General features: G+C 41.6%; 2 protein-coding genes across 2 annotated transcripts; both read right to left on the bottom strand.

The window, feature by feature from the left end:
- Positions 1-7321: 7321 nt before the first annotated feature.
- On the bottom strand, positions 7322-23689 carry LOC106591898 (serine protease FAM111A). Its single transcript, XM_082964278.1, has 5 exons — positions 23595-23689; positions 15222-15250; positions 13559-13602; positions 11150-11212; positions 7322-10050 (listed from the first exon to the last, which is right to left on the bottom strand). The coding sequence occupies exons 3-5, from the start codon at positions 13595-13597 to the stop codon at positions 8071-8073; spliced, it is 2082 nt and encodes a 693-aa protein (XP_082820404.1). The 5' UTR covers positions 13598-13602; positions 15222-15250; positions 23595-23689; the 3' UTR covers positions 7322-8070.
- Positions 23690-51022: 27333 nt separating this feature from the next.
- LOC145861325 (serine protease FAM111A-like) lies at positions 51023-52423 on the bottom strand. The gene has a single exon (XM_082963296.1). It carries the CDS (start codon positions 52358-52360, stop codon positions 51083-51085), a length of 1278 nt encoding a protein of 425 aa, XP_082819422.1. The 5' UTR covers positions 52361-52423; the 3' UTR covers positions 51023-51082.
- Between the last annotated feature and the right edge of the window lie 13256 nt (positions 52424-65679).

The following is a 65679-nucleotide window of genomic DNA, read 5'->3' as shown; positions in this document are numbered from 1 at the left end:
TGTATCACCGCCTGGTACAACAACTGCACCGCCCACAACCGCAAAGCTCTCCAGAAGGTGGTGCGGTCTGCCCAACGCATTACCGGGGACAAACTTCCCGCCCTCCAGGACACCTACAGCACCCGATGCCATAGGAAGGCCAAAAAGATCATCAAGGACATCAACCATCCGAGCCACTGCCTGTTCACCCCGCATTCATCCAGAAGGCGAAGTCAGTACAGGTGCATCAAAGCTGTGACCGAGAGACTGAAAAACAGCTTCTATCTCAAGGCCATCAGACTGCTAAACAGCCCATCATTAGCACATCAGAGGCGGCTGCCTATAGACAGACATAGAAAACACTGGCCACTTTTAGAAATGGATCATTAGCCACTTTAATAATGTTTCTGTATCTAGCATTACTCATCTCATATGTATAAACTGCACTCTACACTATTCTACGGTATCTTAGTCACTTTTAATTGTGTTTAAATATTGCATCACCCATTTCTTATGTATATACTGTATTGTATTCTATACTACACCACTGACTGTTAAACAGCATCTCCAGCACATCAGAGGCTGCTGCCTATAGACATAGATTAGAAATCACTGGCCACTTTAAGGAAATGAAACAATAGGCACTTTAATGTTTCTGTATCTTGCATTACTCATCTCATATGTATAAACTGTAATCTATACTATTCTACGGTATCTTAGTCACTTTAATTCTGTGTAAATATTGCATCACCCATCTCATATGTATATACTGTATTCTATACTATTCTACAGTATCTTAGTCACTTTAATTCTGTGTAAATATTGCATCACCCATCTCATATGTATATACTGTATTCTATACTGTGCCACTGTATCTTAGTCCAATGCTGCTCTGACATATGTATATATTCTTAATCCATTCCTTACTTAGATTTACGTGTATTTTGGGGTAAATGTTGTGAAACTGTTAGATATTACTTGTTAGATATTACTGCACTGTCGGAGTTAGAAGCACAAGCATTTCACTACACCCGCAATAACATCTGCTAAACACGTGTATGTGACCAATACATTGGATTTGAATCATTTCACAGGTCATTTCTAACTACTAACTATACTAATAACTCACCCCAGGTGTACTCCTCTAACTACTAACTATACTAGTAACTCACCCCAGGCGTACTCCTCTAACTACTAACTACACTAGTAACTCACCCCAGGTGTACTCCTCTAACTACTAACTATACTAGTAACCCACCCCAGGTGTACTCCTCTAACTACTAACTATACTAGTAACTCACCCTAGGTGTACTCCTTTAACAACTAACTATACTAGTAACTCACCCCAGGTGTACTCCTCTAACTACTAACTATACTAGTAACTCACCCCAGGTGTACTCCTCTAACTACTAACTACACTAGTAACTCACCCTAGGTGTACTCCTTTAACTACTAACTATACTAGTAACTCACCCCAGGTGTACTCCTCTAACTACCTACTAACTATACTAGTAACTCACCCCAGGTGTACTCCTAACTACTAACTATACTAGTAACTCACCCCAGGTGTACTAATCTAACTACTAACTATACTAGTAACTCACCCCAGGTTTACTCCTCTAACTACCTACTAACTATACTAGTAACTCACCCCAGGTGTACTCCTAACTACTAACTATACTAGTAACTCACCCCAGGTGTACTAATCTAACTACTAACTATACTAGAAACTCACCCCAGGTGTACACATCTAACTGCTAAAAACCTGTTTTTGCGTTGTCATTATGGGGTATTGTGTGTAGATTGATGAGGGAAAAAACAATTTAATCTGTTTTAGAATAGGGCTGTAATGTAACAAAATGTGTAAAAAGTTAAGGGGTCTGAATACTTTCCACGTACACTGTATGTCTGAGAAAAAAAACATGTTTCATCCCATATGATCTAGTCCACAATAAACACTTCAACCCATATGATCTAGTACACAATAAACACTTCAACCCATATGATCTAGTTCACAATAAACACTTCAACCCATATGATCTAGTACACAATAAACACTTCAACCCATATGATGTAGTCCACAATAAACACTTCAACCCATATGATCTAGTCCACAATAAACACTTCAACCCATATAATCTAGTACACAATAAACACTTCAACCCATATGATCTAGTACACAATAAACACTTCAACCCATACGATCTAGTCCACAATAAACACTTCAACCCATATGATCTAGTCCACAATAAACACTTCAACCCATATGATCTAGTCCACAATAAACACTTCAACCCATATGATCTAGTACACAATAAACACTTCAACCCATATTATCTAGTACACAAACACTTCAACCCATATGATCTAGTACACAATAAACACTTCAACCCATATGATCTAGTACACAATAAACACTTCAACCCATATGATCTAGTACACAATAAACACTTCAACCCATACGATCTAAGTATTTTCATACTTTATATTATGTCCATATATAGTTATGTTTTAGGAAAATGTACCCAAAATATTTCACCTTCTTTACGACTTTACCAAACATATCATGACATTAGTGATCGTCAAAATCTGTTACATTTGTCAATGTCTAAATCAACATTTGGGCCATTTAGACAGCGTGTGTTACTCCTATAGACAAGGGGAGAAGGGCTATGTAAAGGGTCTAAATCAACATTTGGGGTATTTAGACAGCGTGTGTCCCTGCTATAGACAAGGGGAGAAGGACTATGTAAAGGGTCTAAATCAACATTTGGGCCATTTAGACAGCGTGTGTCCCTGCTATAGACAAGGGGAGAAGGACTATGTAAAGGGTCTAAATCAACATTTGGGCCATTTAGACAGATTGTGTCCCTGCTATAGACAAGGGGAGAAGGACTATGTAAAGGGTCTAAATCAACATTTGGGCCATTTAGACAGCGTGTGTCCCTGCTATAGACAAGGGGAGAAGGACTATGTAAAGGGTCTCAATCAACATTTGGGCCATTTAGACAGCGTGTGTCCCTGCTATAGACAAGGGGAGAAGGGCTATGTAAAGGGTCTAAATCAACATTTGGGCCATTTAGACAGTGTGTGTCCCTGCTATAGACAAGGGGAGAAGGACTAGGTAAAGGGTCTAAATCAACATTTGGGCCATTTAGACAGCGTGTGTCCCTGCTATAGACAAGGGGAGAAGGGCTATGTAAAGGGTCTAAATCAACATTTGGGCCATTTAGACAGCGTGTGTTACTCCTATAGACAAGGGGAGAAGGACTATGTAAAGGGCTCCATTTTGTTGTTCTGTAGCATATGCAATGTGTCTGCCTCCAACATAAAACATTTCTTTACTTCCACACATAATTACTTCTTTATTTATTTTAGGTTTAAGGAAGTGTGTAGGTCGCATTCTTTATTGTAGAGCTATGAAAGTTATATATTTAGATTCAACTGCTCGAGACAAATTCAGCAATTGCTTTGCCGTGTCTGTGCTGTGAAGCAGTCGAGTTGGATAAATGTTTTTCTAAGGACTGCCCCAATTTGATGTGACGTCGGAGTGAAGTGATACACATTGATGTAATGATGCAGCCGACCACCAGAGGGAGGTAGATACATGTTTATCCGACAAAGGACCTTTACATGGTCCTAGAAAGGTCGATTTCAGTCTTTTGACTTAAAAAACTGCAGGGATTTTATAAAATAAGTAATGTAAACATATACATCTTTTTTTGAAGTAATCCTAGTGCCCGATTTCAGGTTGCGGTCAGCTTTTAAGGAGAAGTTCTTTCAGGTTGTTCTGGTAGGTTGAGATGGCTGCATGCGCTGAGCAGCCATCAGCCCCCACCTCCAGTCGAGCCAGCTGGATCAGCATCTGGACATGGAAGGGGTCATGTCCATGATCTGGTTGATCCAGATCTTGAGAGGACGAGTCTTCATGTGGCCATCTTCCAGCATGGAGTTCTTCAGTTGCGTCAATGGAAACACAACGTTTGCATCTCTTCATCTTTTCCACATCATGTTCATCTTCCGTCTCTTCAGGCCTTCCTCCATGACATCATCTTCAGGCCTTCCTCTATGACATCGTCTTCAGGCCTTCCTCCATGACATCGTGTTCAGGCCTTCCTCCATGACATCGTGTTCAGGCATTCCTCCATGACATCGTCTTCAGGCCTTCCTCCATGACATCATCTTCAGGCCTTCCTCTATGACATCGTCTTCAGGCCTTCCTCCATGACATCATCTTCAGGCCTTCCTCCATGACATCGTGTTCAGGCCTTCCTCCATGACATCGTGTTCAGGCATTCCTCCATGACATCGTCTTCAGTCCTTCCTCCATGACATCATCTTCAGGCCTTCCTCTATGACATCGTCTTCAGGCCTTCCTCCATGACATCGTGTTCAGGCCTTCCTCTATGACATCGTCTTCAGGCATTCCTCCATGACATTTACATTTACATTTTAGTCATTTAGCAGACGCTCTTATCCAGAGCGACTTACAGTAGTGAATGCATACATTTCATACAATTTCATACATTTTTTTTCTGTGCTGGCCCCCCGTGGGAATCGAACCCACAACCCTGGTGTTGCAAACACCATGCTCTACCAACTGAGCTACAGCTACATGACATCGTGTTCAGGCCTTCCTCCATGACATCGTGTTCAGGCCTTCCTCCACGACATCGTGTTCAGGCCTTCCTCCACGACATCGTCTTCAGGCCTTCCTCCATGACATCGTGTTCAGGCCTTCCTCCATGACATCGTGTTCAGGCCTTCCTCCACGACATCGTCTTCAGTCCTTCCTCCATGACATCGTCTTCAGGCCTTCCTCCACGACATCGTGTTCAGGCCTTCCTCCACGACATCGTCTTCAGTCCTTCCTCCACGACATCGTCTTCAGGCCTTCCTCCATGACATCGTGTTCAGGCCTTTCTCTATGACATCGTCTTCAGGCCTTCCTCCATGACATCGTCTTCAGGCCTTCCTCTATGACATCATCTTCAGGCCTTCCTCTATGACATCGTCTTCAGGCCTTCCTCTATGACATCGTCTTCAGGCCTTCCTCCATGACATCGTCTTCAGGCCTTCCTCCACGACATCGTCTTCAGGCCTTCCTCTATGACATCGTCTTCAGGCCTTCCTCTATGACATCGTCTTCAGGCCTTCCTCCATGACATCGCTCACAGAGGACGCCTCATCTGCAAACACACGGTTCAGAACGTCTTCCATGCTCTCTTGAGAGGTCAGGGTCTTGAAGGCAAACGTGATTATATCTATCAGTATAGATATTGCTAAAGCCCCGAAGCCTGCTACCTCTGGTACAGTAGTGTTTGCTCTCTAGGTCCTCAGTCCAAGCTGGTATGTAGCTGCATTAATCCAGTTTCTGCTCATGGGACTGCTCGTTCACATTATCCAGTTTTGGCTTAAGAATGTCAGGAAAGTATTGTCAATAGAAACACAGACAGTAGAAACCCAGACAGTAGAAACCCAGACAGTAGAAACCCAGACAGTAGAAACACAGACAGTAGAAACCCAGGCAGTAGAAACTCAGGCAGTAGAAACACAGACAGTAAAAACCCAGACAGTAGAAACCCAGGCAGTAGAAACACAGGCAGTAGAAACACAGGCAGTAGAAACCCAGGCAGTAGAAACACAGGCAGTAGAAACACAGGCAGTAGAAACACAGACAGTAGAAACACAGACAGTAGAAACACAGGCAGTAGAAACACAGACAGTAGAAACACAGGCAGTAGAAACACAGACAGAAGACAGTAGAAACACAGACAGTAGAAACACAGACAGTAGAAACACAGACAGTAGAAACCCAGACAGTAGAAACCCAGTCAGTAGAAACACATGCAGTAGAAACACAGACAGTAGAAACACAGACAGTAGAAACACAGACAGAAGACAGTAGAAACACAGACAGTAGAAACACAGACAGTAGAAACCTAGGCAGTAGGACAAAACACATCATATTCTTCAGCGTTCAGACACCTGTTACACAGACAACCGTGGGACTGGAACCAGCAGCCATGAGAACTGCATGTGGCTACGTACCAAATGACACCCCTATACCCTATATAGTGCACTACCTTGGGTCCTGGTCAAAAGTGCACTATAAAGGGGATAGGGTGCAATTTCAGATGGAAGCCAGTAATTTAGGGCTGTGCAGCCCTTATGGTTAGCAAAAATGTATGACATAAGTCAAAATGATAAATCCAGATGTCATTGAGATTCATGCAGCACCTCTTTTGGTGGTGTTCTTAAAATCAAAGAGATTTCACTGAATTTAACCTAGTTATTCATTTAAAAAATGGAAAGAATTAGGACTTGATGGTTGTTGAACTGCCTACCAATCATTTCCTGTTCTGTTCTAGTCTAAAACGTTACACAATATCTGTATGTATCATTATTTATTGTACTTTTCTGCTTATTTATCACTTCACTGAAAGTATTGATTATGTAATAGACATGTACCACTGTCTCACCCTACACTGTTTAGTGCCAAAGAAAGGGTTGCCTCTTCTGCTGTAGTTGAGGGCTAAATCACCATGGAGATATTTCTATATAAATCACAAGCTCTACAGCCAGGACATTAGATCAAATGCAGGATGACAATATTACTGTCGACTCTAAATGGATTCATGTTATTTCTCCTCAAGTTCCATGGTCTCTGCCCGTTTAATGATCAGACACCATTGTGTGGTCACAGTCATGTGATCAGACACACCATTGTGTGGTCACAGTCATGTGATCAGACACACCATTGTGTGGTCACAAGTCATGTGATCAGAACACACCATTGTGTGGTCACAGTCATGTGATCAGACACCATAGTGTGGTCACAGTCATGTGATCAGACACACCATTGTGTGGTCACAGTCATGTGATCAAACACACCATTGTGTGATCACAGTCATGTGATCAGACACACCATTGTGTGGTCACAGTCATGTGATCAGACACACCATTGTGTGGTCACAGTCATGTGATCAAACACACCATTGTGTGGTCACAGTCATGTGATCAAACACACCATTGTGTGGTCACAGTCATGTGATCAGACACACCATTGTGTGGTCACAGTCATGTGATCAAACACACCATTGTGTGGTCACAGTCATGTGATCAGACACACCATTGTGTGGTCACAGTCATGTGATCAGACACACCATTGTGTGGTCACAGTCATGTGATCAGACACACCATTGTGTGGTCACAGTCATGTGATCAGACACACTATTGTGTGGTCACAGTCATGTGATCAGACACACCATTGTGTGGTCACAGTCATGTGATCAGACACACCATTGTTTGGTCCACTTGCAATAAGAAGCAATAAGCAAGCTGTAATTGCCAACACATTTATTGATTAGTCTGTCACTAGTTTTATGCATGGTTGTTTTCATTTCATGAGTTATAACAATTTCAACATCATACAGAATTCCAATATAAAGACAATTACCACCTTCTACAAAGAAATTATGAAGACATTCTCAGAAGAGTACAAAAGTATCGTCAAAATGAAAAAGTATTGAGCTATTATCTTTAAAAAAAAGTGTGACAAGTGAAACCAAAGACAAGTGACCAAAACTCAAAGTAACAAAAATGTAGAACAGAATAATACATTTTTTTTATTATATTTTGACAGTTGCATCTACAAAGTTCCCTCTATCTATTTATTGAACCTTTTCCCAAAGTCTCAGAAAAATACAGAAAATACAAAGGACATCATAAGGTACCAGACAATTACAGCAAACAGCTGTATGTGTTACGTGTGTGTGTTACGTGTGTTACGTGTGTTATGTGTGTGTTACGTGTGTTACGTGTGTTACGTGTGTGTTGTGTGTGTTGTGTGTGTTGTGTGTGTTGCGTGTGTTGCGTGTGTTGCGTGTGTTGCGTGTGTTCGTGTGTTGCGTGTGTTGTGTGTGTTACGTGTGTTGTGTGTGTTGTGTGTGTTGCGTGTGTTGCGTGTGTTGCGTGTTACGTGTGTTGCGTGTGTTACGTGTGTTGTGTGTGTTACGTGTGTTACGTGTGTTGTGTGTCCACCTTGCAACCAGGCACCGACATCTGACTGCCACTGTGGGTAGAGTTAAGTCACTGGGGTAACTTGACAAGATCGTTTTTCAACATGAACTCTTTCAAAGCTTCATTTCCTGCTATTTCAATCTTTTCCAGTACCTCCTTTTCTGAAATGATCCATGTTCTAAGATGTTCTTTAATTCTTAGATGGTTCTCATTTTCCTCAACTGCATCCCAGACTGCTGTCAAGGCTGCACTGAATGAGGGCTTCCATTCATTTACCAGGTGTATGATAAAATTGTAAATGAAATCATGCAAATGGGGGCATGTCAAGGCTTCTCTGGTGAACTTGGTCAGTATTTCAACATTGTTTCTGTCCTTCATCTTGATCAGAAAGTCCTCCAGTATGGTGAGGAGAGGGATGGCATACTCAATCACACTCTTCACTCCTTCAACTTTGTAGGGAAACCCTCCAGTGTGCATGGCTATCACCTGGCAGGATTCATCAAAGACTGGGGAGCCAGAAGCTCCATGGAAGAGGCAGGTGTCATAGGTCACTTCAGTGTTGTCTGGATTCATGAGCATGTCATACTTCACTTTATTCTCTTCTATGGATGTATTGATCAGCATATCCATTCTGTCATTTTTCCCAATCTCTCTTTGGAAAGCCTCACCTCTTCTTTCTCTCTCAATAATGGTGGTGGGGTCTGTTCTTTTCACTCCTCCACCTGGGTGTCCAATGAGACAGACTCCACCTTTCTTTGGATCTGGGCTATATCTACGGAGAAGACCGTTGGAGGTATCAACGTCCTGAAGCTCTAGTACAGCAAAGTCCACATGTCGATTGTAGTGGTCAGATCCCCATTGAAAGTCAATGATCTCTGATTTCACCTCTATCACCTTCAGATCTGACCCATTGGGATTTTCTTTGTTGAATGTGGCAGTTACTTTGGCTAAGATATTCTGGTAATTTCCATCAACATACGAGATGCCATCGTTAATAAACAAATGTGCATTTGTCAGAATGTAATGATCAAACAGCAGGAAGCCAGTGCCTTGCCCGACCCCCTCGACATCGATCATACAGACTGAGTCACTCAGTCTCATCAGCTTCTTTACTGTGTAGACTTCAGAGAACCCCTGGGTGCTCTTTCCAAATTCCCCGCTTAAATGACTTAGCACCCCAGAATATTTCTTCTTTTTGTACCTCTTCTTCATCTGTTTCACCAAATCAGCAAACTGGTGGCAAAGAATCTTCAAAATCTCAGCAGAATCTGGCACTGTGACTAGCTGTTTTTTGGGGGGTTCCCCTGCAGCTGATGTTTCAGTGCTTGTGTTAAACATGGGGAGTTGTATGGAGTTAGTCTCATCTTCTTTCTGAAGGTTAGAACCAGCTTGTGGAGGGGCAGTTGCAGCCTGTGTTGGGTTTTTCTCTTCCAGGATCATTTTGAAGGTTTGTTTATCCAGACAGTCAACTAGTACATTCATCTCAACACAACTCGCTGGATCTGAGTCTGATTCAACGAGAATGCAAGTTTTAGTGAACACATTGTCATGGAAGCGTCCATCTCTTGTTAGTGCTGTCTCCACTGTCTCTCCACAGATGCCGTAGATGCAAAGAGGGCTAAAAGGTTCAAGTTTTTTGTTTTTGAGCAGTTGCTTGGTTTTGGTTTTCTTACCACCTTTAGATTCAATGTAAAAAATGACGTATTGCTTATTTCCTGTATAAATCTGTGTGGGTTCAGTTGTGGCCTCTCCACTATCATTGGAAATGGTTGATATGGTGAGTATTTGACCATTCTCAAGCAGATGACAAGGGAAGTGTGTTGCTATTGGTTTCTTTCCTTTCGTTGTTTGTATAACAAGGTCTTCTCTTTGCATTGTCTTCTCTTGTTGTCTTGTCTTCATCTTCTGTTTCTCAGTCATTTCCTTTAGTTCACAGAATGTGGAACTTGTTTCAAGAGCCTGTAACACGCTGCAAGGGCTATTACAGGTGATTTTATTCTGGTCTTCTTTATCAGGGAATTTGAAGGAAAAGTAGTGAAGATGTCCCTTCTGTGAGGAAATCAGTGAAAATGACATTAATATGAATACACATACACTGCCTTCAGAAAGTATTCAGACCCCTTGACTTTTTCCACATTTTGTTACGTTTCAGCCTTATTCTAAAATGGATTAAATAAAAAAGATCCTCAGCAATCTACACACAATACCCCATAATGATGAAGCAAAAACAGGTGCAGAAATGTTTGCAAATTTATTGAGAAAAAAATTACTGAAATACCTTATTTACATAAGTATTCAGACCCTTTGGTATGAGACTGTAAATTGAGCCAGAATTGTGTCGAAGCACAGATATTAGGAAGGGTACCAAAACATTTCTGCAGCATTGAAGGTCCCCAAGAACACAGTGGCCTCCATCATTCTTAAATTGAAGAAGTTTGGAACCACCAAGACTCTTCATAGCGCTGGCCGCCCGGCCAAACTGAGCAATCGGTGGAGAAGGGCCTTGGTCAGGGAGGTAACAAAGAACACTGTGAACTGTGGGACCTTAGATAGACTTGTTTTTCTTTCTAAATTTTGTCCAAACAATTTAATTGGCCACATGTGGACTCCAATGAAGTTGTAGTGATCTCAAGGATAATCAAAGGAAATTGGATGCACTTGAGCTCAGTTTGGAGTGTCATAGCAAAGGAGTATGAATACTTACAGTATGTAAATAAGATATTTCTGTATTATATTTTCAATAGATTTGTAAACATAACAAAAAAACATGTTTTCACTTTGTCATTATGGGGTATTGTGTTAAGATGGGCAAGAAAAAAACAACAACAATTTAATCCATTTTGAATTTAGGCCTGTAACACAACAAAATGTGGAATAAGTCAAGGGATATGAAGACTTTCTGAAAGCTCTGTATATGTTTCCAGCTCATTCATAGCAATATAGCATGAGCTTTTATAATATATTACATTTAGCAGAACCTTTTATCCACAAAAGATACATTTCTCATTTTAAAAATACATGTATAAAGCTGTCAAAAATGATCTATTATCTTTTCCTTATATTATTAGCTGAAAACAAAACATAATATTGATCAAACCAATACTTCATGGTAGAAAACAAATGAATGTGTTATAAACATTATACTGACCATGCTATCATTAGGCTCAGTTATCTTCATCTTTGTAGCCATTTGATCTGACAGTGAATCACCCTGGAAGAGAAAAATAACAGGAGATTGAAGGTTCTAAAGAAAATACAATATGGACTTTCAGAATATCATGATAATATGGATACACATACACTACATGACCAAAAGTATCTGGACACCCCTTCAACATACACTATATATACAGCAGTATGTGGACACACCTTCAACATACACTATATATACAGCAGTATGTGGACACACCTTCAACATACACTATATATACAGCAGTATGTGGACACCCCTTCAACATACACTATATATACAGCAGTATGTGGACACACCTTCAACATACACTATATATACAGCAGTATGTGGACACACCTTCAACATACACTATATATACAGCAGTATGTGGACACCCCTTCAACATACACTATATATACAGCAGTATGTGGACACACCTTCAACATACACTATCTATACAGCAGTATGTGGACAACCCTTCAACATACACTATATATACAGCAGTATGTGGACACCCCTTCAACATACACTATATATACAGCAGTATGTGGACACCCCTTCAACATACACTATATATACAGCAGTATGTGGACACCCCTTCAACATACACTATATATACAGCAGTATGAGGACACCCCTTCAACATACACTATATATACAGCAGTATGAGGACACCCCTTCAACATACACTATATATACAGCAGTATGTGGACAACCCTTCAAATTAGTGGATTTGGCTATTTCAGCCACACCTGTTAATGACAGGTGTATAAAATTCCGCACACAGCCATGCAATCTCCATAGACAAAGATTGATAGTAGAATGGCTCAGTGACTTTCAACGTGGCACCGTCATAGGATGCCACCTTTCCAACAAGTTAGTTGGTCAAAATTTGCCCTGGTTAACTGTTAGTGCTGTTATGGTGTAAAGTGGAAACATCTAGGAGCAACAACGGCTCAGCTGCGAAGTGGTAGGCCACACAAGCTCACAGAACAGGACCGGCGAGTTCTGAAGCACGTAAAAATCGATGGGTTGGAACACTCACTACAGAGTTCCAAACTACCTCTGTAAGCAACATCAGCACAAGAACTGTTCCTCAAGAGCTTCGGGAAATGGGTTTCCATGGCAGAGCAGCTGCACAAAAGCCTAAGTAGTGTATGTGTATCCTAATGATAGCAATGCCAAGCGTTGGCAGGAGTTGCGTAAAGATCGATGCCATTGGACTCTGGAGCAGTGGAAACGCATTCTCGGGAGTGATGTATCACGCTTCACCATCTGGCAGTCCGAAGGACAAATCTGGGTTTGGCAGATGCCAGGAGAACTCTACCTGCCTGAATGCATAGTGCCAACTGTAAAGTTTGGTGGAGGAGCAATAATGGTCTGGGGCTGTTTTTAATAGTTTGGGTTAGGCCCCTTAGTTCCAGTGAAGGGAAATCTTAACGCTACAGCATACAAAGACATGTTGTGCTTCCAACTTTGTGGCAACAGTTTGGGGAAGGCCCTTTCCTGTTTCAGCATGACAATGCCCCTGTGCACAAAGTGGAGTCCATACAGAAATGGTTTGTCAAGATCGGTGTGGAAGAACTTGACTGGCCTGCACAGAGCCCTGACCTCAACCAAATCGAACACATTTTGGGATGAATTGGAACAGACTGCAAGCCAGGCCTAGTCACCCAACATCAGCGCCCGACCTCACTAATGCTCTTGTGGCTGAATGGAAGCAAGTCCCCCTGCAGCAATGTTCCAACATCTAGTGGAAAGCCTTAACAGAAGAGTGGAGGCTGTTATAGCAGCAAAGGGGGGACCAACTCCATATTAATGCCCATGATTTTGGAATGAGATGTTGGACGAGCAGGTGTCCACATACTTTTGGTCATGTTTGGGGTGGCAGGTAGTCTAGTGGTTAGAGCGTTGGGCCAGTAACTGAAAGTTGCTGGATCGACTCCCCGAGCTGACAAGGTAAAAATCTGTCGTTCTGCCCCTGTGCAAGGCAGTTAACCCACTGTTCCCCGGTAGGCCGTCATTGTAAATAAGAATGTTCTGAACTGACTTGCCTAGTTAAATAAGGGTATAAAAATGTGTTGTTCCAAGTACATTCTCTAATAATTATAATTCGTATTAGGCATCCTGAACAACAACTTAGATTTTTGAACAAAAAAGTAAATAGGATGTTTTTTTGTTGTTTTATTTTACCTTTATTTAACTAGGCAAGTCAGTTAAGAACAAATTCTTATTTACAATGACTGCCCATTTTACACAAATACATGTACCACAATGGAGCCCTTTGTCAGTTTACAATAAAGAAAACTGAATTGCAGAGCAGCTTACATAAGATAACGAACGTGAACATAATTAAAAGGGAAAGACATTAACTTATTAACTTACATTGCTATCAAGAGGCTCAGATTTCACCGTGGCTGCCATTGGACCTGTGAAATCATTATTCAAAAAACATGATTTAATCTTTTATGGATGACAATAACAGGTAGATTGATGGGATTGATGGGGCGGCAGGTAGCCTAGTGGTTAAAGCATTGTATTAGTAACCGAAAGGTTGCTAGATCGAATCCCCGAGCTGACAAGGTACAAATCTGTTGTTCCGTCCCTGAACAAGGCAGTTAACCCACTGTTCCTAGGCCGTCATTGAAAATAAGAATTTGTTCTTAACTGACTTGCCTAGTAAAAAACTACAAGATAAACCAGTACTGGTCTTCGGCTTGTGAAATAGACACTCCACAGGTGGTTCACAACAAGCATATTGCCAGCTCCAATGGCATTCAATGAGTTAAGTTGAATCACTCCAACTAGTAGCAAAGTAAGTTGTGATTGTGTAGTATCCTACAGCTATGGCACCCATTTACATGTTTATTTATTCTCCAAAAAGAAGTGACTGGCACACACAAGTGAAACAATTCATTCAAGAAATGAATTGATTGATAAACAGAGGTCTGTGATGGCTGTTAGTGGGACTAGCATCAACACAATGCCAAAGACTTGAGACTTTGCTTTCTTCAAACTTCTAATTCTGATTCTGGTGTTTCTTCACTAAATTCAAGCTCAACTTTTGTTGTTAGTAACTACAGCTATCATTGGTAACTCTCTAGGATAGTCTGCAGATGCTCAACAACAGACCGCTAATGTACTGCTGTTGTGTTCCCCTGATGTACAGACCACTGATGTTCTACTGTTGTGTTCCCCTGATGTACAGACCACTGATGTTCTACTGTTGTGTTCCCCTGATGTACAGACCACTGATGTTCTACTGTTGTGTTCTCCTGATGTACAGACCACTGATGTTCTACTGTTGTGTTCCCCTGATGTACAGACCACTGATGTTCTACTGTTGTGTTCCCCTGATGTACAGACCACTGATGTTCTACTGTTGTGTTCCCCTGATGTACAGACACTGATGTTCTACTGTTGTGGTTTATGATGATGATACTGTCTTGGTGTTTAAAGAAGAGGAAGCCCAGTGATCGGTTAAGAGACATCTTTTCAACCTAAAATGTGTATTTTTAACGTCTTGTGCTCATACTGAGGACTCCTTTGACTTTGTGCTCTTGTTTCTGAACCGAAACGGTGGTCAGGATGGTGGATCAGGCTAGCAACAAATTAGGAGTGTTTCAATGAATTGAATATAATTTAATGGACTCAAATAAACAAAGTTTACAGTGTGATCAAAAAGAAACACAATCACATATCAATTATAACATGGGTTCTCACTATAAGAGTAGACTAGTTTTCACTTGTCATGATAGATCAAATGTGATTTGAAGGGGGACCACATTTTGGATACGGATTCTCTTCCCCTTTGTTTCAGAACATTTTGTGAAATACCATTTCCTCCCTGTACATGCATCAACTTAATACAACTTGTAATTGTATTAATATAATGACCTGATATAAAGACATGAACACTAACACTTCTCATTGGATTTGTATAATAGAAACCTCACAGCCTACGATAACAATCCTAATGCCAGTGAGAATGTAGAGCCTGTTTGATAATGTTCTATTCAAAGTATTATGCAAATGTTTAGTAACCTACCTCTGTTACTGCGTTGGTTGATCTGAGATCTGTGTTGAAAGAGGAAGTTGTGTCAGTGATCATTGCTTTTATACCTGTACTACTTGCATATGTAGGTTCTTATTTTTCAGAGTAAATGACTCACGGACACTAGAGAAGCTTTAACCAAGTTTAATTCTTCCCAAAGGTTCTGTACAGCTGTAATCAGACTACCCAACATGTATCCCATCCAGATATTTATATCCCACTTAAGACAGTCCCTGTCTCCAATCCTTACAGTTTATTCCCAACAGGAAGAAGGTAACCAGATACTAAACCCTGATTACTCCCTTAAGGGGAACTGACCTCACCCCTCACACCTCACCTTCTGACCTCAACCCCTCCTTCACCTACTCCACAGATATCTGTCTTCCCTGTGTCAACACGTCGCTCTCCTCTCCTCCATCAAACACATTCCAAAGCCTTCTGGCTTTCTACAGAGAACCCTTAACTTTCTCCTTTGATTCTATGCTTCTTCTCTATCATTTATTTAATATCTCAATGTTCAAAATGTCGAACCCAACAGTATGTTTTATACCTGTACAATGATGAATATTAATAGACACACCCTGTTGAAAGGTACTGGCTACACCAGGTGTTTACCCAATGGACGGGCTCAAAGGAAAGCCATTCAACAGAATCCATGGAGCTGGTTCAAGATTATGATGATGATATTGTCTTGGTGTTTGAGGAAGAGAAATACCAGCAAAATATGGTTGAAAGATGTCTCGTCTTTCAACATATTTTAAGTCAATCACTGCCCTGAGGCATTGAGATAAGAGAGAATACAGTAGACGGCACGCGTCAAACGTTTGATTTATGACTCTATGTCCGGATGACTTGTGCATGCCCATATTTGGGCATCCGGTCAAGACATCCTGGCGGGAAGTTATCACGTGGTTATGCCCATATAAGGGCATCCTGTTCCTGTTGTCACGTGTTAGAGTGTGTTAATTTATGCATATATTGCATCTATTCCTTTGAAGTTGTCATAATGATTGATGTGTAGGTACCTCGTTGAACTGGTGGGGGGGTTGTATTTGAACATTTCAAAGAGGATGGACCCACACCCCCTATTTTATTGTCTTTAGGGCTGTTGTCTATGAAACAGGAATGTCCTGGGGGTATTGTAGGGGGCAGACGGATTATAAATAAGACCCAGAACAACACGTGCGGCCATGATAAACCACTAAAGAAATTAAACATGGATTTTGTGATCAGTGGCAAAGCAGTGATGACCGTAACAACGGGAGCAGGACCTCGGTTGAAACATAGAGAAAGGTCCGAGTATAAAGCAACAATATACGATGCGCCAAAAAAGCGTTTTCTAAATATGTATAGAACCCAAATACCGCCCGCAACTGCCCTGAAAGATCAAGTGATGATGTCTAATGGACAGCAATGGGGTTATCAGTTTGATTACCCGGCCTGTAGAGTGAAACTATACCGTAGCCAAAGGAGAAGAAAATACAGACCAGACTTTAGGAGTGGACTACGGGCTTGAAGACTGGCAGGTGTTTTGCAAGGTGCTGTGTCCCGAACTGAGGGTTATCACAAAGGGGTATAGCGTGTTCACGGGCTACGAGACCCGTTGGGAAGGTGCCCCTGACTCCTCAGGAAGAGTATTTCACAGGGTGAAAATACAAAGAAAGGACTTCCATGTAGGTGCGTGGAGTTCTATATCAGCAACGAGGAAATCTGCAACCAAAACATTCGTGATGGTGGCCTGACTGGGGATTTTAGGTTGCGCATGCTTATTCCTTTTAAAAGTTGGGATCTAATGGAATTGAAAATGTTAGAGGTGTTGGACGTTCTTTTTGTACAGAGCCAACAGCGGCAGAGCTTTGTTCGGCTAAGGAAGTGCATAATATATGCGAATCCTGAGGATTATGATTCAAATGAACCCCAAGAAGGGTCATCCTCAGAAGGGTCGGCCCCCGAAGGGTCAGCCCCTGAAGAAAACTAAGTACGCGGCTGCGTTAACCACGACCTGATACCAAAGGACTGGTTCAACAATAAAAGGAGTGCCCATAAAGCCTCCAGTTCTTAATTTCAGCATATACCATGGATATTCATACAACATACCAGGACTCCGATACGTCTTGGGTGCCAGACCCTAAGGACTCTATGTCTCGCAGCCCCCCATTCTACTCCCCCCAGGCAAGACCCCCGACATGTACACAGCCTGAGGATGTGTTTGATGGGGTGGTTAGTACTACTTTTGTGGACACCATCAAGGCCTCTGTAGCCGCACCTTTAGACGTGGTGATTGGAGAGTATATAAGAGAAAAATGCATCGGTTGTGAGATCAATCACCCCAGCCAGCATCCGTGTTTATATGAACCCCCAAGGTACTACTTCTTCAACCATTTTGAGGAGCTGATGAAAACACTGTGGACCAGCCGGTTTATACCTCCGCTGGTCAGAGCCCTGGAGTCTATGGGTCTTGTGCCGTCTATTCCCAGAGTTTACGGGGTAACTGAGGCTTTCCTACATGAACTGAAGGAGGCGATCTACAGCCACGAGAAACTCAAAGAAATCCGGCACACCCTGGTGGACGACAACAAATACAGGGAAGCTGTTTTGGCTGATGTGATGACTTTCTGGCTCAATAAACCGCAAGAGACGAGTAACAATACATATTATTTAGATGTAAAGCAATGGGTAACTATATGCATACGATGTTAGAGAATAAATACTTTTTTCTTTTGGGAGAACTTACAAATGTTATGCAGCAAATTATTGAAAATAAAGTGAACAATGTATCATTCTACAAAACCCATAATACCTGGGCTAATGTAGAGCGTGTGCTAAAAATTGAGCAAATCATGAATCATGTACGACATACGGGCGAGAGCCTACAATGGACACAACTGGTATTCCGTCTTGTGGATGATTCTGAAGAACTAGAAACAACCTTGTCTAAGATTTTACTTTATTTGTTTGAAACACCGTTTAATTGTAACATGTATCATATGTGTTGTTTATATACTTATATAGCGGGTGTGTGTTTTAAAAATTCAGAGACACAAGCCTGTAAATCTAAACCAAATATACAGGATGTTGCATGCTTGGATCATTGAGAAAACGGGGACTAGTATCCTGAATTGTCTGTATACGTAATACTTGATGTTTGCATGAAATAAAAAAATGAAATGTTGTCGTTATTTGAAAGGGGCTCATTAACGTTATTGTACCTCAGAGGCAAGAAGGATGGCGGAGCAGATGTTGAAAAACATTTATTATACCCCCTCTAACCCAGGGTCTTATGGGGGTAAGGAGCAGTTACAGAGAGCTATAGCCGAAGAAACAGGTAGCAGGTTTGTCACGCTCGTCGTAATGATGGGACCAAAACGCAGCGGGTGCAGTGCTCATCTTTTTTTTATTTTAATAAAACGTGAACACGTAACAAAAATAATAAACGATGAAAACAGTCCTGTAAGGCTACACAGCTATACACAGAACAACTACCCACAAACACAGTGACAAAAACCTCCTACTTAAATATGGCCTCCAATTAGAAGCAACGAAGAACAGCTGCCTCCAATTGAAGGCCAAACCAAAAACCTGAACATAGAAATAGACAACATTACCCAAAAACCCAAGACACAAATCAAACACACCCTCTGCCATGTCCTGACCAACTAATATAACAAAACAACCCCTTACTGGTCAGGACGTGACAGTACCCCCCCCACCCCCCCCCCCCCCAAAGGTGCAGACACCGAATGCACCTTAACAAAAAGGTAAACAAAAACAATCCCAACCTAAAGGGAGGGAAGGGAGGGTGGCCACCGACGGTTCTAGTGCAACACCCCCCCCCCCCCCTTCCCAAACACTCCCCCCTACAGAGGTGGCTCTGGTTCCGGTCTTAGTCCCCAATCTAACCCGCTCACCCCCGCTGAAGACTCTAGGTCACATACCCCCACTGAAGACTCTGGGTCAAGGGGCAACTCTGTCTGCGCCGGACTGCTGGCGGGCGACTCTGGCTGCGCCGGACTGCTGGCGGGCGACTCTGGCTGCGCCGGACTGCTGGCGGGCGACTCTGGCTGCGCCGGACTGCTGGCGGGCGACTCTGGCTGCGCCGGACTGCTGGCGGGCGACTCTGGCTGCGCCGGACTGCTGGCGGGCGACTCTGGCTGCGCCGGACTGCTGGCGGGCGACTCTGGCTGCGCCAGACGACTGGAGGTTGTCGCTGGAGACCTAGTGCGCGGAACAGGACGTACTAATGGCAGAGTGCTCACAGCAGGCACTGACTGTACCGGGTTATGGAGGCGCACTGGAGGATGAGTGCGGGGAACAGGAACAGTACGTACTGGACTGGGCTGACGCACTGGAGACCTGATGCGTGGGACTGGCTTAGGAGGCGCCAGACTAGTAACACGCACCTCAAGGCTAGTGCGAGGAGCAGGAACAGGACATACTGGACTGACGCACTGGAGGCCTGCTGCGTGGGGCTGGTACTGGAGGTACCACACTAGTAACATGCACCACAGGGCTAGTGCGAGGAGCAGGAACAGGACGTACTGGACTGGGCTGACGCACTGGAGGCCTGATGCGTGTTGCTGGCTTAGGAGGCGCCAGACTAGTAACACGCACCTCAAGGCTAGTGTGAGGAGCAGGAACAGGGTAAACTGGACCCTGGAGATGCACTGGAGGTCTGGAGCATATGGTCTGCACAACCCTTCCTGGCTGAGTGCTCAACATCGCCTGGCCATACTGAGGAGCTTTCACCAATTGCACCGGCCTGTGAATGCGTCTGGGAAATCTGCGCATTTCCGCATAGCTCGGTGCTTTCTCGATCCGTCGCTCCCCGTAATAAGCACGAGGAGTTGGTTCAGGCCTATTTCCTGACTTACTCCAACTCCCCTTGTGAAATTTTTTGGGGGTGCCTCCTCACCTCCCCCTGCTCCCCGGCAGGTTGTTGCAATAGTCCAATAGCTGTTCCCAAGTCCAGTCAATTCTTGCCTCCAATTCCTCCAGCGACCAGGATGCCATCACATCCCGAGCACGCTGCTTACTCCACTCCTGGTGCTGCTCCCTTTCCATGCTGCTTGGTCCGTTGGTGGTGGGTAGTTCTGTCACAATCGTCGTAATGATGGGACCAAAACGCAGCGGGTGCAGTGCTCATCTTCTTTTTTTATTTTAATAAAACGTGAACACGTAACAAAAAATAATAAACACCGACGAAAACAGTCCTGTAAGGCTACACAGCTATACACAGAACAACTACCCACAAACACAGTGACAAAAACCTCCTACTTAAATATGGCCTCCAATTAGAAGCAACGAAGAACAGCTGCCTCCAATTGAAGGCCAAACCAAAAACCTGAACATAGAAATAGACTAAATAGACATTCAAACATAGAAATAGGCAACATAGAACATTACCCAAAAACCCAAGACACATAAATCAAACACACCCTCTGCCACGTCCTGACCAACTAATATAACAAAACAACCCCTTACTGGTCAGGATGTGACAAGGTTAGGCGTTGCTCAAGTGAATGAATGGCTAGCAGAGCAGGATGCTTATACTCTGCATAAACCTGTGCGAAAACAATTTCCAAGAAATATAGTTTTTTCTACTCATCCCTTGTCCCAGTTTCAGGCGGATCTATGTGACATGCAGGCCCTTGCAGATAAAAATGATGGAAATCGCTACATGCTAACGGTTATAGATATTTTCTCTAAAATGGCCTTTGTAAGGGTCTTAAAAAATAAGAGCGGGGCAGAGGTGACCCGGGCTTTGACTCTATCTTGAAGGAAGGAGTAGGCCCCAAGAAAGTGCAGACTGACGGCGGAAAATCATTTTTTAATAATACTTTTCAGAAATTCACGAAGAAGCACAATATAGTACATTTTTCTACAGGCTCGGATTTGAAAGCTTCAGTTGTTGAACACTTTAACAGAACTCTGAAGGAGCGGATGTGGAGATATTTTACAGCTCACAACACGCATAGATATATCGATATAGTTCCAGATTTAGTAAAGGGTTACAACTACAACTACCATAAGAGTATAACGGATGAAGCCCTCTGAGGTCTCGTCTGAAAACTCTTTTCAAGTCTTTAAAAATCTGTATGGTTTGTTCCCCCTTCGCCGTAAGAAAAAAATAGATTTTAAATTCATAGTGGGGGACTTGGTACGTATATCCAAGTTGAGGGGTGTTTTCAACAAAAAATATGAGCAATGTTACAGCGATGAGTTGTTCACAGTTATCGAATGTCTACCTCGCATACTCCCTGTCTACAAGTTAAAAGATTATGACGGGGAGCTTATAGAGGGATCGTTTTATGAGAAGGAACTACAGAAGGTACAGATGGTTAAAGACCAAGTCTTTCACGTGGAGGAGATTCTGGATCATAAGAGAGCAAAGGGTAAAAAATGGGTGTTGATCCGTTGGAAAAACTGGCCCCAAAAGTTCACCAGTTGGGTTTTAGAGCACAATGTGGTGGAGGCATCGGGGGTTAACTTAAACCCTCATGCATGATAAATACAACGTCATTTGTGTGTACACAGGAGTGCATCATGGAACACAGCGGCTTCTACCTGACCCTCCCCAGTAATGCGTCTGCACATATATATAGTAAGAACCAAAGTTCGAATTATACAACCAATTTTCCAAAGCCTATAGAGTTATCAGAGGCCTGGGAAGTAGGTCTCAGCGAGATTACATACCCCCATAGCTGGTATAATATCAAGGATAAGGACCGGGATTTTTATTGCAAAAGGATATCGGAACCCCCGAAACGTATAAATATTAAAAAAGGGTTCTATAGAACCGTCGACGGGATTGTCTCAGAGTTGAATGAACTTCTAACCCTGAACAATATGGAAATACTCTTGATCTACAACCCTATTCATAAACGTGTACAAATCTCAGGGGATGATGATGGGGGTATAAAGACCAGCGGACAGTTGTGTTCACCTGCACACTGTCATGCCCCACCCTAAACCAACCGGTTTATATATATATATAAAGACATAAACACTAACAAGACTGACCTGTACCCTTCCCTTCTCATTGTAATATATATATATATAAAGATATAAACACTAACAAGACTGACCTGTATCCTTCCCTTCTCATTGTAATATATATATATATATATATATATATAAAGACATAAACACTAACAAGACTGACCTGTACCCTTCCCTTCTCATTGTAATATATATATATATAAAGACATAAACACTAACAAGACTGACCTGTACCCTTCCCTTCTCATTGTAATATATATATATATATATATATATAAGATATAAACACTAACAAGACTGACCTGTACCCTTCCCTTCTCATTGTAATATATATATATATATATATATAAAGACATAAACACTAACAAGACTGACCTGTATCCTTCCCTTCTCATTGTAATATATATATATATATATAAGATATAAACACTAACAAGACTGACCTGTACCCTTCCCTTCTCATTGTAATATATATATATATATATATGACATAAACACTAACAAGACTGACCTGTATCCTTCCCTTCTCATTGTAATATATATATATATAAAGACATAAACATTAACAAGACTGACCTGTACCCTTCCCTTCTCATTGTAATATATATATATATATATATATATATATATATAAAGACATAAACACTAACAAGACTGACCTGTACCCTTCCGTTCTCATTGTAATATATATATATATATATATATATATAAAGACATAAACACTAACAAGACTGACCTGTACCCTTCCGTTCTCATTGTAATATATATATATATATATATATATATATATATATATATAAAGACATAAACACTAACAAGACTGACCTGTACCCTTCCGTTCTCATTGTAATATATATATATATATATATAAAGATATAAACACTAACAAGACTGACCTGTACCCTTCCCTTCTCATTGTAATATATATATATATATATATAAAGATATAAACACTAACAAGACTGACCTGTACCCTTCCCTTCTCATTGTAATATATATATATATATAAAGACATAAACACTAACAAGACTGACCTGTACCCTTCCCTTCTCATTGTAATATATATATATATATAAAGACATAAACACTAACAAGACTGACCTGTACCCTTCCCTTCTCATTGTAATATATATATATATAAAGACATAAACACTAACAAGACTGACCTGTATCCTTCCCTTCTCATTGTAATATATATATATGTAAAGACATAAACACTAACAAGACTGACCTGTACCCTTCCCTTCTCATTGGATTTGAATAATAGAAACCTCACAGCCTACAATAACAATCCTACTGCCAGTGAGAATGTAGAGCCTGTTTGATAATGTTCTATTCAAAGTATTATATAAATGTTTAGTAACCTACCTGTGTTACTGCGTTGGTTGATCTGAGATCTGTGTTGAAAGAGGAAGTTGTGTCAGTGATCATCGCTTTTATACTTGCGTAAGTACATACGTATGTTTTATACCTGTACAATGATGAATATTAATAGACACACCCTGTGGAAAGGTACTGGTTACACCAGGTGTTTACCCAATGGACGGGCTCAAAGGAAAACCATTCAACAGAATCGATTATGATGATGATATTGTCTTGGTGTTTGAGGAAGAGAAATACCAGCAAAATATGGTTGAAAGATGTCTTGTTTTTCAATGTCTTTTAAGCCTTTTCAACCAACAATATATTTTCAACGTCTTGTGCTCATAGGAAGGACTCCTGTTGACCTTTACATTTAAATATAATTTACTTGATTGATTAATGAATTGCTCTTGTCATCGTTCCTCGCCACCATCTGTTGGTGGCAAGTGACGCACCTTCTCAAGTTCCCGAGTGGCGCATCAATCTAAGGCACTGCATTTCAGTGCTAGAGTCTTCACTACAGTCCCTGGGTCGAATCCAGGCAGTATCACAACCGGCTGGGATTGGGAGTCCCATAGGGCGGCGCACAATTGGCCCAGCGTCGTCTGGGTTAGGGGAGGGTTTTGATGGTGTAGGCCGTCATTGTAAAATAAGAATTTGTTCTTAACTGACTTGCCTAGTTAAATAAAGGTTAAATAAAAAATATTAACATTTAAAACTAATCCAATGGGTTTTGAAAAGGAGGCGAGGAGAGAGGATGCAAGGAACCAAGGAAACGCAATTGAGATCCTTCATTATTTTATGCCGTGTACTCTTCACTGATGTTCTGTGTTCCGTTGAGGATGGTCTGTATTCTGTTGGGGATGGTCTGTGTTCTGTTGGGGATGGTCTGTGTTCTGTTGGGGATGGTCTGTGTTCTGTTGGGGATGGTCTGTGTTCTGTTGGGGATGGTCTGTGTTCTGTTGGGGATGGTCGCTGTGTTCTGTTGGGGATGGTCTGTGTTCTGTTGGAGATGGTCTGTGTTCTGTTGGGGATGGTCTGTGTTCTGTTGGGGATGGTCTGTGTTCTGTTAGAGATGGTCGCTGTGTTCCGTTGGGGATGGTCTGTGTTCTGTTAGAGATGGTCGCTGTGTTCTGTTAGGAGGATGGTGGCTGTGTTCTGTTGGAGAGATGGTCTGTGTTCTGTTAGAGATGGTCGCTGTGTTCTGTTGGGGATGGTCTGTGTTCTGTTGGGGATGGTCTGTGTTCTGTTGGGGATGGTCTGTGTTCTGTTAGAGATGGTCGCTGTGTTCTGTTGGGGATGGTCTGTGTTCTGTTAGAGATGGTCGCTGTGTTCTGTTGGGGATGGTCTGTGTTCTGTTGGGGATGGTCTGTGTTCTGTTGGGGATGGTCTGTGTTCTGTTGGGGATGGTCGCTGTGTTCTGTTGGGGATGGTCTGTGTTCTGTTGGGGATGGTCTGTGTTCTGTTGGGGATGGTCGCTGTGTTCTGTTGGGGATGGTCTGTGTTCTGTTGGAGATGGTCTGTGTTCTGTTGGGGATGGTCTGTGTTCTGTTGGGGATGGTCTGTGTTCTGTTGGGGATGGTCTGTGTTCTGTTGGGGATGGTCTGTGTTCTGTTGGGGATGGTCTGTGTTCTGTTGGGGATGGTCTGTGTTCTGTTGGAGATGGTCTGTGTTCTGTTGGGAATGGTCTGTGTTCTGTTGGGGATGGTCTGTGTTCTGTTGGGGATGGTCTGTGTTCTGTTGGGGATGGTCTGTGTTCTGTTGGTCTGTGCTGTGATCAGTGAATCTGGAGACCAGGCTCCACAGAACACCAGGGGCTGTATGTATTAAACCTCTGAGAGTAGGGCTGATCTAGGATCAGTTTTATTGATTATATGGACAGATCCTAGATCAGCACTCCTACTCTGAGACTCTTTGTGGATAAGGGCCCAGGTCCCCCCCCCCGTTCTGTAATCTTATTCATTGTGATCTTAAATGCAAAACTGATCCTAAATCAGCACTCCTTCTCTGAGACGCTTTATGACATCTGTCACGGATCCCTCCGGAACGTTCATTATGCACACCTGTCCCCTATTCCCACTGAGTAGTACTTGTATAAGTGCACCCTTTGTTACAATGTCTGTTGGTGCTGTGAGTACCTGTGCTGTGTGTTTTGGGCTTTCGTGCCATTGTGGCGTGCTCAGATGATTGCGGGTCTCATCCCGTGTGTTTATCATCGTGTGCGTGTGTTATTTATTCGAGGTACTCCTCCCTCTTTTGTTTGGGTTTCTACCCTGGGTTTTTGTATAGTGTTTGTTTGGTCTTCGTCCCCGTGCCTTTACACGGCACGCCGTAATCTGGGTACAATAAAAAAAACTATTACGCATTCCTGTGCCTGTCTCCCGAATCATTCATACCAACGTGACAACATCTCTATCGGCTGGCCTAGCTACCCTTCCTCCTAGACTTTGATTGTTGCTTTCATGATATGGTTATTTCTATTGATTTATTTATTTTAAATTCTAGTTTATCTTTTATTTCATGTACTTTGAGATTTTTTTTGTGTAATGTAAAGCGCTTTTGCAAATGTAACATTTATTATTATTATTATTATTACGTAGCATATTTCTATCTGAACATTCCAAAATGTTGCTTTCCGCTGAACGCGCCCCAGAACAGCAGAGTGGAGGAGGAGAGTCAGGATGTGTTTAAGTAAAAACCATCTTCCCTCCTCTGATGGTTTCACCACCATTTTGGTGGTTGTGGACAGATTCTCTAAATCATGCCGTTTCATCCTTCTCTCTGGTCTCCCTACTGCTCTCCAGGTCTCTGAGGCACTGTTCCAGCAGGTCTTCCAGTACTATGGCCTTCTGGAGGATATACTCTCCGATCGTGGCCCCCAATTCACATCACGTGTATGGAAGGCTTTCATGGAGAAGCTGGGGGTCACGGTCAGCCTCACTTCTGGGTACCGGCTTCAATCTAACGGGCAGGTGGAGAGGATGAACCAGGAGCTGGGGAGGTTCCTGACGAGTCACTGCCAGGACCTGCAGGGGGAGTGGTCACGATTCCTTACTTGGGCTGAATACGCCCAGAATTCATTGTGACACTCCTCCACTAGCCTAACTCCCTTGCAGTGTGTTATGGGTTATCAGATGGCTCCTGGCTCCGTGGACCCAGAGCCAGACCGAAGCTCCTAGGGTGGATGAGTGGTTCAGGCTCTCTGAAAGAGGTATGGAACGATGCCCACGTGAGACTCCAACGTGCCGTCCGCCATCAGAAAGAGCAGGCTCCCGTGTTCCATCCTGGTGATCACGTCTGGCTCTCACCAGGTACCTCCCACTCCACCTGCCCTGTAAAGAAGCTGAGTCCCTGTTTGTTTGTGGGGCCGTTCAAGGTCCTCCGCAGGGTCAGCGAGGTAACTTACAGATTACAACTCCCCACTAACTACTGGATATCACCATCTTCTCATGTTTCATGTTTCTCTCCTGAAATATGTTGGAGAGATATTCCTTAAACATATAACATGGACATAATATAAAGTATGAAAGGGCTTATTTTTATCATTCATCATATTTGTATATGTTTTATTATACTTTTATTGTGTACTAGATAATATGGGTTGAAGTGTTTATTGTGTACTAGATCATATGGGTTGAAGTGTTTATTGTGTACTAGATCATATGGGTTGAAGTGTTTATTGTGGACTAGATCATATGGGTTGAAGTGTTTATTGTGTACTAGATCGTATGGGTTGAAGTGTTTATTGTGTACTAGATCATATGGGTTGAAGTGTTTATTGTGTACTAGATCATATGGGTTGAAGTGTTTATTGTGTACTAGATCGTATGGGTTGAAGTGTTTATTGTGTACTAGATCATATGGGTTGAAGTGTTTATTGTGTACTAGATCATATGGGTTGAAGTGTTTATTGTGTACTAGATCATATGGGTTGAAGTGTTTATTGTGGACTAGATCATATGGGTTGAAGTGTTTATTATGTACTAGATCATATGGGTTGAAGTGTTTATTGTGTACTAGATCATATGGGTTGAAGTGTTTATTGTGTACTAGATCGTATGGGGAAACATGTTTTTTTTCTCAGACATACAGTGTACGTGGAAAGTATTCAGACCCCTTGACTTTTTACACATTTTGTTACATTACAGCCTTATTCTAAAACAGATCAAATAGTTTTTTCCCTCATCAATCTACACACAATACCCCATAATGACAACGCAAAAACAGGTTTTTAGCAGTTAGATGTGTACGCCTGGGGTGAGTTACTAGTATAGTTAGTAGTTAGATTAGTACACCTGGGGTGAGTTACTAGTATAGTTAGTAGTTAGAGGAGTACACCTGGGGTGAGTTACTAGTATAGTTAGTAGTTAGAGGAGTACACCTGGGGTGAGTTACTAGTATAGTTAGTAGTTAGATTAGTACACCTGGGGTGAGTTACTAGTATAGTTAGTAGTTAGAGGAGTACACCTGGGGTGAGTTACTAGTATAGTTAGTAGTTAGAGGAGTACACCTGGGGTGAGTTACTAGTATAGTTAGTAGTTAGGAGTACACCTGGGGTGAGTTACTAGTAAAGTTAGTAGTTAGAGGAGTACACCTGGGGTGAGTTACTAGTATAGTTAGTAGTTAGAGGAGTACACCTGGGGTGAGTTACTAGTATAGTTAGTAGTTAGATGTGTACGCCTGGGGTGAGTTACTAGTATAGTTAGTAGTTAGATTAGTACACCTGGGGTGAGTTACTAGTATAGTTAGTAGTTAGAGGAGTACACCTGGGGTGAGTTACTAGTATAGTTAGTAGTTAGAGGAGTACACCTGGGGTGAGTTACTAGTATAGTTAGTAGTTAGATTAGTACACCTGGGGTGAGTTACTAGTATAGTTAGTAGTTAGAGGAGTACACCTGGGGTGAGTTACTAGTATAGTTAGTAGTTAGAGGAGTACACCTGGGGTGAGTTACTAGTATAGTTAGTAGTTAGGAGTACACCTGGGGTGAGTTACTAGTAAAGTTAGTAGTTAGAGGAGTACACCTGGGGTGAGTTACTAGTATAGTTAGTAGTTAGAGGAGTACACCTGGGGTGAGTTACTAGTATAGTTAGTAGTTAGGAGTACACCTGGGGTGAGTTACTAGTAAAGTTAGTAGTTAGAGGAGTACACCTGGGGTGAGTTACTAGTATAGTTAGTAGTTAGAGGAGTACACCTGGGGTGAGTTACTAGTATAGTTAGTAGTTAGAGGAGTACACCTGGGGTGAGTTACTAGTATAGTTAGTAGTTAGAGGAGTACACCTGGGGTGAGTTACTAGTATAGTTAGTAGATAGAGGAGTACACCTGGGGTGAGTTACTAGTATAGTTAGTAGTTAGAGGAGTACACCTGGGGTGAGTTACTAGTATAGTTAGTAGTTAGAGGAGTACACCTGGGGTGAGTTACTCGTATAGTTAGTAGTTAGAGGAGTACGCCTGGGGTGAGTTACTAGTATAGTTAGTAGTTAGAGGAGTACGCCTGGGGTGAGTTACTAGTATAGTTAGTAGTTAGAGGAGTACACCTGGGGTGAGTTACTAGTATAGTTAGAAATGACCTGTGAAATGATTCCAATATCAAATCCAATTTATTGGTCACATACAGATGTTATTGTGAGTGAAGTGAAATGCTTGTGCTTCTAACTCCGACAGTGCAGTAATATCTAACAAGTAATATCTAACAGTTTCACAACATATACCCCAAAATACACGTAAATCTAAGAACCGGAGCCGCCTCCTCTGTTGGAGGATCCGCGGGATGAGAAGGTTATGTGTACTGTACCAGAGCCGCCATAGACAGTAGTTACCCACCCTACCCTCCCTTTTTTTAGGGGGGGGGGGGTTGTTGTTGTTCTTTTGTTTAGGTGCATTCGGAGTCCGCACCTTTGGGGGGGGTACTGTCACGTCCTGACTGTAGAAAGATGTTATTTTCTATGGTAGAGTAGGTCAGGGCGTGACGGGGGTTTTCTAGTTTAGTTTTTCTATGTTGTTACGTTCTAGTTTTGTATTTCTATGTTGGGTTTTGTTTGGGATGATCTCCAATTAGAGGCAGCTGGTCCTTGTTGTCTCTAATTGGAGATCATACTTAAGTAGGGTTTTTTTCTACCTGGGTTTGTGGGAGATTGTTTTTGAGTTTGAGTAAGTTGCGCGTCATGGTTTGTTGTTTCCGTTCTTTAGTTTATTTATGTATTGCATAGTTTCACAGTGAAAATAAAATGTGGAACGACACACACGCTGCACTTTGGTCCGCTCCTTCCTACGACAGCCGTGACAACTAATTTAATTTGACTGTGTAACTTTGCTCTCTCGCTCTCGTTCTCCTCGCTGAGCCCGGCCGGGTGGGCATTTCCCCTTTATATCCAGAATGTGGGCATGTAGAGTATCTGGCGAGTAAAGTAATGCTTGTAGTGATGACATAGGGATCTAACAACAACAGAGATGCTGCATTCAAAACAACTGGGAACTCTGAAATCACCGACTTCCAGAGTCAGTGCATTCAAGATAACTAAGAACTCTGGAAATAAAGAAACTGACTGGCAAAATCGTTTTGAACGGTCATCCAGCTCTGAATTAAAAGTCGGAAACTCTGGCATCTTTCTAAAGCTCCGACTTCCTGAACAGAAGATCATTGACGTCATTGTTTTACATCATTTTCCCCCTGAGTTCCCTGTTGTCTTGAAAGCACCAAAAAAAAACTCTGGTTTATAACAACAACAAGCATGGCGTCGCACAATTACGCAAGGAACACAGCATGTGAAAAGTGAAGGGTCTGTTGCAGTCTCTGTCTGCTGAAGAGAGTCTTGAAAAGTTCCATGTAATTTTGGAGTGGAAAGAAGATGGTTCCTCAATGGTAGGGAAAAGTGATTACATCGGGTGTTTGTAGTTGGTACCAAATGGGGAAGACAACAGTCCATGTGGATGGCTGGACAGGCTGTATGCCTACGAATTGTTCTCCTCCTTTTTTCAAGTGATATTTTTGTCATCCTAGGCTGCCTGTCATCTATGCATAGTCACTTCACCCCTACCTACAGGTACAAATGACCTCGACTAACCTGTACGCCCACACACTGACTCTGTACCGGTACTCACTGTATATAGCCTCGTTATTGTCATGTTAATGTTACTTTTTATTATTTTAGATGATTTAGTAAATATTTTCTTAACTCTTTCTTGAACTGCACTGTCGGTTAAGGGCTTGTAAGTAAGCGTTTCAAGGTAAGATCTACACACGTTGAATTCGGCGCATGTGACAAATAACGTTTGATTTGATTTCACATCAAGTGATTTGTAAAAAAAAAGATATTTGACTGTGTAAATTCATTGGGTAGGCCTATAGGCTATTCACTGTAGTACTATTCCTTATCATTCCTCTTTAGCTCTTGGAGTCCCTGGACATCAACCACCCGAGCCACTGCCTGTTCACACCGCTACCATCCAGAAGGAGAGGTCAGTACAGGTGCATCAAAGCTGGGACCCAGAGACTGAAAAACAGCTTCTATCTCAAAGGCCATCAGACTGTTAAACAGCAATCATTAACTCAGAGAGGCTACTAGAAGCACAAGCATTTCGCTACACTTGCATAAACATCTGTATGTGACAAATACAATTTGATTTGAAAAGCTACACTAGGCATACAATAGCTTGTTGTCCACTTACTCCAGCTTGCTCTTGCTTGCTGAATGTAAAACACAGAAACCAAAGGAACTGGGGTGTATTCATTACACAGTTTCTGTTGCAAAACTGTTCTTAAAAGGAAGGAAATGGGGAGGGACCTTCCTGAATTTTTCCAATAGAAACTCTGGTTTTACTCTGTGTGCTTCCATTTGGTTATAAACGGTCAACTGTTTATGTAATGAATACGCCCCTGGCTAGTAAGGAGAGAGAGAGGCTGTATGGTACTGGTACCCTCTGTATATAGCTCCACATTGATCTGGTACTGGTACTTCCTGTATATAGCTCCACATTGATCTGGTACTGGTACTCCCTGTATATAGCTCCACATTGATCTGGTACTGGTACTTCCTGTATATAGCTCCACATTGATCTGGTACTGGTACTCCCTGTATATAGCTCCACATTGATCTGGTACTGGTACTCCCTGTATATAGCTCCACATTGATCTGGTACTGGTACTTCCTGTATATAGCTCCACATTGATCTGGTACTCCCTGTATATAGCTCCACATTGATCTGGTACTGGTTCTTCCTGTATATAGCTCCACATTGATCTGGTACTCCCTGTATATAGCTCCACATTGATCTGGTACTGGTACTCCCTGTATATAGCTCCACATTGATCTGGTACTCCCTGTATATAGCTCCACATTGATCTGGTACTCCCTGTATATAGCTCCACATTGATCTGGTACTGGTACTCCCTGTATATAGCTCCACATTGATCTGGTACTCCCTGTATATAGCTCCACATTGATCTGGTGCTCCCTGTATATAGCTCCACATTGATCTGGTACTGGTACTCCCTGTATATAGCTCCACATTGATCTGGTACTCCCTGTATATAGCTCCACATTGATCTGGTACTGGTACTCCCTGTATATAGCTCCACATTGATCTGGTACTGGTACTCCCTGTATATAGCTCCACATTTATCTGGTACTGGTACTTCCTGTATATAGCTCCACATTGATCTGGTACTGGTATTCCTGTATATAGCTCCACATTTATCTGGTACTGGTACTTCCTGTATATAGCTCCACATTGATCTGGTACTGGTACTCCCTGTATATAGCTCCACATTGATCTGGTACTGGTACTCCCTGTATATAGCTCCACATTGATCTGGTACTGGTACTCCCTGTATATAGCTGCACATTGATCTGGTACTCCCTGTATATAGCTCCACATTGATCTGGTACTGGTACTTCCTGTATATAGCTCCACATTGATCTGGTACTGGTACTCCCTGTATATAGCTGCACATTGATCTGGTACTGGTACTCCCTGTATATAGCTCCACATTGATCTGGTACTCCCTGTATATAGCTCCACATTGATCTGGTACTTCCTGTATATAGCTCCACATTGATCTGGTGCTCCCTGTATTAAGCTCCACATTGATCTGGTACTGGTTCTCCCTGTATATAGCTACACATTGATCTGGTACTCTCTGTATATAGCTCCACATTGATCTGGTACTGGTACTCCCTGTATTAAGCTCCACATTGATCTGGTCCTCCCTGTATATAGCTCCACATTGATCTGGTACTCCCTGTATATAGCTCCACATTGATCTGGTACTGGTACTCCCTGTATATAGCTCCACATTGATCTGGTACTCCCTGTATATAGCTCCACATTGATCTGGTACTGGTACTTCCTGTATATAGCTCCACATTGATCTGGTACTCCCTGTATATAGCTCCACATTGATCTGGTACTGGTACTTCCTGTATATAGCTCCACATTGATCTGGTACTGGTACTTCCTGTATATAGCTCCACATTGATCTGGTACTTCCTGTATATAGCTCCACATTGATCTGGTACTGGTACTCCCTGTATATAGCTCCACATTGATCTGGTTCTCCCTGTATATAGCTCCACATTGATCTGGTACTGGTACTCCCTGTATATAGCTCCACATTGATCTGGTACTGGTACTTCCTGTATATAGCTCCACATTGATCTGGTACTGGTACTTCCTGTATATAGCTCCACATTGATCTGGTACTGGTACTTCCTGTATATAGCTCCACATTGATCTGGTACTGGTACTTCCTGTATATAGCTCCACATTGATCTGGTACTGGTACTTCCTGTATATAGCTCCACATTGATCTGGTACTGGTACTTCCTGTTTATAGCTCCACATTGATCTGGTACTGGTACTTCCTGTATATAGCTCCACATTGATCTGGTACTGGTACTCCCTGTATATAGCTCCACATTTATCTGGTACTGGTACTTCCTGTATATAGCTCCACATTGATCTGGTACTGGTACTTCCTGTATATAGCTCCACATTGATCTGGTACTGGTACTTCCTGTATATAGCTCCACATTGATCTGGTACTGGTACTTCCTGTATATAGCTCCACATTGATCTGGTACTGGTACTTCCTGTATATAGCTCCACATTGATCTGGTACTGGTACTTCCTGTATATAGCTCCACATTGATCTGGTACTGGTACTTCCTGTATATGCAGTACCAGTCAAATGTTTGGATACATCTACTCATTCAAGGGTTTGTTTTTCTTTTTACACAGTTGCAGCTACAGTATGCTTAACAGTTCTAATATTATGGTACAGCTAGACGGACTCTTCATCGTCATGGTGCTTTTTGATAAGGTACGTTTACAAACATTGGTTGTGGTACAGTGCCAGGACCGGCAGGGGGATTGGGCCTGAACCTTCCCTGGGAGGAACACACCCAGAACTCACTTCGTCACCCCTTCCAGTGCGTCCTAGGAACGCCGCCCACGTGTGGCCCCAGTGCGCCGTCTGCCGTCAGAAGGATCAGGTGGACTGCCACTGCAGTGAGGCTCCCGTGTTCCATACTGGTGACCGCGTCTAGCTCTCCACCAGGAACCTTCCCCCTGCCCTGTCGGAAGCTGAGCCCCTCAATGTCCTCCAGAGGGTCAATGAGGTAACCTATTGTTTAGAACTCCCCACCAACTACCGAATCTCACCCTGTTTTCATGTTTCCCTCCTCAGGCCGGTGGTTCCTGGTCCCCTGGCTGATGGCGTCCCCCACGACACCCCTCCGCCTCCCTTGGACATCAAGGGGAGCCCCGCACTGTCATGCCTACTCCTGCTCCCTCCTTCCGGCGCTCGTCTAATCACCGGTCCTGGCAACCCACATTGTACACATCTGGCAACCATCATTGCGCAGCACACCTGGTCCCCATCGTTAAGCACACCTGGACTTCATCACCACCCTGATTAGTCTCCCTTCATTTAGCCCTCAGTAGCTTCAATCATCAGGCAGTATTGGTTTTGGTTACATTCAGCACGCTGCTCCTGTTTTGTATTTTCTTCTGCACATGCTTCCTGACTCACTGCGTATACATTACAGAATACGAGAAGTTACAGAATACGAGTTTGGGGGCTAAAATTATTAAATATTAAAGCATTAAACCTCTCACTAAAAGCATCATTCATACATAAGTTATACTTAAACCCAAAATGGTTCTCCAGTCGATTATTAAGATAGGATCATCCTTTTCTCAAAAATTGCCTTTTTGCCTTTATACAGATTATAACTTCTAATTTCCGACTAATTGAAAATGAAACTTTGTTTAAAATATCTCGGATTTACATACAGAATAATACAAAATGGTCTGAGACCAGGTTGGTTCCAATGGCCCGGACCATAATGACTGAAGGCAGCCACACCCCAAAAAAATTAAACAAATGTTTTCAAACGTTGCGTCCTGCTGTACACGCCAGAGAACGGCAGAGTGGAGGAGAAGAGTCAGGATGTTATAGGAGATTAAGTCAAAACTCAAACATGAAAATAACCATGCTCCAGGACACATGGAGGTAGAATAATGTCATGTTTTATCTGAAAAGGTTTTATATAAGAGAAATGTAAATATAATGAAATGTACAAAAAGACTTGTGTGATTTTATTGCAAACTGATTTTATTGCAAACTGATTGTAATTCTTAAGGATATTTCCATTGAGATGAATGCATTGTACACTTGTAGGCAGTGTGACAACAGATACAGAACTTTATAACTACATAACCACCCTGTTTAATTTGTTAGGAAAGACAACATAGATGAGGTAAACCAGTATCAGTATCTATAGTCAAATCAAGATGAATGCATATGAGTATATTATTTAAGCCCCTAGAGTTGATGCACCGGTGTGTCAATCTAAATTTACATAACAAAAACAATCCACATCAAAAATCATCAGTTTAACATAGAGATCTCAATCCACCGCATCTGCCAGTGTCTCACTTCCTCATCTGCCAGTGTCTCACTTCCTCATCTGCCAGTGTCTCACTTCCTCATCTGCCAGTGTCTCACTTCCTCATCTGCCAGTGTCTCACTTCCTCATCTGCCAGTGTCTCACTTCCGCATCTGTGGTGAAAGGTGGCAGAACTAGAGCGGTGTTTGTCAGACCACGAGTCATCCCGAAAATTGGAAGTACATCGGATCTATATAAATTGGATCTATATTGATTATATATATATATATCAATATAGATCCAATTTATATAGATCCCCTAAAGGGGGTCCTAAAATTCAAAATCAAATAACTAAATGATCCATAGTATGACCATCTTAAAACAAGTCCATGTCAGCTTAGTACACCCCCCCCCCCCCCAACATCTTGGACTCTAAGGAATTATAGCATGTAAGGTCAAGCAAATATTCAATAGTCAAGAATTTTGTTTAAAATAATTCAGTGGTTAATCACCAACCGCAGTAGACCGTCTCCTTTAAAGAACACCTCTAACAATAGCCTGTGGCTTTAATTTAGCCATGATAAAAATCTTCTCCAAGTCTGCCTTCACACTTTTTGCTGAATAATGTAAGAAACTTAATTTTGAAATATATATATATATATATAGATCTGGAGTCTCTAAGACAGTATGAAGTATTCTCTCTGACTGATTAGTTCGACCAGATTTTCCCTGACTTCCCTGAAATGCTCTCGCACCTGTATAATTTGATGATATTTTAAAATGTCATCATGCAATGCCTTTACTATTTCTCGTGGATGAGGCCAAAGGTTTGGAGGATATTTGGGAGCATAAAATGATCCACTCAAAAGAGATTGACCAATGTCTTCATCCACAATATCGTACGAGACAGGGCAGCAAACGCGGTGATTTCCCATGGTATATTTTCCAACGATAGTCTTAGATTTAGATTCCTTGTACTTAAGGAGCAGCTGCTCCAGGTTTTTCTGGTAGATTAAGACGGCTGCTAGCGCTTGGTGGCTGTCAGCCCCCTCCTCCAGTCGAGCCAGGTGAATCAGCAACTGGACATGGAAGGCTGCTCCGTTGACCCAGATCTTGAGTGAACGAGTCTTCATGTGGTCATGTAACATGGAGTTCTTCAGAGTTGTCAGCGCAACACTAAGTCTGCGCTCCACATACACGATGCCGCTCTTCATCTTAGCCTCATTATTTATGTTCATCGTACATCTCTTGAGGGCTTCCTCCATTTCATTGTACACCGTGGACGCCTTCTCTTCTGCAAATACACGGCGCAGAATGTCTGCGCTGTTCTCTTCTGGGATCAGGTCCTTGATGGAAGCCGTGACTATGTCTATCACTATAGATATGATTAAAGCCCCGAAGCCTGATGCTTTTGGTATACGGGTGAGTCCCCCTAAGTATGTCACTAGGCTCTTAGTCCAGATTGGTATGTCGCTGACCACTTCCAGTTTTCGTCCATTGTACTGCTTGTTCAGATTATCCAGGGCGTTCGGGGTAAAGAATGTCTGGAAAGTATGGTCAATTCCCAAATCCCAGGGAGTGGTGTTGAAAATATGTGTGACTGCTGTAGATGCAGTGTTCTCTGAGCTTGTTGCTGAGTTTCCCATTGTTTCTAAGTTTCTGAATAGAGTTTTTAAGAAGTCACCTCTAAATTAGGCTACTGTGGGCTCTTCTTGATGTTGTTAGGAGAATGTGACTGTGGAAGAATGGCTGTTGCTGTCTCTTTATGTTGCTTTTCTAAATGTAATCAAAAGTAAATTCATGTAAATAGAATGTTTGAACAGGGTTGGACTTTGCAGGGTTTTACTGGAAACCTCTAAATGCCTGCTTATGTCCGCAAATGCGGCCCCGGTGTGTTTACTGACAGGGTAAGCACACACACACACGCGCACGCGCGCACACACACACACACACACACACACACAGTAACGGCTGTCTTTAGAGAGAGTGGACCAAAATGCAGCGGAGTTAGTGTTCATTATATATTTAATGATCAAACGGACACTATACAATACAAAACAATAAACAGACAACCAAAACAGTCCTGTCACGTTTAACACAGTAACAAGAACAATTACCCACAAACCCCAAAGGAAAAGTAGGCTACTTATGTGTGACTCCCAATCAGCAATAACCCTCTACAGCTGTGCCTGATTGGAAGCCACACGGCCAAAATAAAGGAAACAAACCAACCTACACACTTCTCTTCTGCCACGTCCTGACCCAACTACACCCTCTACTGGTCAGGACGTGACACACACGCACACACACAAGTGCTGTCTCCTAGGCTGCGTGCCGCCCCCAAGAGCAGAACCAATCACATGCCAAGAACTATGTTTTTTCCCCCCATCGAGCCACATTCAAACAGAGCAGGACAGACAGGTTCCAATCCAAGTGCCAATTCAGTTTATCTCCAGGGGTTTAGACTTGCTGGATGATTTGAAAATAGCTTTTTGTCCACACCAGTGGTGGGCTTTGTGTAGAAAGAAAGATACATATGAAGAAAAGAACCCCATACCTACTGTGAAATATGGTGGTGGATCTTTGATGTTATGCGTCTATTTTGCTTCCTCTGGGGCCCTTGTCAAGGTCAACGGCATCATGAACTTTACCCGGTACCAGTACATTTTGCCAAAAACCTGGTTGCCTTGACCGCAAGTGGATCTTCCAGCAAGGAAATTACGCCAAGCACACATCAAAGTCAACATTTTGCAATGGCCATTTCAGTGTCTGGACTTGAACCCCATTGAAATCCTGTTGGTTTGAATTAAAGTGGGCAGTCCATAAGTGCAGACAAAGAATATCAAGGATCTAGAAAAGTGGCCCAATACATCACTGGGGCAAAGCTGCCTGCCATCCAGGACCTCTACACCAGGCGGTGTCAGAGGAAGGCCCTAAAAACTGTCAAAGACCCCAGCCACCCCAGTCATAGACTGTTCTCTCTACTACGGCATGGCAAGCGCTTCTCAACAGTATTTACCCCCAAGCCATAAGACTTCTGAACAGGTAACCAATGGTTCCCCGGACTATTTGCATTGTGTGCCCCCCCCCCAACCCCTCTTTTACGCTGCTGCTACTCTCTGTTTATCATATATGCATAGTCACTTTAACTATACATCCATGTACATACTACCTCAATTGGCCCGACCAACCAGTGCTCCCGCACAGTGGCTAACTGGGCTATCTACATTGTGTCCCACCCACCACCCACCAACCCCTCTTTTACGCTGCTGATACTCTCTGTTCATCATATATGCATAGTCACTTTAACCATGTCTACATGTACATACTACCTCAATCAGCCTGACTAACCGGTGTCTGTATGTAGCCTTGCTACTCTTATTTTCAAATGTCTTTTTACTGTTGTTTTATTTCTTTACTTACCTACACACACACACATACCTTTTTTTCCGCACTATTGGTTAGAGCCTGTATTCAGCATTTCACTGTAAGGTCTACACCTGTTGTATTCGGCACACGTGACAAATAAACTTTGATTTGATTTTGTTCTGTATGGAGGAATGGTCTTAGATCCCTCCCAATGTGTTCTCCCATCTCATTACCATATTTTGTTAATAAGGAAGATTAGTGTGAGAAGGGGCGACGAGTGTGTGCGTGTGTGTATGTGTAGGGGGCATTTATACAGTACGCTATATATGCAATATACAGTACCCTATATATGCAGTGATCACCAACAGTCTCTGGTGTAGACAGGACCTTTCCAGAAGTTGAGGGTGGGGCATTTATACAGTACCCTATATATGTAGTGATCACCAACAGTCTCTGGTGTAGACAGGGCCTCTCCAGAAGTTGAGGGTGGGGCATTTATACAGTACCCTATATATGTAGTGATCACCAACAGTCTCTGATTTAGACAGGGCCTCTCCAGAAGTTGAGGGTGGGGCATTTATACAGTACCCTATATATGTAGTGATCACCAACAGTCTCTGATTTAGACAGGGCCTCTCCAGAAGTTGAGGGTGGGGTATGTTACGCTCAGTACGCTATATATGCAATATACAGTACCCTATATACTGTATGCAGTGATCACCAACAGTCTCTGGTTTAGACGTGGTTGCCATAGCAGTAGGCTTCTACACTATCACAACTGATTTTTCTAGATTCATTTAACCAAAGCTTAGCTGGTCATTGAGTACCATTGGATCTGGCTTGTTCTTGTGAACCACCGGTGGGGTGTCTATTGAACTGAATTCTTATTTCAATATGGTGAAACTATTCCTTTATAAAAAATGTTTCAAAAGAAACATGAAACATCTAATAGTTATAGCGTAAAAACAGGTGAGCTGGGGAAGGGGAAAGGGGATACCTAGTCAGCTGCTCGTTGCTACGTCATTTCACTGAGGCTACCTTTAACCTCTTGAGATGGGAAAACATGTTTCTTTATGAAGTTGAATGTGCTCTTTATGACAATGTTACAATTAGGTGACATAAATAGTTGTTTTAAACCAAATTACCCAAAATGCACTTGGTGGAATGACCCTCTTATCAACCAATGGACTTCATAATAATGATATGGTGAATGAGTTTATCAGGAAGTGCATAGGAGATGTTGTACCCAATGTGACTATTAAAACCTACCCCAAGCAGAAACCATGGATAGATGGGAGCATTTGCGCAAAACTGAAAGCGCGAACCACCGCATTTAACCAGGGCAATAAGACTGGGAATATGGAAGACTACAAACAGTGTAGTTATTCCCTCCGCAGAGCAATCAAGCACGCTAAACGTTGGTATAGGGACAAAGTTGAGACTCAGTTGAAAGGCTCAGACACGAGACGTATGTAGCAGGTGTTGGGGTAGGTTCCTTGTTCCTTATCAATCATTGGCTTATTGGTGAAATCAGCAATCGGACAATATCTTCTTTAAGTAAATCAATTAAACCTTTATTAATGCAATTGCAGACAGAAGTTGACAACGGAAACACGCAGGCATGTTTCAGAGTAAGTTCTGCAAAATAAAAAAAGGTCAAAGTTGCTTTAATACGCTTGCAGTCGAACCCCTAGTGATGTAACTGCCTACGTCAACACCTTCTACTCATGAGACCAAGCCCATGCATATACAGTTATACAAAATTGCAGGAGAGAACAATAGTTCCAGTGTTTTCTAAGGGCTCAGCAGTAATTTTACAGTGGTATGTCTGACTTGTCTCTTATCTCTTTACTCCCCTGCAGGGTTCTGTGTCTATGTATCTCTTTTGGTCTTGAGGCGCTTTCTCACAGACACCCTGTTTTGACTTCAATAACTCACACATCTCTCAGACCGTTTCTATAAAAGGCAGAGACTAGAAATGAACTGTGGAACAGTATTAAACCTTATAATGAATATATATATTGCTAATCTGTGGTCCAGGACCCTGTAAATTAAGTGGGGGAGGGGTCTTATAGCCCTTCCCCTTCTATTAATACAAAATAAGCATAATCAATTATTATAAATCATCAATCATTTGGTGCAGCCCCTATCATGACCCCAAGGTGAACCCCATCACAGGGTCTACAGACAATCACGGATTATAAAGGGAAAACTAGCGACCAGGACACCGACGTCTTGCTTCCCGGACAGGCTGAACACCTTCTGCGTTTGCTTTGAGGATAATACAGTGTCACTGACGCAGTCCGCTATCAAGGACTGTGGGCTCTCCTTCTCCATGGCCGAAGTGAGTAAGACACTTAAGAGTGTTATACCTATGTAAGAATACTGTTCATTGACTATAGCTCAGCATTCAACACCATAGTACTCTCCAAGCTCATCATCAAGCTCTATGTCCTGGGTCTGAATCCCGCCCTGTGAAACTGGGTCCTGGACTTCCTGACAGGTCGCCCCCAGGTGGTGAAGGTAGGAAACAAAACCTCGTCTTTGCTGATCCTCAACACTGGGGCCCCACAAGGGTGCGTGCTCAGCCCCCTCCTGTACTCCCTGTTCACCCATGACTGTGTGGCCAAGCACACCTCCAACTCAATCATCAAGTTTGCAGACGACACTACAGTGGTAGGCTTGATTACCAACAACGATGAGCCAGCCTACAAGGAGGAGGTGAGGGCTCTGGGAGTGTGGTGACAGGAAAATAACCTCTCACTCAACATCAACAAAACTAAGGAGATGATCGTGGAAACAGCAGAGGGTGCACCCCCCATCCACATAAATGGGACCGCAGTGAAGGTTGAAAGCTTCAAGTTCCTCGGCATACACATCACTGACAAACTGAAATGGTCCACCCACACAGTCAGTGTGGTGAAAAAGGCACAACAGCGCCTCTTCAACCTCAGGAAGCTAAAGACATTTGGCTCGGCACCTAAAACCCTCACAAACTTTTACAGCTACACAATTAAGAGCATCCTGTCGGGCTGTATCACCGCCTGGTACAACAACTGCACCGCTCACAACCGCAAAGCTCTCCAGAAGGAGGTGCGGTCTGCCCAACGCATTACCGGGGACAAACTTCCCGCCCTCCAGGACACCTACAGCACCCGATGCCATAGGAAGGCCAAAAAGATCATCAAGGACATCAACCATCCGAGCCACTGCCTGTTCACCCCGCTTTCATCCAGAAGGCGAAGTCAGTACAGGTGCATCAAAGCTGGGACCGAGAGACTGAAAAACAGCTTCTATCTCAAGGCCATCAGACTGCTAAACAGCCATCATTAGCACATCAGAGGCGGCTGCCTATAGACAGACATAGAAATCACTGGCCACTTTTACAAATGGATCATTAGCCACTTTAATAATGTTTCTGTATCTAGCATTACTCATCTCATATGTATAAACTGTAATCTACACTATTCTACGGTATCTTAGTCACTTTTAATTGTGTTTAAATATTGCATCACCCATTTCTTATGTATATACTGTATTGTATTCTATACTACACCACTGACTGTTAAACAGCATCTCCAGCACATCAGAGGCTGCTGCCTATAGACATAGATTAGAAATCACTGGCCACTTTAAGGAAATGAAACAATAGGCACTTTAATGTTTCAGTATCTTGCATTACTCATCTCATATGTATAAACTGTAATCTATACTATTCTACGGTATCTTAGTCACTTTAATTATGTGTAAATATTGCATCACCCATCTCATATGTATAAACTGTATTCTATACTATTCTACGGTATCTTAGTCACTTTAATTATGTGTAAATATTGCATCACCCATCTCATATGTATATGCTGTATTCTATACTGTGCCACTGTATCTTAGTCCAATGCTGCTCTGACATATGTATATATTCTTAATCCATTCCTTACTTAGATTTACGTGTATTTTGGGGTAAATGTTGTGAAACTGTTAGATATTACTTGTTAGATATTACTGCACTGTCGGAGTTAGAAGCACAAGCATTTCACTACACCCGCAATAACATCTGCTAAACACGTGTATGTGACCAATACATTTGATTTGAATCATTTCACAGGTCATTTCTAACTACTAACTATACTAATAACTCACCCCAGGTGTACTCCTCTAACTACTAACTATACTAGTAACTCACCCCAGGTGTACTCCTCTAACTACTAACTATACTAGTAACTCACCCCAGGTGTACTCCTCTAACTACTAACTATACTAGTAACTCACCCAAGGTGTACTCCTCTAACTACTAACTATACTAGTAACTCACCCCAGGTGTAATCCTCTAACTACTAACTTTACCAGTAACTCACCACAGGTGTACTTCTCTAACTACTAACTATACTAGTAACTCACCCCAGGTGTACTAATCTAACTACTAACTATACTAGTAACTCACCCCAGGTGTACTCCTCTAACTATTAACTATACTAGTAACTCACCCCAGGTGTACTCCTCTAACTACTAACTATACTAGTAACTCACCCCAGGTGTACTCCTCTAACTACTAACTATACTAGTAACTCACCCCAGGTGTACTCCTCTAACTACTAACTACACTAGTAACTCACCCCAGGTGTACTCCTCTAACTACTAACTATACTAGTAACTCACCCCAGGTGTACTAATCTAACTACTAACTACACTAGTAACTCACCCCAGGTGTACTCCTCTAACTACTAACTATACTAGTAACTCACCCCAGGTGTACTAATCTAACTACTAACTATACTAGTAACTCACCCCAGGTGTACTCCTCTAACTACACTAGTAACTCACCCCAGGTGTACTCCTCTAACTACTAACTATACTAGTAACTCACCCCAGGTGTACTAATCTAACTACTAACTACACTAATAACTCACCCCAGGTGTACTCCTCTAACTACTAACTATACTAGTAACTCACCCCAGGTGTACTCCTCTAACTACTAACTATACTAGTAACTCACCCCAGGTGTACTCCTCTAACTACTAACTCTACTAGTAACTCAACCCAGGTGTACTCCTCTAACTACTAACTATACTAGTAACTCACCCCAGGTGTACTCCTCTAACTACTAACTCTACTAGTAACTCAACCCAGGTGTACTCCTCTAACTACTAACTATGCTAGTAACTCACCCCAGGTGTACTCCTCTAACTACTAACTATGCTAGTAACTTACCCCAGGTGTACTCCTCTAACTACTAACTATACTAGTAACTCACCCCAGGTGTACACATCTAACTGCTAAAAACCTGTTTTTGCGTTGTCATTATGGGGTATTGTGTGTAGATTGATGAGGGAAAAAACAATTTAATTTGTTTTAGAATAAGGATGTAATGTAACAAAATTTGTAAAAAGTTAAGGGGTCTGAATACTTTCCACATACACTGTATGTCTGAGAAAAAAAAACATGTTTCCCCATACGATCTAGTACACAATAAACACTTCAACCCATATGATCTAGTACACAATAAACACTTCAACCCATATGATCTAGTACACAATAAACACTTCAACCCATATGATCTAGTCCACAATAAACACTTCAACCCATATGATCTAGTACACAATAAACACTTCAACCCATATGATCTAGTACACAATAAAAGTATAATAAAACATATACAAATATGATATAAAATAAGTATTTTCATACTTTATATTATGTCCATATATAGTTATGTTTTAGGAAAATGTACCCAAAATATTTCACCTTCTTTACGACTTTACCAAACATATCATGACATTAGTGATCGTCAAAATCTGTTACATTTGTCAATGTCTAAATCAACATTTGGGGTATTTAGACAGCGTGTGTTACTCCTATAGACAAGTGGAGAAGGGCTATGTAAAGGGTCTAAATCAACATTTGGGCCATTTAGACAGCGTGTGTCCCTGCTATAGACAAGTGGAGAAGGGCTATGTAAAGGGTCTAAATCAACATTTGGACCATTTAGACAGCGTGTGTCCCTGCTATAGACAAGGGGAGAAGGGCTATGTAAAGGGTCTAAATCAACATTTGGGCCATTTAGACAGCGTGTGTCCCTGCTATAGACAAGGGGAGAAGGGCTATGTAAAGGGTCTAAATCAACATTTGGACCATTTAGACAGCGTGTGTCCCTGCTATAGACAAGGGGAGAAGGGCTATGTAAAGGGTCTAAATCAACATTTGGGCCATTTAGACAGCGTGTGTCCCTGCTATAGACAAGGGGAGAAGGGCTATGTAAAGGGTCTAAATCAACATTTGGGCCATTTAGACAGCGTGTGTCCCTGCTATAGACAAGGGGAGAAGGGCTATGTAAAGGGTCTAAATCAACATTTGGGCCATTTAGACAGCGTGTGTCCCTGCTATAGACAAGGGGAGAAGGGCTATGTAAAGGGTCTAAATCAACATTTGGGCCATTTAGACAGCGTGTGTCCCTGCTATAGACAAGGGGAGAAGGGCTAGGTAAAGGGTCTAAATCAACATTTGGGCCATTTAGACAGCGTGTGTCCCTGCTATAGACAAGTGGAGAAGGACTATGTAAAGGGTCTAAATCAACATTTGGGCCATTTAGACAGCATGTGTCCCTGCTATAGACAAGGGGAGAAGGGCTATGTAAAGGGTCTAAATCAACATTTGGGCCATTTAAACAGCGTGTGTTACTCCTATAGACAAGGGGAGAAGGGCTATGTAAAGGGTCTAAATCAACATTTGGGCCATTTAGACAGCGTGTGTCCCTGCTATAGACAAGGGGAGAAGGACTATGTAAAGGGTCTAAATCAACATTTGGGCCATTTAGACAGCGTGTGTCCCTGCTATAGACAAGGGGAGAAGGACTATGTAAAGGGTCTAAATCAACATTTGGGCCATTTAGACAGCGTGTGTTACTCCTATAGACAAGGGGAGAAGGACTATGTAAAGGGCTCCATTTTGTTGTTCTGTAGCATATGCAATGTGTCTGCCTCCAACATAAAACATTTCTTTACTTCCACACATAATTACTTCTTTATTTATTTTAGGTTTAAGGAAGTGTGTAGGTCGCATTCTTTATTGTAGAGCTATGAAAGTTATATATTTAGATTTAACTGCTCGAGACAAATTCAGCAATTGCTTTGCCATGTCTGTGCCGTGAAGCAGTCGAGTTGGATAAATGTTTTTCTAAGGACTGCCCCAATTTGATGTGATGTCGGAGTGAAGTGATACACATTGATGTAATGATGCAGCCGACCACCAGAGGGAGGTAGATACATGTTTATCCGACAAAGGACCTTTACATGGTCCTAGAAAGGTCTGGATTTCAGTCTTTTGACTTATAGAACAGTGGGGATTTAAAAAAATAAGTAATATCAACATATACATCTTTTTTTAAAGTAATCCTAGTGCCCGATTTCAGGTTGCGGTCAGCTTTTAAGGAGAAGTTCTTTCAGGTTGTTCTGGTAGGTTGAGATGGCTGCATGCGCTGAGCAGCCATCAGCCCCCACCTCCAGTCGAGCCAGCTGGATCAGCATCTGGACATGGAAGGGGTCTCCGTTGATCCAGATCTTGAGAGGACGAGTCTTCATGTGGCCATCATCCACAACGTTTGCATCTTTGCATCTCTTCATCTTTTCCACATCATGTTCATCTTCCGTCTCTTCAGGCCTTCCTCCATGTCATCGCTCACAGAGGACGCCTCATCTGCAAACACACGGTTCAGAACGTCTGCCATGCTCTCTTGAGGGGTCAGGGTCTTGAAGGCAAACGTGATTATATCTATCAGTAGAGATATTGCTAAAGCCGCGAAGCCTGCTACCTCTGGTACAGTAGTGTTTGCTCACTAGGTCCCCAGTCCAAGCTGGTATGTAGCTGCATTAATCCAGTTTCTGCTCATGGGACTGCTCGTTCACATTATCCAGTTTTGGCTTAAGAATGTCAGGAAAGTATTGTCAATTCCCAAATCCCAGAAACACAGACAGAAGACAGTAGAAACACAGACAGTAGAAACACAGACAGTAGAAACACAGACAGAAGACAGTAGAAACCCAGACAGTAGAAACACAGGCAGTAGAAACACAGACAGTAGAAACGCAGACAGTAGAAACCCAGACAGTAGAAACACAGGCAGTAGAAACCCAGACAGTAGAAACCCAGACAGTAGAAACCCAGGCAGTAGAAACCCAGACAGTAGAAACACAGACAGTAGAAACACAGTCAGTAGAAACACAGACAGTAGAAACCCAGGCAGTAGAAACACAGACAGTAGAAACACAGGCAGTAGAAACCCAGACAGTAGAAACACAGGCAGTAGAAACACAGACAGTAGAAACACACACAGTAGAAACACAGTCAGTAGAAACACAGACAGTAGAAACCCAGTCAGTAGAAACACAGACAGTAGAAACCCAGGCAGTAGAAACACAGACAGTAGAAACACAGGCAGTAGAAACACAGACAGTAGAAACACAGACAGTAGAAACACAGACAGTAGAAACACAGACAGTAGAAACCCAGACAGTAGAAACACAGGCAGTAGAAACACAGACAGTAGAAACACAGACAGTAGAAACACAGACAGAAGACAGTAGAAACACAGACAGTAGAAACACAGACAGTAGAAACCTAGGCAGTAGGACAAAACACATCATATTCTTCAGCGTTCAGACACCTGTTACACAGACAACCGTGGGACTGGAACCAGCAGCCATGAGAACTGCATGTGGCTACATACCAAATGACACCCCTATACCCTATATAGTGCACTACCTTGGGTCCTGGTCAAAAGTGCACTATAAAGGGGATAGGGTGCAATTTCAGATGGAAGCCAGTAATTTAGGGCTGTGCAGCCCTTATGGTTAGCAAAAATGTATGACATAAGTCAAAATGATAAATCCAGATGTCATTGAGGAGATTCATGCAGCACCTCTTTTGGTGGTTTTCTTAAAATCAAAGAGATTTCACTGAATTTAACCTAGTTATTCATTTTAAAAAATGGAAAGAATTAGGACTTGATGGTTGTTGAACTGCCTACCAATCATTTCCTGTTCTGTTCTAGTCTAAAACGTTACACAATATCTGTATGTATCATTATTTATTGTACTTTTCTGCTTATTTATCACTTCACTGAAAGTATTGATTATGTAATAGACATGTACCACTGTCTCACCCTACACTGTTTAGTGCCAAAGAAAGGGTTGCCTCTTCTGCTGTAGTTGAGGGCTAAATCACCATGGAGATATTTCTATATAAATCACAAGCTCTACAACCAGGACATTAGATCAAATGCAGGATGACAATATTACTGTCGACTCTAAATGGATTCATGTTATTTGTGACTCAGACACACCATTGTGTGGTCACAGTCATGTGATCAAACACACCATTGTGTGGTCACAGTCATGTGATCAGACACACCATTGTGTGGTCACAGTCATGTGATCAGACACACTATTGTGTGGTCACAGTCATGTGATCAGACACACCATTGTGTGGTCACAGTCATGTGATCAGACACACCATTGTTTGGTCCACTTGCAATAAGAAGCAATAAGCAAGCTGTAATTGTCACATTTATTGATTAGTCTGTCACTAGTTTTATGCATGGTTGTTTTCATTTCATGAGTTATAACAATTTCAACATGATACAGAATTCCAATATAAAGACAATTACCACCTTATACAAAGAAATTATGAAGACATTCTCAGAAGAGTACAAAAGTATCGTCAAAATGAAAAAGTATTGAGCTATTATCTTTAAAAAAAAGTGTGACAAGTGAAACCAAAGACAAGTGACCAAAACTCAAAGTAACAAAAATGTAGAACAGAATAATACATTTTTTTTATTATATTTTGACAGTTGCATCTACAAAGTTCCCTCTATCTATTTATTGAACCTTTTCCCAAAGTCTCAGAAAAATGCAGAAAATACAAAGGACATCATAAGGTACCAGACAATTACAGCAAACAGCTGTATGTGTTACGTGTGTTGTGTGTGTGTTACGTGTGTTACGTGTGTGTTACGTGTGTTACGTGTGTTGTGTGTGTTGTGGTGTGTTGTGTGTGTGTGTGTGTGTGTTACGTGTGTTGTGTGTATTGTGTGTGTGACGTGTGTTGTGTGTGTTGTGTGTGTGACGTGTGTTGTGTGTGTTGTGTGTGTTGTGTGTGTGACGTGTGTTGTGTGTGTTACGTGTGTTGTGTGTGTTATGTGTGTTGTGTGTGTTACGTGTGTTATGTGTGTTACGTGTGTTGTGTGTATTATGTGTGTTGTGTGTGTTACGTGTGTTGTGTGTGTTACGTGTGTGCGTGGGCGTGTGTTGCGTGTGTTGCGTGTGTTGTGTGTGTGACGTGTGTGACGTGTGTGACGTGTTATGTGTGTGTTGTGTGTGTTACGTGTGTGACGTGTGTTGTGTGTGTTGTGTGTGTTGCGTGTGTTGCGTGTGTTGTGTGTGTTGTGTGTGTTACGTGTGTTGCGTGTGTTGCGTGTGTTGCGTGTGTTGTGTGTGTTACGTGTGTTGGTGTGTGTTGCGTGTGTTGTGTGTGTTGTGTGTGTTACGTGTGTTGTGTGTGTTGTGTGTGTTACGTGTGTTGTGTGTGTTGTGTGTGTTGTGTGTGTTACGTGTGTTGTGTGTGTTGTGTGTGTTACGTGTGTTACGTGTGTTGTGTGTGTTGTGTGTTGTGTGTGTTGTGTGTGTTACGTGTGTTGCGTGTGTTATGTGTGTTATGTGTGGTTGTGTGTGTTGTGTGTTGTGTGTGTTACGTGTGTTATGTGTGTTGTGTGTGTTACGTGTGTAATGTGTGTTGTGTGTGTTACGTGTGTTGTGTGTGTTACGTGTGTTGCGTGTGTTGCGTGTGTTGCGTGTGTTGCGTGTGTTGTGTGTGTGACGTGTGTGACGTGTGTGACGTGTTATGTGTGTGTTGTGTGTGTGACGTGTGTGACGTGTTATGTGTGTGTTGTGTGTGTTACGTGTGGGACGTGTGTTGTGTGTGTTGTGTGTGTTGCGTGTGTTGTGTGTGTTGTGTGTGTTACGTGTGTTGCGTGTGTTGCGTGTGTTGCGTGTGTTGTGTGTGTTACGTGTGTTGTGTGTGTTGTGTGTGTTGTGTGTTACGTGTGTTGCGTGTGTTGCGTGTGTTGTGTTGTGTGTGTTGTGTGTGTTGTGTGTTGTGTGTGTTGTGTGTGTTGACGTGTGTTGCGTGTGTTGTGTGTGTTGTGTGTGTTGTGTGTTGTGTGTGTTACGTGTGTTATGTGTGTTGTGTGTGTTACGTGTGTAGTGTGTGTTGTGTGTGTTACGTGTGTTGTGTGTGTTACGTGTGTTGCGTGTGTTGCGTGTGTTGCGTGTGTTGTGTGTGTTGTGTGTGTGACGTGTGTGACGTGTGTGACGTGTTATGTGTGTGTTGTGTGTGTTACGTGTGTGACGTGTGTTGTGTGTGTTGTGTGTGTTGCGTGTGTTGCGTGTGTTGCGTGTGTTGCGTGTGTTGCGTGTGTTGCGTGTGTTGCGTGTGTTACGTGTGTTGTGTGTGTTACGTGTGTTGCGTGTGTTGTGTGTGTTGTGTGTGTTACGTGTGCTGTGTGTGTTGTGTGTGTTGTGTGTGTTGTGTGTGTTACGTGTGTTACGTGTGTTACGTGTGTGTTGTGTGTGTTACGTGTGTTACGTGTGTGTTGTGTGTGTTGTGTGTTACGTGTGTTACGTGTGTTGTGTGTGTTGTGTGTGTTACGTGTGTTGCGTGTGTTGTGTGTGTTACGTGTGTGTTACGTGTGTTGCGTGTGTTATGTGTGTTGTGTGTGTTGTGTGTGTTACGTGTGTTGTGTGTGTTACGTGTGTTACGTGTGTTGCGTGTGTTGTGTGTGTTACGTGTGTTACGTGTGTTGCGTGTGTTACGTGTGTTCCGTGTGTTACGTGTGTTGCGTGTGTTGTGTGTGTTACGTGTGTTGTGTGTGTTACGTGTGTTACGTGTGTTGCGTGTGTTGCGTGTGTTGTGTGTGTTACGTGTGTTGCGTGTGTTGTGTGTGTTGTGTGTGTTACGTGTGTTACGTGTGTTGCGTGTGTTACGTGTGTTGCGTGCGTTGCGTGTGTTACGTGTGTTACGTGTGTTGCGTGTGTTGCGTGTGTTGCGTGTGTTACGTGTGTTGTGTGTGTTGTGTGTGTTACGTGTGTTGTGTGTGTTACGTGTGTTGTGTGTGTTATGTGTGTTGTGTGTCCACCTTGCAACCAGGCACCGACATCTGACTGCCACTGTGGGTAGAGTTAAGTCACTGGGGTAACTTGACAAGATCGTTTTTCAACATGAACTTTTTCAAAGCTTCATTTCCTGCTATTTCAATTTTTTCCAGTACTGCCTCCTTTTCTGAAATGATCCGTGTTCTAAGATGTTCTTTAAATCTTAGATCGTTCTTATTTTCCTCAACTGCTTCCCAGACTGCTGTCAAGGCTGCACTGAATGAGGGCTTCCGTTCATTTACCAGGTGTATGATAAAATTGTAAATTAAATCATACAAATTGGAACATGTCAAGGCTTCTCTGGTGAACTTGGTCAGTATTTCAACATTGTTTCTGTCCTTCATCTTGATCAGAAAGTTCTCCAGTATGGTGAGGAGAGGGATGGCATACTCAATCACACTCTTCACTCCTTCAACTTTGTAGGGAAACCCTCCAGTGTGCATGGCTATCACCTGGCAGGATTCATCAAAGACTGGGGAGCCAGAAGCTCCATGGAAGAGGCAGGTGTCATAGGTCACTTCAGTGTTGTCTGGATTCATGAGCATGTCATACTTCACTTTATTCTCTTCTATGGATGTATTGATCAGCATATCCATTCTGTCATTATTCCCAATCTCTCTTTGGAAAGCCTCACCTCTTCTTTCTCTCTCAATAATGGTGGTGGGGTCTGTTCTTTTCACTCCTCCACCTGGGTGTCCAATGAGACAGACTCCACCTTTCTTTGGATCTGGGCTATATCTACGGAGAAGACCGTTGGAGGTATCAACGTCCTGAAGCTCTAGTACAGCAAAGTCCACATGTCGATTGTAGTGGTCAGATCCCCATTGAAAGTCAATGATCTCTGATTTCACCTCTATCACCTTCAGATCTGACCCATTGGGATTTTCTTTGTTGAATGTGGCAGTTACTTTGGCTAAGATATTCTGGTAATTTCCATCAACATACGAGATGCCATCGTTAATAAACAAATGTGCATTTGTCAGAATGTAATGATCAAACAGCAGGAAGCCAGTGCCTTGCCCGACCCCCTCGACATCGATCATACAGACTGAGTCACTCAGTCTCATCAGCTTCTTTACTGTGTAGACTTCAGAGAACCCCTGGGTGCTCTTTCCAAATTCCCCGCTTAAATGACTTAGCACCCCAGAATATTTCTTCTTTTTGTACCTCTTCTTCATCTGTTTCACCAAATCAGCAAACTGGTGGCGAAGAATCTTCAAAATCTCAGCAGAATCTGGCACTGTGACTAGATGTTTCTTATTTTTGTGGGGTTCCCCTGCAGCTGATGTTTCAGTGCTTGTGTTAGACATGGGGAGTTGTATGGAGTTACTCTCATCTTCTTTCTGAAGGTTAGAACCAGCTTGTGCAGGGGCAGTTGCAGCCTGTGTTGTGTTTTCCTCTTCCAGGATCATTTTGAAGGTTTGTTTATCCAGACAGTGAACTAGTACATTCATCTCAACACAACTCGGTGGATCTGAGTCTGATTCAACGAGAATGCAAGTTTTAGTGAACACATTGTCATGGAAGCGTCCATCTCTTGTTAGTGCTGTCTCCACTGTCTCTCCACAGATGCCGTAGATGCAAAGAGGGCTAAAAGGTTCAAGTTTTTTGTTTTTGAGTAGTTGCTTGGTTTTGGTTTTCTTACCACCTTTAGATTCAATGTAAAAAATGACATATTGCTTATTTCCTGTATAAATCTGTGTGGGTTCAGCTGTGGCCTCTCCACTATCATTGGAAATGGTTGATATGGTGAGTATTTGACCATTCTCAAGCAGATGACAAGGGAAGTGTGTTGCTATTGGTTTCTTTCCTTTTGTTGTTTGTATAACAAGGTCTTGTCTTTGATTTGTCTTCTCTTGTTGTCTTGTCTTCATCTTCTGTTTCCAAGTCTTTTCCTTTAGTTTATAGAATTTGGAACTTCTTTCAAGAGCCTGTAACACGCTGCAATGGCTTTTACAGCGGATTCTAAAATGGACTCCTTTATCAGGGAATTCGAAGAACAAAAAATGGTGACGATGTCCCTTCTGTGAGGAAATCAATGAAAATGACATTAATATGAATACACATACACTGCCTTCAGAAAGTATTCAGACCCCTTGACTTTTTCCACATTTTGTTACGTTTCAGCCTTATTCTAAAATGGATTAAATAAAACAGATCCTCAGCAATCTACACACAATACCCCATAATGACATCACAATACCCCATAATGACATCACAATACCCCATAATGACATCACAATACCCCATAATGACATCACAATAGCCCATAATGATGAAGCAAAAACAGGTGCAGAAATGTTAGCAAATGTATTGAGAAAAGAATTACTGAAATACCTTATTTACATAAGTATTCAGACCCTTTGGTATGAGACTCAAAATTGAGACAGAATTGTGTCGAAGCACAGATCTTAGGAAGGGTACCAAAACATTTCTGCAGCATTGAAGGTCCCCAAGAACACAGTGGCCTCCATCAATCTTAAATGGAAGAAGTTTGGAACCACCAAGACTCTTCATAGCGCTGGCCGCCCGGCCAAACTGAGCAATCGGTGGAGAAGGGCCTTGGTCGGGGAGGTGACCAAGAACCCTATGGTCACTCTGACAGAGCTCTAGAGTTCCTCTTTGGAGATGGGAGAACCTTCCAGAAGGACAACCATCTCTGCAGTACTCAACCAATCAGGCATTTATGGTAGAGTGGCCAGACGGAAGCCACTCCTCAGTAAAAGGCACATGACAGCCAGCTTGGAGTTTGCCAAAAGGCACCTAAAAACTCTCAGACCATGAGAAAAAAGATTATTTGGCCTGAATGCCATGCGTCACTTCTGGAGGAAACCTGGCACCATCCCTATGGTGAAGCACTGTGGTGGTGGCAGCATCATGTTGTGGTGATGTTTTTCAGCGGCAGGGACTGGGAGACTAGTCAGGATCGAGGGAAAGATGAACGGAGCAAAGTATAGAGAGATCCTTGATGAAAACCTGCTCCAGAGCGCTCAGGATCTCAGACTGGGGTGAAGGTTCACCTTCCAACAGGACAATGACCCTAAGCACACAGCCAAGACAACGCAGGAGTGGCGATGGGACAAGTCTCTGAATGTCCTTGAGTGGCCCAGCCAGAACCCAGACTTGAACCCGATCGAACATCACTGGAGAGACCTGAAAATAGCTGTGCAGCAACGCTCCCCATCCAACCTGACAGAGCTTGAGAGGATCTGCAGAGAATAATGGGAGAAACACCACAAATACAGGTGTGCCAAGCTTGTAGCATCATACCCATGAAGACTTGAGGCTGTAATCGCTGCCAAAGGTGCTTCAACAAAGTACTGAGTGAAGGGTCTGAATACTTATGTAAATGTGATATTTCCAGTTTTCTTTTTTTAAATATAAATTAGCAACAATTTTGAAAAACATTTTCACTGTCATTATGGGGTATTGAGTGTAGATTGATGAGAAGAAAAAAAACAATTTAATCCATTTGAGAATAAGGCTGTAACCTACCAAAATGTGGAAAAGGTCAAGGGGTCTGAAAACTTTCCGAAGGCACTGTATGTACACTTACATTGACACATAGGTGTATACTGAATATACATGACTACACAGAAATAAACAAATTGCAATGCACTTATTTTAACTCATATCTATAGTATGTATCTATAATATTTATATTGTAGACTGGCAATAAACATGTTTTTTATTTTTATATGACTTAAAAGCAATATAGTCAACAAATAGCTAATTTTGTATTGCCCTCATACAGTTGAAATCAGAAGTTAACATGCACTTAGGTTGGAGTCATTAAAACTCATTTTTCAACCGCTCCACAAATTTCTTGTTAACAAACTATAGTTTTGGCAAGTCGGGTTAGGACATCTACTTTGTGCATGACACAAGTCATTTTTCCAACAATAGTTTACAGAGATTATTTCACTGTATCACAATTCCAGTGGGTCAGAAGTGTACATACACTAAGGTGACTGTGCCTTTAAACAGCGTGGAAAATTCCAGAAAATGATGCCATGGCTTTAGAAGCTTCTGATAGGCTAATTGACATCATTTGAGTCAATTGGAGGTGTACCTGTGGATGTATTTCAAGGCCTACCTTCAAACTCAGTGCCTCTTTGCTTGACATCATGGGAAAATCAAAAGAAATCAGTCAAGACCTCAGAAAAAAAATTGTAGACCTCCACAAGTCTGGTTCATCCTTGAGAGCAATTTCCAAACGCCTGAAGGTACCACATTCATCTATACAAACAATAGTACGCAAGTATAAACACAATGGGACCATGTAGCCATCATACCACTCAGGAAGGAGATGCGTTCTGTCTCCTAGAGATTAACGTACTTTGGTGCGAACAGTGCAAATCAATCCCAGAACAACAGCAAAGGACCTTGTGAAGATGCTGGAGGAAACAGGTACAAAAGTATCTATATCCACAGTAAAACGAGTCCTATATCGACAAAACCTGAAAGGCCGCTTAGCAAGGAAGAAGCCACGGCTCCAACAACCACCATAAAAAAGCCAGACTACGGTTTGCAACTGCACATGGGGACAAAGATCGTACTTTTTGGAGAAATGTCCTCTGGTCTGATGAGTCAAAAATAGAACTGTTCGGCCATAATGACCATCGTTATGTTTGGAGGAAAAAGGGGGAGGCTTGCAAGCCGAAGAACACCATCCCAACCGTGAAGCACGGGGGTGGCAGCATCATGTTGTGGGGGTGCTTTGCTGCAGGAGGGACTGTTGCACTTCACAAAATAGATGGCATCATGAGGAAAGAAAATTAGGTGGATATATTGAAGCAACATCTCAAGACATCAGTCAGGAAGTTAAAGCTTACTTCCAAAGTTGTGGCAAAATGGCTTAAGGACAACAAAGTCAAGGTATTGGAGTGGCCATCACAAAGTCCTGACCTCAATCCCATAGAAAATTTGTGGGCAGAACTGAAAAAGCGTGCGCGAGCAAGGAGGCCTACAAACCTGACTCTGTTACACCAGCTCTGTCAGGAGGAATGCAAAATTCACCCAACTTATTCTGGGAAGCTTGTGGAAGGCTACCCAAAACGTTTGACCGAAGTTAAACAATTTATAGGCAATGCTACCAAATACTAATTGAGTGTATGTAAACTTCTGACCCTCTGGGAATGTGATGAAAGAAATAAAAGCTTAAATAAATCACTCTCTAAAATTATTCTGACATTTTACATTCTTAAAATAAAGTGTGGATCCTAACTGATCTAAGACAGGGAATTTTTTCAAGAATTAAATGTCAGGAATTGTGAAAAACTGAGTTTTAATGTATTTGGCTAAGGTGTAGGGAAACTTCCGACTTCAACTGTACATACTATTTGTATGGCTCTACTTCCTGCTGGAGAGTAGTGACTTCCTACTCATGGTGGAATCATTTAGAGCTACAGAGCCTTCAGAAAGTATTCTATTCATACCTGTTGACTAATTCCACATTTTGTTGTGTTACAGCCTGATTTGAAAATGGATTCATTTTATGTTTTTTTCTCAACCATCTACACACAATACCCCATAATGACAAAGTGAAAACATGTTTTTAGACATTTTTACAAATGTATTGAAAATGAAATACAGAAATCTCATTTATATGAGTATTCACACCCCTGAGTAAATACTTTGTAGAAGCACCTTTGGTGGATATTACAGCTTTGAGTCATCTTGGTTATGCCTGTATCAGCTTTGAATATCTGGATTTGGGAATTGTCTCCCATTCTTCCTTGCAGATTTTCTCAAGCTCTGTTAACTTAGATGGGGAGCAGCGGTGAGCAGCAAATCATCAAGTGTTTCCACCAATTTCCAATGGGATTCAAGTCTGGGCTGTGGCCGGGCCACTCAATGACTTTAACATTCTTGTTCTGAAGTCATTCCAGCGTTGCTTACAGCGTTGGCTGTATGCTTGGGGTCATTGTCCTACTAGAACGTAAATCTTCGCCCCAGTTTAAGGTCATTTGCACTCTGAAGCAGGTTCTCATCAGGCCAAAGAGTAAAATGTTTGTCTCAGACCACAGAATCTTTTGCCTTATGATCTCAGAGTCTTTCATGTGCCTTTTGGCAAACTCCAGGCCTACTGTCACATGCCTTTTGGAAAACTCCAGGCCTGCTGTCACGTGCCTTTAGGCAAACTCCAGGCCTGCTGTCACGTGCCTTTTGGCAAACTCCAGGCCTGCTGTCACGTGCCTTTTGGCAAACTCCAGGCCTGCTGTCACGTGCCTTTTGGCAAACTCCAGGCCTGCTGTCACGTGCCTTTTGGCAAACTCCAGGCCTGCTGTCACGTGCCTTTTGGCAAACTCCAGGCCTGCTGTCATGTGCCTTTTTCTCAGGAGTGTCTTCCGTCTGGCCACTCTCCCATAAAGCCCAGATTGGTGAAGTGCTGTAGAGACTGTTGTCCTTCTGGCAGGTTCTCCCATCTCAGCCAAGGAACTCTGTAGTTCTGTCAGAGTGGTCATTGAGTTGTTGGTCAGCTCCATGACCAAGGTCCTTCTTGCCCGGTTGCTCAGTTTGTTTTAGTTCCATATTTTTTCCATTTCCTAATGATGGAGACCACTGTGCTCTTGGAAACTTTCAACATTCTAGAAATTATTTTATACCCTTCCCCAGATATATGCCTCATTACAATTCTATCTTGGAGATCTACGGACAGTTCCTTGGACTTCATGGTTTAGTTTCTGCTCTGACATGCACTGTGAACTGTGGGACCTTAGATAGACTTGTTTTTCTTTCTAAATCAAGTCCAAACAATTTAATTGGCCACAGGTGGACTCCAATGAAGTTGTAGTGATCTCAAGGATAATCAAAGTAAATTGGATGCACCTGAGCTCAGTTTGGAGTGTCATAGCAAAGGGGAATGAATACTTACAGTATGTAAATTAAATATTTCAGTATTATATTTTCAATACATTTGTACATTTTTTCGAAAAACATGTCTTCACTTTGTCATTATGAGGTACTGTGTTCAGATGGGCGAGAAAAAACTAACAATTTAATCCATTTTGAATTCAGGCTGTAACACAACAAAATGTGGAATAAGTCAAGAGGTATGAATACTTCCTGTATATGTTTCCAGCTCATGCATATCAATATAGCATGTGCTTTTATAAAGTAATATAATATAGGCCATTTAGCAGAAGCTTTTATCCACAAAATATACATTTCTCTTATTTAATAAATAATTATCTGTTACTCTTATTATGAAAATTGAAAACAAAACAAATATTGATCAAACCAATACTTCATGGTAGAAAACAAATGAATGTGTTATAAACATTATACTGACCATGCTATCATTAGGCTCAGTTATCTTCATCTTTGTAGCCATTTGATCTGACAGTGAATCACCCTGGAAGAGAAAAATAACAGGAGATTGAAGGTTCTAAAGAAAATACAATATGGACTTTCAGAATATCATGATAATATGGATACACATACACTACATGACCAAAAGTATCTGGACACCCCTTCAACATACACTATATATACAGCAGTATGTGGACACACCTTCAACATACACTATATATACAGCAGTATGTGGACACACCTTCAACATACACTATATATACAGCAGTATGTGGACACCCCTTCAACATACACTATATATACAGCAGTATGTGGACACACCTTCAACATACACTATATATACAGCAGTATGTGGATACCCCTTCAACATACACTATATATACAGCAGTATGTGGACACACCTTCAACATACACTATATATACAGCAGTATGTGGACACCCCTTCAACATACACTATATATACAGCAGTATGTGGACACCCCTTCAACATACACTATATATACAGCAGTATGTGGACACACCTTCAACATACACTATATATACAGCAGTATGTGGACACACCTTCAACATACACTATATATACAGCAGTATGTGGACACCCCTTCAACATACACTATATATACAGCAGTATGTGGACACCCCTTCAACATACACTATATATACAGCAGTATGTGGATACCCCTTCAACATACACTATATATACAGCAGTATGTGGACACACCTTCAACATACACTATATATACAGCAGTATGTGGACACACCTTCAACATACACTATATATACAGCAGTATGTGGACACTCCTTCAACATACACTATATATATACACCACAATATGTGCATACCCCTTCAAATTAGTGGATTTGGCTATTTCAGCCACACCTGTTACTGACTGGTGTATAAAATTGAGCAAAAAGCCATTCAATCTCCATAGACAAACATTGGTGGTAGAATGGCCCATACTGAATAGCTCAGTGACTTTCAACATGGCACCGTCATAGGATGCCACCTTTCCAACAAGTCAGTTTGTCAAAATGTCTGCCCTGCTAGAGCTTCCCCAGTCAACTGTAAGTGCTGTTATTGTGAAGTGGAAACATCTAGGAGCAACAACGGCTCAGCTGCGAAGTGGTAGGCCACACAAGCTCACAGAACGGAACACAGAAAAATTGTCTGTCCTCGGTTGTAACACTCACTAGAGTTCCAAACTGCCTCTGGAAGCAACGTCAGCTCAAGAACTGTTCGTCGGGAGCTTCATGAAATGGGTTTCTATGGCCGAACAGCCACACACAAGCCTAAGATCACCATGTGCAATGCCAAGCGTTGGCTGGAGTGGTGTAAAGCTCGCCACCAATTGACTCTGGAGCAGTGGAAACGCGTTCTCTGGAGTGATGAATCACCATCTGATGAATCACCATCTTCACCACCTGGCAGTCCGACGGACTAATCTGGGTTTGGCAGATGCCAGGACAACACTACCTGCCCGAATGCATAGTGCCAACTGTAAAGTTTGGTGGAGGAAGAATTGTCACACCCTGATCTGTTTCACCTGTCTTTGTGATTGTCTCCACCCCCCTCCAGGTGTTGCCCATCTTCTCCATTATCCCCTGTGGATTCATACCTGTGTTCTCTGTTTGTCTATTGCCAGTTCCTTTAGTTCGTCAAACCTACCAGCGTTTGTTTCCCTGCTCCTGCCTGTTTTCCTGCTCTTGTTTTCTAGTCCTTCCCGGTTTTGATGTTTCTGCCTGCCCTGACCCTGAGCCTGCCTGTCGTTTTGTACCTCCCCCCCCCGGTCTGTATTACTGACCCCTGCCTGCCGTGACCCTGAGACTACCCGCCGTTCTGGACCGTTTACACCCTCTCTGGATTATTGAGCCCTGCCTGCCTTGACCTGTTGTTTGCCTGCCCCTGTTGTTGGAATAAAGTCTTGTTACTTCTACACCGTCTGCATCTGGGTCTTACCTAAACGTGATAAGAATAATGTTCTGGGGCTGTTTGTCATGGTTCGGGCCCCTTAGTTCCAGTGAAGGGAAATCTTAACGCCACAACATACAATGACATTCTAGACGATTCTGTGCTTCCAACTTTTGTGGCAACAGTTTAGAGAAGGCCCTTTCCTGTTTCAGCATGACAATGCCTCCGTGCACAAAGCTTGGTACATACAGAAATGGTTTGTTGAGGTCGGTGTGGAAGAACTTGACTGGCCTGCACAGAGCCCTGACCTCAACCCCATCGAACACCTTTGGGATGAATTGTAACGCTGACTGCGAGCCAGGCCTAATCGCCCAACATCAGTGCCCAACCATACTAATGCTCTTGTGGCTGAATGGAAGCAAGTCCCCGCAGCAATGTTCCAACATCTAGTGGAAAGCCTTCCCAGAAGAGTGGAGGCTGTTATAGCAGCAAAGGGGGCACCAACTCCATATTAATGCCCATGATTTTGGAATGAGATGTTCAACGAGCAGGTGTCCACATACTTTTGGTCATGTTTGGGGTGGCAGGTAGCCAAGTGCTCTAATAGTTGTCATTACTATCAGCCATCCTGAACAACAACTTTGATTTTATAAAAAAAAGTAAATATGAGGCTTTATTATGTGACCCATCAAAAGGCATGCATAGATTGCAACTAAAACAAAAATTACTTATTTTACACAAATACATGTATTAACTTACATTGCCATCAAGAGGCTCAGATTTCACCATGGCTGCCATTGGACCTGTGAAATCATTATTTAAAAAAATATAATTTGATATTTTATGGTTGACAATAACAGGTAGGTTGCAGGGTTTTTAATAAACAACAAAATACTACAAGATACACCAGCACCTTTCTTCTGTCTTCGGCTTGTAAAACAGACACAACACGCCTACTGTATTGTCAGTTCCAATGGCACTCAATGAGTTAAGTTGTTTCCAACTAGTTGCAAAGTAAGTTGTGATTGTATAGTAGCCTACAGCTTGTAGGTTTATTTATTCTCCAATTAGAAGTGACTGGCAGACACAAGTGAAAACAATTCATTCAAGAACTGATGGGCCTCCTGGGTGGCGCAGTGGTCTAAGGCACTGCATTGCAGTGCTAGCTGTGCCACCAGAGATTCTGGGTTTGAGCCCAGGCTCTGTTGCAGCCGGCCGTAACTGGGAGGCCGATGGGGCGGTGCACAATTGGCCCAGTGTCGTCTGGGTTAGGGGAGGGTTTGGCTGGCAGGGATGTCCTTGTCTCATTGCACACTAGTGACTCCTGTGGCGGGCTGGGTGCAGTGCATGCTGACACGGTTGCCAGGTGTATGGTGTCACATTGGTGTGGCTGGCTTCTGTGTTGTCTGTGTGTTGTGTCAAGAAGCAGTGCGGCTTGGTTGGGTTGTGTTTCGGAGGACGCATGGCTCTCCACTTTGCCTCTCCTGAGTCCGTACAGAAGTTATAGTGATGAGACAAGACTGTAACTACTATCAATAATTTTTTTTTTGAAATACAATTTCCTCCCTGTACATGCATCAACTCATTATAATTGTATTAATATAATGACCTGATATAAAGACATGAACACTAACAAGACTGACCTGTATCCTTCCCTTCTCATTGTAATATATATATATATAAAGACATAAACACTAACAAGACTGACCTGTATCCTTCCCTTCTCATTGTAATATATATATATATAAAGACATAAACACTAACAAGACTGACCTGTACCCTTCCCTTCTCATTGTAATATATATATATATATATATATAAAGACATAAACACTAACAAGACTGACCTGTATCCTTCCCTTCTCATTGTAATATATATATATATATATAGATATAAACACTAACAAGAATGACCTGTACCCTTCCCTTCTCATTGTAATATATATATATATATATATATTATATATATATATATATATATATATATATATATAAAGACATAAACTCTAACAAGACTGACCTGTACCCTTCCCTTCTCATTGTAATATATATATATATATATATAAAGACATAAACACTAACAAGACTGACCTGTATCCTTCCCTTCTCATTGTAATATATATATATATATAAAGACATAAACTCTAACAAGACTGACCTGTACCCTTCCCTTCTCATTGTAATATATATATATATATATATATATATTATATATATATATATATATATATATATAATATATATATATATATATAAAGACATAAACACTAACAAGACTGACCTGTATCCTTCCCTTCTCATTGTAATATATATATATATATATATATATATATAGATATAAACACTAACAAGACTGACCTGTATCCTTCCCTTCTCATTGTAATATATATATATATAAAGACATAAACACTAACAAGACTGACCTGTACCCTTCCCTTCTCATTGTAATATATATATATATAAAGACATAAACACTAACAAGACTGACCTGTATCCTTCCCTTCTCATTGTAATATATATATATATAAAGACATAAACACTAACAAGACTGACCTGTACCCTTCCCTTCTCATTGTAATATATATATATATATATATAAAGACATAAACACTAACAAGACTGACCTGTATCCTTCCCTTCTCATTGTAATATATATATATATATATATATAAAGACATAAACACTAACAAGACTGACCTGTACCCTTCCCTTCTCATTGTAATATATATATATATAAAGACATAAACACTAACAAGACTGACCTGTATCCTTCCCTTCTCATTGTAATATATATATATATAAAGACATAAACACTAACAAGACTGACCTGTATCCTTCCCTTCTCATTGTAATATATATATATATAAAGACATAAACACTAACAAGACTGACCTGTACCCTTCCCTTCTCATTGTAATATATATATATATATATAAAGACATAAACACTAACAAGACTGACCTGTATCCTTCCCTTCTCATTGTAATATATATATATATAAAGACATAAACACTAACAAGACTGACCTGTATCCTTCCCTTCTCATTGTAATATATATATATATAAAGACATAAACACTAACAAGACCGACCTGTATCCTTCCCTTCTCATTGTAATATATATATATATAGACATAAACACTAACAAGACTGACCTGTACCCTTCCCTTCTCATTGTAATATATATATATATAGATATAAACACTAACAAGACTGACCTGTACCCTTCCCTTCTCATTGTAATATATATACATATATATATATATATATAAACACTAACAAGACTGACCTGTACCCTTCCCTTCTCATTGTAATATATATATATATATATATATATATAGATATAAACACTAACAAGACTGACCTGTACCCTTCCCTTCTCATTGTAATATATATACATATATATATATATATATATATAGATAGATATAAACACTAACAAGACTGACCTGTACCCTTCCCTTCTCATTGTAATATATATATATATATATATATATATAGATATAAACACTAACAAGACTGACCTGTACCCTTCCCTTCTCATTGTAATATATATATATATAAAGACATAAACACTAACAAGACTGACCTGTACCCTTCCCTTCTCATTGTAATATATATATATATATATAAAGATATAAACACTAACAAGACTGACCTGTACCCTTCCCTTCTCATTGTAATATATATATATATATATAGATAGATATAAACACTAACAAGACCGACCTGTATCCTTCCCTTCTCATTGTAATATATATATATATATAAAGACATAAACACTAACAAGACTGACCTGTACCCTTCCCTTCTCATTGTAATATATATATATATATAAAGACATAAACACTAACAAGACTGACCTGTACCCTTCCCTTCTCATTGTAATATATATATATATATATAGACATAAACACTAACAAGACTGACCTGTACCCTTCCCTTCTCATTGTAATATATATACATATATATATATATAATATATATATATATATAGATATAAACACTAACAAGACTGACCTGTACCCTTCCCTTCTCATTGTAATATATATATATATATAGACATAAACACTAACAAGACTGACCTGTACCCTTCCCTTCTCATTGTAATATATATATATATATATATATATATATATATATAGATATAAACACTAACAAGACTGACCTGTATCCTTCCCTTCTCATTGTAATATATATATATATAAAGACATAAACACTAACAAGACTGACCTGTACCCTTCCCTTCTCATTGTAATATATATATATATATAAAGACATAAACACTAACAAGACTGACCTGTATCCTTCCCTTCTCATTGTAATATATATATATATAAAGACATAAACACTAACAAGACCGACCTGTACCCTTCCCTTCTCATTGTAATATATATATATATATAAAGACATAAACACTAACAAGACTGACCTGTACCCTTCCCTTCTCATTGTAATATATATATATATATATATAGATATAAACACTAACAAGACCGACCTGTATCCTTCCCTTCTCATTGTAATATATATATATATATATATATATAGATATAAACATTAACAAGACCGACCTGTATCCTTCCCTTCTCATTGTAATATATGTATATATATATAAAGACATAAACACTAACAAGACCGACCTGTATTATATAAATGTTTAGTAACCTACCTGTGTTACTGCGTTGGTTGATCTGAGATCTGTGTTGAAAGAGGAAGTTGTGGCAGTGATCATCGCTTTTATACTTGCGAACGTATGTTTTTATACCTGTACAATGATGAATATTAATAGACACAACCTGCGGAATGGTACTGGTTAAACCAGGTGTTTACCCAATGGACGGGCTCAAAGGAAAACCATTCAACAGAATCGATTATGATGATGATATTGTCTTGGTGTTTGAGGAAGAGAAATACCAGCAAAATATGGTTGAAAGATGTCTTGTTTTTCAATGTCTTTTTAAGTCTTTTCAACCCCAAAAATATATTTTCAACGTCTTGTGCTCATAGGGAGAACTCCTGTTGACCTTTAAATTTAAATAGCATTTCCTTAATTGATTAATTAATTGCTCTTGTCATCTTTCCTCGCCACCATCTGTTGGTGGCAAGTGACGCACCTTCTCGGGTTCCCGAGTGGCGCATCAATCTAAGGCACTGCATTTCAGTGCTAGAGGCTTCACTACAGTCCCTGGGTCGAATCCAGGCTGTATCACAACCGGCCGGGATTGGGAGTCCCATAGGGCGACGCACAATTGGCCCAGCGTCGTCTGGGTTAGGGGAGGGTTTTGATGGTGTAGGCCGTCATTGTAAAATAATAATGTGTTCTTAACTGACTTGCCTAGTTAAATAAAGGTTAAATAAAAAATAAAATAAATTTAAACTAATCCAATGGGTTTTGAAAAAGAGGC

The sequence above is a fragment of the Salmo salar genome, chromosome 17 (assembly GCF_965601325.2).
Source record: "Salmo salar chromosome 17, fSalSal1, whole genome shotgun sequence".
Classification (NCBI taxonomy): domain Eukaryota; kingdom Metazoa; phylum Chordata; class Actinopteri; order Salmoniformes; family Salmonidae; genus Salmo; species Salmo salar.
The sequence above is the reverse complement of the archived record's forward strand: the minus strand, read 5'-3'. Positions and strand labels throughout refer to the sequence as shown.

Coding starts and splice junctions, on each gene's coding strand:
- LOC106591898 (XM_082964278.1), bottom strand. CDS start 13,597: ATGGCAGCCACGGTGAAATCTGAGCCTCTTGATAGCAAT. Junction 11,213..13,558: donor CTGAGCCTCTTGATAGCAAT/GTAAGTTAATAA, acceptor TTTCTCTTCCAG/GGTGATTCACTGTCAGATCA. Junction 10,051..11,149: donor CTGAGCCTAATGATAGCATG/GTCAGTATAATG, acceptor ATTTCCTCACAG/AAGGGACATCTTCACTACTT.
- LOC145861325 (XM_082963296.1), bottom strand. CDS start 52,360: ATGTCTAACACAAGCACTGAAACATCAGCTGCAGGGGAACCCCACAAA.